Source organism: Oncorhynchus mykiss, chromosome 17, assembly GCF_057628025.1.
Source record: "Oncorhynchus mykiss isolate SJ-2025 chromosome 17, ASM5762802v1, whole genome shotgun sequence".
Lineage (NCBI taxonomy): Eukaryota > Metazoa > Chordata > Actinopteri > Salmoniformes > Salmonidae > Oncorhynchus > Oncorhynchus mykiss.
Genome location: NC_143038.1, coordinates 45598088 through 45666868, shown reverse-complemented (window position 1 = coordinate 45666868; position 68781 = coordinate 45598088). Strand labels below are relative to the sequence as shown.

The window sequence follows — 68781 nt, the reverse complement described above, 5'->3', positions numbered from 1 at the left end:
GGTGTGCCTTGTTAAAAGTTAATTTGTGGAATTTCTTTTCTTCTTAATGCGCTTGAGCCAATCAGTTGTGTTGTGACATAGTAAGGGTGGTAAAAGGAAGATAGCCCTATTTGGTAAAATACCAAATCCATAGTACGGCAAGAACAGCTCAAATAAGCAAAGAGAAACAACAGCCCATTACTTTAAGACATGAAGGTCAGTCAAGCCGGACATTTTCAAGAACTTTGAACGTTTCTTCAAGTGCAGTCACAAAAACCATCAAGCGCTATGATGAAACTGGTTCTCATTCGTGGATCAGGCCTTCATGGTCCAATTGCTGCAAAGATACCACTACTAAAGGACACCACTAAGAAGAGACTTGCTTGGGCAAAGAAACACGAGCAATGGACATTAGACCGGTGTAAATCTGTCCTTTCGGTCTGATGAGTCCAAATTTTAGATTTTAGATTCCAACTCCTGTGTCTTTGTGAGACGCAGAGTAGGTGAACGGATGATCTTCGCATGTGTGGGGCCCACCGTGAAGCATGGTGGAGGAGGTGTGGTTGTGCTTTGCTGGTGACACTGTGATTTATTTAGAATTCAAGGTACACCTAACCAGTATGGCTACCACAGCATTTTTGCAGTGATATGCCATCCCATCTGTTTTGCGTTTAGTGGGACTATCATTTGTATTTCAACAGGACAATGACCAAACACACCTCCAGGCTGTGTAAGGGCTATTTGACCAATTAGGAGAGTGGTGGAGGGCTGCATCAGATGACCTGGCCTCTATTGGGGAATAATCTGAATTAGTTGTGTAACATAGATAAGATGTTTTATTTTCATTATATGCTTGTGAGTTACTTCTCATCAGAATGTATTTTGTTGTACTATAGTGCTGGCCGGTTGCAGTTATCTGTTCTCTGTCATGGGGTCAGTTACTTGGGCCGCAGAGAGGGGAGGGGTCAAGCTTGTCTTCATATGTAAACATATCTTTTAAACCAATTATTTCTTGGCTCCACAATGTCTGTGTGCCAGTCACTGTGTCTCTGTGATCTTGTCCAGGAGGGGTGTATTTGATATATGCCTGTAAATATAGGTTTTGTTTTATGGTCCTGAGAGCGAGATAAGAACATAGTTTAGGAGACAAAGCTGAACGATAATTTAAACCCAATGCTGTCTGGCTATGTGTGTCTTTGCTATAAAGGATCTCAGTTGCAATGTGTAAGGACTCTCAGAGAATTCATTTATAGACACTGAATTGATCTGAGAGTCACAGGGTTGTGATGGAGCTCATATAATTAAAGATGGACTTTATGATAACTCTGACTTGTGTGTGGTTTGCTCTCATGATTTGGTAAATACAGGAAATGTCCACGACACCTCCACAATCACCTGACCTCAACCCAATTGAGATGGTTTGGGATGAGTTGGACAGCAGAGTGAAGGAAAAGTAGCCAACAAGTGCTGAGCATATGTGGGAACTCCTTCATACTAGTTGGAAAAGCATTCCTCGTGAAGCTAGTTGACAGAATTTTTGTGTGTGCCAAGAGTGTGCAGAACTGTCATCAAGGCAAAGGGTGGCTACTTTGAAGAATCTCAAATATAAAATATATTTTGATTTGTTTAACACTTTTTTTGGTTACTACATGATTCCATATGTGTCATTTCATAGTTTTGATGTCTTCTCTATTATTCTACAATGTAGAAAATAGTAAAAATAAAGAAAAACCCTTGAATCAGTAGGTGTGTCCAAACCTTTGACTGGTACTGTATTTTTAATTTTTTTAATACTTTGTTTATTGACTTTTCAGCACCAGCATTTAGAAAATAATTGCCCTTGTAAGTTATTTGGTAGTAGTATAAAACAACACATCAAAGACAACAATACAGCAGAACATAGAGAGAGAAAAATAATACAACATTTAAAACTGGTTCTCAGAGTAAAATAAAAATAATAAGGAAAAATACACTGCTCAAAAAAATAAAGGGAACACTTAAACAACACAATGTAACTCCAAGTCAATCACACTTCTGTGAAATCAAACTGTCCACTTAGGAAGCAACACTGATTGACAATACATTTCACATGCTGTTGTGCAAATGGAATAGACAACAGGTGGAAATTAATGGCAATTAGCAAGACACCCCCAATAAAGGAGTGGTTCTGCAAGTGATAACCACAGACCACTTGTCAGTTCCTATGCTTCCTGGCTGATGTTTTGGTCACTTTTGAATGCTGGTGGTGCTTTCACTCTAGTGGTAGCATGAGACGGAGTCTACAACCCACACAAGTGGCTCAGGTAGTGCAGCTCATCCAGGATGGCACATCAATGCGAGCTGTGGCAAGAAGGTTTGCTGTGTCTGTCAGCGTAGTGTCCAGAGCATGGAGGCGCTACCAGGAGACAGGCCAATACATCAGGAGACGTGGAGGAGGCCGTAGGAGGGCAACAACCCAGCAGCAGGACCGCTACCTCCGCCTTTGTGCAAGGAGGAGCACTGCCAGAGTCCTGCAAAATGACCTCCAGCAGGCCACAAATGTGCATGTGTCTGCTCAAACGGTCAGAAACAGACTCCATGAGGGTGGTATGAGGGCCCGACGTCCACAGGTGGGGGTTGTGCTTACAGCCCAACACCGTGAAGGACGTTTGGCATTTGCCAGAGAACACCAAGATTGGCAAATTCGCCACTGGCGCCCTGTGCTTTCACAGATGAAAGCAGGTTCACACTGAGCCACCTCATCGGGAGCATGCCCAGGCGTTGTAGGGAGGTCATACAGGCATGTGGAGGCCACACGCACTACTGAGCCTCATTTTGACTTGTTTTAAGGACATTACATCAAAGTTGGATCAGCCTGTAGTGTGGTTTTCCACTTTAATTTTGAGTGTGACTCCAAATACAGACCTCCATGGGTTGATAAATTTGATTTCCATTGATAATTTTTGTGTGATTTTGTTGTCAGCACATTCAACTATGTAAAGAAAAAAGTATTTAATAAGAATATTTCATTCATTCAGATCTAGGATGTGTTATTTTAGTGTTCCCTTTATTTTTTTGAGCAGTGTATATATTTTGATACAGTTATAGGTCAACTAGTACAGATAATACCGTCCTTAACATCCAAGATGTCGTGTATGCACATACCAGGCCTCTTACCTCACCAATATATAAATATACATCACCCTGGAACGGCAGGGAAATGTATTTGTTTAAAAAAAGAAGGGAGCCCATATTGCATAGAATTTGTCTACAGACCCATTGAGTGTGCGTTTAATTTTTTCCAACTTTATGCAATTCAAAACAGATTATATTTTTGGTGAAGGAGGAGTAAGGGCCTGTAACGGAGGAGTGAGCGAGGGAAGACAAGTGATGCCAGTATAGACGAGGCAGCCTCCATCTCTACCCAAATTGGGGGTGGGAATATCTCTCTGCTTTGCAACCAGTAGTGAATGATCCTAAGGTTATCGGCCCAGTAATAGATTCTGAAATCCGGTAGAGCTAGACCACCGTCTGGTTTGGGCCTCTGCAAAAGCTGTTTTCACATCCTGGGAGGCTTTTTGTCCCATATAAAGGGTAGTATTAGGCCGTCAATCTTTTTGAAAAATGTATTGGGAATAAAAATCGGAAGGCACTGTTAGAGATATAAGAATTTTGGGAGAGTATTCATTTTAATATAATTAATTATTGCGACTAAGGAGAGTTGTAGCAAAGACCAGTGTTCCAAATCGTCCTTAGTATGGGTTAAAAGAGAAGCAAAGTTGGCTTGAAAAAGGTTTTCAAATCTGATTGTGACATGTACCCCGAGATAAATAAAACTACTGTGAGCAATTTTAAATGGCAAGTTATGTAAAGGGGATTTTTTTTGCGGCCATATTCAGCAGCATCAATTCGCTTTAACTGAGATTCAGTTTATACCCTGATAAGTGACCGAAGGATGTGAAAGTGGCAAGGGCAGCAGGAACAGAGACAGAAAGGTTGGATGTGTATAATAATAAATCATCTGCATATAAAGACAGTTTTTTGTTTGTGTCCGTATCTGACTATACCTTTGATGAGGGGGTTGGAGCGAAGTGTTATTGCAAGTGGTTCTATGGTGAGGGCAAACAGTAATGGACTTGAAGGGCAACCCTGGTGTGTCGATCGTTGCAAAGGGAAGCAGTCTGATTAGTGTTATTAGTCCTGACAGAGGCTTGAGGGGATGAGTACAGAAGTCTTACCCAAGCCATGAATTTGGAACCAAAGCCAAATTTATTTTAGTGTAAAAATGGTATTTCCATTCCACCCAATCAAACGCTTTCTCCGCATCCAGGGATATAATGGCTTCAGAGGTATTGACGACAGAATATTAAATAATCGAAGATTGAAGAATGAGTGTCTATTTTTAATAAATCCTGTTTGATCCGGTAATTAATGGGAGGACTGTTTCCAGAAATGTTGCCAGAAGTTTGACTAGAATTTTATAGTCAACATTTAGCAGGCTAATTGGATGGTATGATGCACAGTCAAGAGGGTCTTTTGTTTTTTTTAAGAATAAGACAAATGGTTGCCTGAGTAGCCGTCAGGCCCTGAGCTCCTCCAAGATTGAAGGGATTTGACAGCATTAGACAATTCTTCAACAGTGATTGGCTGCTCAAATTTTGAACTGCTGAGAAAAAGAGAGTGTGCTTTTCCAGCTGGATTAAACATTCTCCAAGGACCTGAAACTGTGAATTCAGACAAAGGTTCGGACAACTCTACCTGAGGTTGATAAGGTGGTAGGTTTAGTGGAGGATCGATCCAAATGTGGGTCTAACAGTTAAAGTCACCACCTAAGAACAACATATGGGAAGACATATCTGGGTGTGTAGAGAAAACCGATTTGGAAAACAAATCACCATTGTCCCAATTAGGAGCATAAATATTAAGAAGTACCTTTGTATTGAGCAGCCTACCACTGACAATTAGGTATCTACTATGGGGATCTGCGATCACATTGGAACATGTAAAAGGTATCGATCTGTGAAGTAAAATAGCCACCCCTCTTGCCTTTGAAATGAGTAATGGAACACCTGACTCACCCATCTGCAACTAAGACTTGAGTGATGTGATACCTTCAGATGAGTTTCTTGGAGAAAGATGTGAGCTTTCAATTGATGAAGGTGCTGTAGCACCTTACTACGTTTAACTGGGTTATTTATGCCCCTGCAGTTTCAAGTGAGAAAATTAAAGCCATTCCCTCCAGCTGGATGGGCTACACTAGGCTGCGTCATGTCTTAAGAGAGAAATTACATGTAAAGGACAAGGTACAATGTAAACTGAAGATCTTAGTTGAACCTAAAAGCACAAATTTAAAAAACAAAGACAAGCAACGAGGCACAAAAGACATAAACTAGATACGGTCACGATCGTCGTAATGAGTGGACCAAGGCGCAGCGTGATTGAAGTTCCACATCTTTATTTCGGTGAAATTTTAAACAAAAACAATAAATCAATAACGAAACGTGAAGAAGTGGTGCACATGCACAAACACAAAACAATATCCCACAAACACAGGATGGAAAAATGGCTACCTAAATATGATCCCCAATTAGAGGCAATGATTACCAGCTGCCTCTAATTGAGAACCATACAAAACACCAACATAGAAATTTTGAACTAGAACACCCCCTAGTCACGCCCTGACCTACTACACCATAGAGAAACAAGGGCTCTCTGGTCAGGGCGTGACAGTACACCCCCCGCCCCCAAAGGTGCAGACTCCGGCCGCAAAACCTGAAACCAAATGGGGGGGTTAGGGTGGGTGACTAGTGTCGGTGGCTGCTCCTGTGCGGGTCCTGCCCCGGATCCGACCATGGCGCCGGGCTGAACGCCGCCCTCTGCACTGTGGACTGGGCACCGGGGCAGAGGGCTCCGGCCCTGGAGCTGGGTTGGACACCGTGCCTGGATTGGGAATCGGCGCAGAGGAAGGCTCTGACCTTGGAGCTGGACTGGACACTGTGCCTGGACTGGGCTCCGGCGCAGAGGAAGACTTCGGCCTTGGAGCTGGACTGGACACTGTGCCTGGACTGGGCACCGGCGCAGAGGAAGATTTCTGCCTTGGAGCTGGTACCGGAAGTACCTGGCTGGGGAGATGCACTGGCGGCCTGGTGCGTGGAGCTGGCACAGGTGGCACCGGACTGGTGGCACGCACTTCAGGGAGATTGCGGGGAGCTGGCACAGGACATAATGGACTGGGGAGACGCACTGGAGCCCTGGTGTGTGGATGTGTGGGGAGAACTTTTTGGAAGGGTGGGGAGAACTGGCACAGGACTCACCAGACTGCTGACAGGCTCTTCAGGTCGGATGCCATGCAGAACACACCTACATGACATTTCTCTCATCTCTCTCCCAACTTCTCCATTGCCTCCCTGACGGTCTCTGGCTCTTCATGGTGAGTACGGGGAGCTGGCACAGATGGCACCGGACTGATGACACGCTCTTCCACTCTCCGCCACCCCTCGTGCCCCCCTCCAAAAAAAGCTTGGTGTTTCTGTGGCCGCGGTCCCCGGCGTCGTCACTGTCCTCCCACCTTCCTTGGTGTCTCCTTCCAAGGAAGGGTCTCACAACCTCCCATAATTTCTTCCCAGGTCCAAAACTCCTTTACCTCCATCACACGCTGCTTGGTCCTTGCTTGGTGGGATATTCTGTCATAATCGTTATGAGAGACGGACCAAGGCGCAGCATGTGTAGAGTTCCACGTCTTTATTTCGGTGAAAATTTAAACAATAAACCAATAACAAAATGTGAAGAAGTGATGCACAAACACAAAACAATATCCCACAAAGACAGGTGGGAAAAATGGCTACCTAAATATGATCCCCAATTAGAGGCAACGATTACCAACTGCCTCTATTTGGGAACCATACAAAACACCAACATAGAAATGTTGAATTAGAACACCCCCTAGTCACGCCCTGACCTACTACACTATAGAGAAACAAGGGCTCTCTATGGTCAGGGCGTGACAGATACATGTCTGATTATCTGTAATAATGGTATGGGGGGTCTCCTGGGTGGCGCAGTGGTTAAGGGTGCTGTACTGCAGCGCCAGCTGTGCCATCAGAGACCCTGGGCCCTCTCAGGCGCCGCTCCAGAATCTCCCATAAGTGTTCAATCGGGTTGAGATCTCATATACACACCCCCTTTTGAGACCCCTCTTTCAAAGTCACTGAGATCTGCTCTTTCAGCCATGGTAGCCAAAATATTCAGTAACTGGGCATTTTTATGCATGACCCTAAGCATGATGGGATTGCTTATTTAACTCAGGAACCACACCTGTGTAGAAGCACCTGCTTTCAATATAATTTGTATCCCTCATTTACTCAAGTGTTTCCTTTATTTTGGCAGTTACCTGTATGTGAGCAAGTCTACAGTCATTGGAGCAAGCACTAAAAACACTGTTTCACCTGCACGTTTTGTAATGCTTCAGAGGTATTTTTGTATTTAATTTACTTTTATTTAATTAGGCAAGTCAGTTAAGAACAAATTATTATTTACAATGACGGCCTACAGGTGGATTTTGGCTGATTGTTTTGTTGTAGCCTAGGCCCGATAAGATACTAGTGCATTAGGGCATCTTGTCGTCCCATATTGTTGTTAAAAACATAGCAAAATAGTACATTTTTAGTTTTGTAGAACGCGCATGTAATATAATGGATCTACCAATTTACTCTGCATGATGGCAGGGAATATTGTCTAGTATAAATAATGGAAATTCAATGGAAGTATTTGCATCGAGTTTCCCACCACCCCACATCTGTCCTTTAGTGCGTCTCTTGGTGCTGTTGCCATGGAAATGGAGCAGACCTAATTACTGCTTGAGTCTCCACCCTGCGAGAGAAAAAAAGTCTATAGTCATATGGGAAAAAAGTCTATAATCCTACTTGCCGAGTCTAAACCAACGTTGTCTTTTGGCTTCAGAAATATACCATACATATGAAAAGTTGCCTTTAGTCTATAGAGAATTCGATGCAGACAAGTCAAAAGATAGGGTATTGAATTGCATTGTTGATATATCTACTGGTCTGAATAAATATAGATAGCAAGACAGATGCACAGCACTGTAAATACAGAAAGCTAAAACATACATGGCTAAATATACGCACAATGCACAAGACAGCACTTTGCAATCCATATTGCGTTTCATACAGTTAGTGTGCTGTATAATTTATTGCCCGGCACAGCCAGGAGAGGACTGGCCACCCCTCAGAGCCTGGTTCCTCTCTTGGTTTCTTCCTAGGTTCTGGCCTTTCTAGGGAGTTTTTCCTAGCCACCGTGCTTCTACACCTGCATTGCTTGCTGTTTGGGGTCTTAGGCTGGGTTTATGTACAGCACATTGTGACATCGGCTGATGTAGAAAGGGCTTTAAAAATACATTTGATTGCATGGCTCACGACGACAGCCTGTGTAGGCCTATTTTCTTTTGCTTATCCTTGACCGCGTGTCTTTGTTTTTGAATTGATTTAGATATGCTGTTGTAATTTAAACAAAGACATCACAAAGTTTGGGGCAGAGTATGTTCATATTTTTCCTCTAATCGCTGAATTATATGACCAAGTCCATCGGTGCGGGACGCCTTTTCCTCTTGACAGCCCCAGTTTGAGAAAGTGAATGATCGAGCATGCGCAGTTGAGGTTTGTGACAAGGAAGCAGAGAACAAGAGAGGCTTGCGAGGAAGATGTTTTAAATTTACTTGGAAAAACTAGGAAACGGTGAGATTCACGTAAGTTTATAAAATACTTAGCTAATATTTACAATGTACTAACGGGCAAACGTATTTTCAGCTGCCTTAGTGGCTCACGTGTGTTTTTTCCTGGTGTAAAAGAAGCTGTGTTGTGCTCTATTGAGTACGCAGCGCCATACTAATACTTGACATTTCAGCTGCAAACTTGCTCGTGGACAGTGGGAACGGTGTGCAAGCTTCGCGCACCCGATCATTTTCATTGCACAGATTGATATCCACGATCAACATCGCAAAACCGCCAGAGTCACGCCTGGTTGTGTTATTCTCTTTTCAATGTTGTGAATTCAATTTTGATCACGACCACAATATAGAATTTAAAGTTGAGCTGGGCGCATGACGCCTTTGCCTGCAATATTGTGTCAACAGATTGTCATATTGCTGATGCTGACACAACCTTTCCCTGAAAAGTCTGACAATTTTTTTTGTAGTCAATATGTTTTATTTCATGGTTGTTTAGCTTGCGATGTATCATTGCAAGCGTCTAATGTAACATTGTAAAATAATATACAGTGTAGCCGATTACACCGTTCCACGCTATTCTGTGGCAAAATGTGACCTATACTGTTTATTGCAACCTAACATAAAGAAAGTATCAACATATGTGTAGGCAGGCATTAGCATTTTTGTGCTGGTTTTGCCACGCCATGGTCAACCTACCCCTTTTCTGAGATGGGACGTCGTTAACCTACTGGCGGGAACACCTGTCACTGCAGGCGGGAGGCAGAGTATGCTATATATATATATATATAGCATACTCATATATATATATATAGTGCAGTTTATAACCTAAAAAGTGCGCACTAATCGTTTGATATCACTGCTTTGTCACATTGACGTTATCGGAGGATATCAGGCAGGGATTTCTCAGGATGAGTTCAGTTAATGACTTCTTAAATGAATAAAGATGTCAACAACTCATAGGCTGATCGAAGGCTGTGTGTGTGGTAGGAATGGGTCTAGGCCAGATAGCCTGCTTTAAGCAGGGCTCTAATCCTTCCTGAGACTGATCACCCTTGACAGAGAAGGGAGAGAGATGGACAGTCTATTGAATTGAAAGAAAGCTTAAAGGCAGGGCCGGTCCTTGACGTTGGAAAGACGTCTAAAATATTTTCCAGTTTAGGTTCTGAATTATGGGGGGAAAGTAAGTATTTTCCAGGACGTTGAAAAAGCATAAAAAAACATAGAAAAATACATATATTCCGGATGTTGAAGTCCGGTTCATTTTTGGTTATGAATGAAAGTTTAAAATACATGTTTCCCGTATGTTGAAAATACCTATTTTCCAGACTTTTAAAATATATATTTTCCGCACGTTGAAATCCGGACCCGACCAAAAATCAATGTCCGTTGATGTTGAAATCAAGGCTGGTCTGGACCACACCAAATCTGAAGCAAACATAGACGTCTATGATTGGCTTTTGGTCCGGACCAAATATGAACCAATGTCCGTGGAAATCAAGGCCGGTACAGACTGCAACAAAAAAAACGACCTCCAAAAGGCGACGGCTAAGTGGTAAGCCTACAGTTTGTAAAACACCAAAAAAATACGTCGGTTCCTGTTTACTTGGGTGTGGCCACCATTTGTAAAACAGGCCGTTGCATTGGCTTTATTAGTCCTTATTCCTGTGTTAAATCAATTTGACTATTTTAAGCTCTGAATATCAGCTACCCAACTTTTTAGGAGTTATGGTGAGCCTATTTGCAATGTGTTTACACAGCAGGACATGCAGAAGTATATTATTTTTTCACATGATCAGCTTGTCAAAAATGTACAAATACAAACTTGAAACCACTGATCATGACAATGGGGTGAAACTCCTGGACAACAGTTGTGAATGGCCATTCCATATTGTCCGTTTTACTTTGATCTGGCCTGTTTTTAGGATATATGTTTGTTAGCATATCTTTTATTTGATTGGGTAGCATTTAGGTTAGGCTATTTGATTGGAGAAACCTGCATGATGTAAAAAGTGTCAGTCTCAATACATTCATACAGTCTATCTCCAGCCTGTAGGCTACAGAAAAGGCCATAAACTTTCCCGTAGCACTCGCTAGCACACGCTCCAGCAGGTATATTTCACTGGTCACCCCCAAAGCCAATTCTTTTTTTGGCTGCCTTTCCTTCCAGTTCTCTGCTGCCAATGACTGGAACGAATTGCAAAAATCACTGAAGCTGGAGACTCGTATCTCCCTCTCTAACTTTAAGCACCAGCTGTCAGAGCAGCTCACAGATCACTGCACCTGTACATAGCCCATCTGTAAATAGCCCATCCAACTACCTCATCCCCATACTGTTATTTTTTTTCTCTCCTTTGCCCCCCAGTATCTCTACTTGCACATTCATCTTCTGCACATCGATCACTCCAGTGTTTTAATTGCTAAATTGTAATTATTTTGCCACTATGGCCTATTTATTGCCTTACCTCCCTTATCTTACCTCATTTGCACACACTGTATATAGACTTTTCTATTGTGTTATTGACTGTACGTTTGTTTATTCCATGTGTAACTCTGTTGTTTGTGTCGCACTGCTTTGCTTTATCTTGGCCAGGTCACAGTTGGAAATGAGAACTTGTTCTCAACTAGCCTACCTGGTTAAATAAAAGTGAAATACAATGTTGGGGTAGAGCACCGCAGCGATGTGTCTCCAACAGCACCCTGGAGGGGCACGCTGGAAATGGACAAGCAACATATTTTGCACCCCAGCCTTTGACAAAGTGGGCACTGCTTATCACAGGGCGGCATCAATGCTCACCTAAAAAGGCCATATGCCACAAGTTGAGAGAAATTGTCATTGTTTTGGGGCAGAATGATGTTTTGTTGTTGGATGTGCGTCTTGGTCAGTTTAGCTCAGAAAATGCCACCCGTGTCAATCTGCCGCCATAGGCAGATGCCTAATGTTTATTTAATGTCGTCTTTGTATCTTTTTCAGTTGGATCTAAAGTGGTTTTAGCTACTGCTAATACAGTCTTCTGGGTGGTGTTGGGAACACAGTGGGGGCATCATGAACTCCGAGGCACAGGAATCTGGTGAGTCTCACAATGGTTCAATGGCAGTGGTGTATTTTTCTGTCTTTATAAATTAGTTTGTGTGTCTTTCAGCAGGGGGCTCTGACCTTGAGTCTGACTTCAACTGGGATGAATATCTGGAGGAGAATGGAGTATTGGCTGTTCCACATCATGCCTTCAAACATGTATGTCTTATTTCACTGCATCAGGGCCCATTTGCAGATATGGTACTCATAGTTAGGGGCCAGAGTTTTTCCTGGTCAGGGCCCTATTTATTCTATATCCACTCACACGTTAATTATAGTTGTCTTTCCCCTTCCCTCCTTGTCAGGTGGACCGTAGCCTGCAGACAGGGCTGGCCCCAGGGATGATGCTGGAGGTGTCTGTGCGTTCAGAGCCTGACCAACCCTACTGGGTAGCTACCATCATCACTGCCTGTGGCCAACTGCTGCTGCTGCGCTATGAGGGTTACCACGACGACCGACGAGCAGACTTCTGGTCTGACATCATGACCTCTGACCTACACCCTCTGGGGTGGGGTAGGCAGCAGGGGCGACCAATGAGACCACCCAATGGTGAGGGGGTGACATATACGTTTGTGTTGCTGAAGACCGGTTGGGCCCTGTGCTCAAATAAATGTATTGGAATACAGTTTTTCATATATAGTTGAAGTCGGAAGTTTACTTACACCTTAGCCAAATGCATTTAAACTCAGTTTTTCACAATTCCTGACATTTAATCCAAGTAGAAATGACCTGTTTTAGGCCAGTTGGCATCACCACTTTATTTTAAGAATGTGAAATGTCAGAACAATAGTAGAGAGAATGATTTATTTATTTCATCACATTCCCAGTGGGTCAGAAGTTTACATACACTCAATTAATATTTGGTAGCATTGCCTTTAAATTGTTTAACTTGGGTCAAACGTTTCAGGTAGCCTTCCATAAGCTTCCCACAATACGTTGGGTGAATTTTGCCCCATTCCTCCTGACAGAGCTGGTGTAACAGTCAGGTTTGTAGGCCTCCTTGCTCGCACACGCTTTTTCAGTTCTGCCCATAAATGTTTCATAGGATGAGGTCAGGGCTTTGTGATGGCCACTCCAATACCTTGCCTTTGTTGTCCTTAATCCTTTTTTCCACAACTTTGGAAGTATGCTTGGGGTCTTTGTCCATTTGGAAGAACCATTTGTGACCAAGCTTTAACCTCTTGAAGCTAGGGGGCACTTTTTATTTTTGGAAAAATAACGTTCCCAAAGTAAACGGCCTATTTGTCAGGACCAGATGCTAGAATATGCATATAATTGACAGCTTGGGATATAAAACACTCTAAAGATTCCAAAACTGTAAAAATATTGTCTGGGAGTATAACAGAACTGATATTGCAGGCGAAAGCCTGATAAAAATCTAATCAGGAAGTTACTCTTATTTTGAAAGCTCTGTGTTCCTATGCATCCCTATTGACCATTGAAAGGGATATCAACCAGATTCCCTTTTCTATGGTTTCCCTAAGGTGTCTACAGCCTTTAGACATAGTTTCAGGCCTTTATTTTGAAGAATGAGCGTGAACGACCACATTACATAAGTGGTCAGGTGGGTCAGGAGTGATTATTGCGCAAAAAGAGAGATGCAGCCATTGTTCCTCCCGGTCCTAGTGAAAAGCCAACTGTCCCGGTTGATATATTATCGAATAGATATTTGAAAAATACCTTGAGGATTGATTATAAAAAACGTTTCACATGTTTCTGTCGACATTATGGATATCATTTTGAATTTTTGTCTGCGTTGTCGTAACCGCTAATTCTGGTGGATTCCTGAGCATAACGCACCAAACTAACGGAGGTATTTGGATATAAAAAATATCTTTATGGAACAAAAGGAACATTTACTGTCTAACTGGGAGTCTCGTGAGTGAAAACATCCGAAGATCATCAAAGGTAAACGGTTAATTTGATTGCTTTTCTGATTATCGTGACCATTTTCCTGATGCTAGGTGTACGTAATGCTATGCTAGGCTATCGATAAACTTACACAAATGCTTGTATTGCTTTCGCTGTAAAGCATGATTTCAAAATCTGAGACGACAGGTTAATTAACAAAAGGCTAAGCTGTGTTTTGCTATATTTCACTTGTGATTTCATGAATATGAATATTTTCTAGTAATATTTTTTGACTGTTGCGCTATGCTATTCAGCGTTCCTGATGACAAATATACCGGATCCGGGATGGGTAGTTCTAAGAGGTTTTTAACTTCCTGACTGATGTCTTGAGATGTTGCTTCAATATAATATCCCCATAATTTTCCTCCCTCATGATGCCATCTATTTTGTGAAGTGCACCAGTCCCTCTTTTAGCAAAGCACCCCCACAACATGATGCTGCCACCCCCGTGCTTCACGGTTGGGATGGTGTTCTTCGGCTTGCAAGCATCTCCCTTTTTACTCCAAACATAACGATGGTCATTATGGCCAAACAGTTCTATTTTTGTTTCATCAGACCAGAGGACATTTCTCCAAAAAGTACGATCTTTGTCCCCATGTGCAGTTGCAAACCGTAGTCTGGCTTTTTTATCGCGGTTTTGGAGCAGTTGCTTCTTCCTTGCTGAGCGGCCTTTCAGGTTATGTCAATATTTGACTTGTTTTACTGTGGAAGTGGATACTTTTGTACTTGTTTCCTCCAGCATCTCCACAAGGTCCCTTGCTGTTATTCTGGGATTGATTTGCAGTTTTCGCACCAAAGTACGTTCATCTCTAGGAGACAGAACGCGTCTCCTTCCAGAGCGGTATGACGGCTGCGTGGTCCTGTGATGTTTAGAATTGTGTGCTACAGATGAGCGTGGTACCTTCAGGCATTTGGAAATTGCTCCCAAGGATGAACCAGATTGTGGAGGTCTACAATTTTTCTTCTGAGGTCTTGGCTGATTTCTTTTGATTTTCCCATGATGTCAAGCAAATCGGCACTGAGTTGAAATACATCCACAGGTACACCTCCAATTGACTCAAATGATGTCAATTAGCCTATCAGAAGTTTCTAAAGCCATGACATAATTTTCTGGAATTTTCCAAGATGTTTAAAGGCACAGTCAACTTAGTGTATGTAAACTTCTGACCCACTGGAATTGTGATACAGTGAATTATAAATTAAATAATCTCTCTGTAAACAATTGTTGGAAAAATGACCTGTGTTTCATGCACAAAGTAGATGTCCTAACCGACTTGCCAAAACTATAGTTTGTTAACAAGAAATTTGTGGAGTGGTTGAAAAACTAGTTTTAATGACTCCAACCTAAGTGTACAGTATGGGAACTTCTGACTTCAACTGTATACAATAATTAACAGCTTAAAGATGCACACAATTTCTGAATGTGATGTGGGTCCAGGTGTCCGTGAGAAACATGGTGACTGGGAGGCTGTCCTAGAGGAGGCTCTGGCTCAGGGAGGGAGTGCACCAGCACACCTGCTGCAGGGGGTGAGTCTGGGAGAGGGAGGAGTGGGGACACCAGGACCATAACTATAGCTAGGACCTATTCATCATCACCTCTCATGTCAGAAAAGCTTGATTATTTTTTTACATTTTCAGTATTTTTTTTAAATAAAAAAATGTCAACATGTCCAGACTCAGGCAGGGGGAGACCCAGCAGACTTGTTTCCCATTGGGTGGTGTGTGGAGCTGCAGGACAGTATGGACCCAGGGGTGGCCTGGGGGGCGCAGGTGGAGGACAACATAGGGGGCCGTCTGTGTCTGCGCTACGCTGGGACAGAGGGGCTCACCCAGTCACTGGCCAGGCGATGGGTATTCTACCTGGACCCCCTCCTGCACCCACCTGGCTGGGCTGAGGAGAACAGCTGCTCTCTCACCCCACCTGCTGGTAAGGAACAGAACTGCCTCTGCACCTTGTGGTGCACCTTGTGATGCTGTTGACCAACCCTGGTCCTTGAATAAGGTGTATTAATGCTGGTCTGGTTGCCTGCTGACCACTGTTGCCTGCTGACCACTGCTTGTGTTTGTTTAGATGCTTTGTGTGTGTTTAAGTATTAATGAGAGTTACTTAGTGATAATGTCACTGCTGTGTTTCAGTACTTTGTGGTTTGCGCAGTGAAGCAGAGTGGGAGGAGGTGAGAAAGACCATCAGACAGCCTAAAGAAGAAGCCTTCAATCGAGACTTCTTTAAGGTATGCTTTACATCTCCCTCTCTCTGCCCTCTCTGTCTCCCTCTGACATATCTTCTGTGTGTTTGTAGGACAGGCCAGTCCTCTCTCCTCACTGCTTCTCTGAGGGGATGAAGTTGGAGGCGGTGAACCCCGCTGCCCCCTTCAACATCAGCCCAGCTACTGTCACCAAGGTAAGGCCCCCATGTCACCAACAGACGTTAAACACTTTTTTGCATTGAAGTGTGTAGACTACCACTGTAAGCAGTAGGCCTACTGTAGACAATGTTTCAGAATTTGTGGGCAGTGCAGCATATTTAGGTTTGGGGAAAAGTATATACAAAATATTATTGATTTATCAAACAATCTTTTTACAGGTCTTCTTCAATTTCCAATTGGTTTTGTCTTTCTGACATGTTCAGACACAGCAAAAGAAAACATTCTGCCAACCTCTCCAAAGACAATTGATTAAGTTCGCCTTGCATTGCTATTTCCTTAGAAACTGTCTTGGCCTAATTCCAATACTTCCAAAGTATACAGCAAATAAGGGCATTATTGTCACCATAGAAGGGGAATGATGGGCAGTTTTCATGTGGAGTTATAATGCTCGTTCATGCGTACACAGTTTCCCCACAGGTCTGATTTATAACGGGAAACGTGTGGTGTGCTCCCAAGTTTATAAATCTCAATATTTTTGTGCGTGCACAGTCTTTTCAGAAGTGGCACACAGCTATTTAGTGTTACATTTACACAATGGTTATAAATGATGTCACCACAGTAACACCCCCACCGCACCCACACAGCTTCTTCCGTGTTTATCAATTACGGATAGTGTGTGATAGGTTGCACCTAGTTGTATGGGGCTGCAACAGTGATGTCATCATTGTGTTCCCCAGGTGTTGAATGAACAGTACTTCCTGGTGCAGATGGACAGTCTACAGGGAGACAGTGAGGGGGCGGGGCCTGGCTCATCATTCCTCTGTCACCATGGAAGCACTGAAATCTTCCCTGTCCAGTGGAGCCTTAAAAATGGGGTACCCCTCAGTCCCCCTCCAGGTGAGGCAAAATAAACCAGAGGTGTGGACTCGAGTCACATGACTTGATAGAAAATAAAATAACTTCAGACTTGGAGCATCAAGACTCGTGACTCGATTTTGACTTGAGACTGAACTTATCTGGCCAGGGTTTTGTTACTAATTTTGTGGCAGAGAGTCTCCGGATATTCAATGCCTGCTTTTTATTTTATTTTTACCCATCTAGCAATAGGTGCTCTTTGTTGCGAGGCATTGGAAAACCTTCCTGGTCTTTGTGGTTGAATATGTGTTTGAAAATCACTGATCGACTGAAGGACCTTACAATTATCTGTATGTGTGGGGTACAGAGATGAGATAGTCATTCAAAAATCATGTTAAACAGTATTATTGCATACATACAGAGTGAGTCCATGCAGCTTTTTAAATTTATTTATTAGCCAAGTCATTTAAGAACAAATTCTTATTTACAATTGAAGGCCTACCCCGGGCTAAACCAGGACTACGCTGGGCCAATTGTGCGCTGCCCTATGGGACTCCCAATCACGGCCCGGGTGTGATACTGCCTGGATTCGAACCGGGTACCTTAGACTGCTGCGCCACTTGGGAGCCCGTTATGTGACTTGTTAAGCAAATTTTTATTCGTGAACGTATTAAGGCTTGCCATAACAAAGGTGTTGAATACTTATTGCCTCAAGACATTTCAGCGTTTAATTTTTAATTCATTTGCCAAAATGTCTAAACGTAATTACACTTTGACAGTACGGGGTATTGTGTGTGTAGGCCAGAGACACAATCTCAATTTAATCCATTTTAAATTCAGGTTGTAACACAGCAAAGTGGGAAAATGTCGAGGGGTGTGAATACTTTCTGAAGGCACTGTACAGCCTACCATTTGGATTTTATATTTATTCCTTTGTTTATTCAATCTGGCCACTAACATAGACCTACGGCATTGCACAAAATTCTTCTTTCAAAAACATCTCATCTGTGCTTCAGAACCAAAAAGTGGCGCATCTTGACTGTTGACCAGTCATCAGCATTGGCGCGCAAAGACGGGCTCACATCCAGATTAATGACCAGACAAGATGGCACTTTAATTTTCTCAGGTTTTGCCTGGCACTTTTTTTTTCTTCATAAAAAATACCATTTAGCAATCTGCTACTCACGCATCTTTACCAGAACAAAAGACTAGCTGGATATTTCAGATGGGACTAGTTTGGATGGGTTAGTTATATAGCTCAGTGGTGGGTAGGACTTCTGGCTACAGATAGTTCTAACCTCAATACTCATGGGATGAAGATGCAACATATTCTGGCTAACTAATTATGATATTTGTGAGGAAGAAAAAGTCTACAGACAAACCATGCTTTCCAACCGATCCTGCAACCTCCGTTGGATACAGGCACGATATCCCAGGTGGATATTGAATGCTAACGTGAAGGACTTCCAGCTCCAAGTGCAGGTGTCTTGTGTTTTTGAAAATGCAGCACCGTTTATATCTGAAATGACAGGCGACATCTGAACAGAAATTGTGTACACGTGCGTGCGTGGGGCTTTGAAACACTCCGTTTGAGAACCACTAAGCTAGCGAACAGATGGCTGATTTCCTGGCCAGCTGAAGGTTCGGGTGCAGCACAAACTGCACTTTGTAGGGAGAGCGGTTTGCCATAAATAAATATGCAGCTCCAAAAATAGTTTGGTGATCAAGAATATTAACGGTTTACTTTGCAAGCTCACCAGTAATGGGGCATCAATCAACAATGACTAACAAAGGTCTGCTGGTCTTTTGGTATGTCAAAATTGCTTGAAATTGATCAATGAAAAAGGCTGCCTGGTAGCTTAAACATTTTTTTAAAATAAAGGTTTGTTTTTTACTTGTGACTTGACTTGCCCTTAGAATGCACAACTTGGACTTGACTCGGCCGGTTCTCGACTTGAGACTCGGACCTTGTGACTTAATAATAGTGACTTGGTCCCACCTGTGGAATACACTCATCTCATGCACTGTACTGCAGTTACCAGTGAAATTTTACTGTGTTCCTGGGTATGTGGGTGTGTAGGTTACCAGGGTCAGGACTTTGACTGGGCGTATTACCTGAAACAGTGTGGCGCAGAGGGAGCACCAGAGAGCTGTTTTCCTGTGGTGAGACATGTACACATACACACACACACATATATATTATACCACTGACTGATGAAAGGTGTTTTATCCTCCAGGAGCAGAGTGATCATGACTTTGTTGAGTTCATGAGGCTGGAGGCGGTGAATCCCATCTCTCCTAAATACATCCACATGGCAACTGTAACCAGGGTCAGAGGTCAGCACATCTGGCTAGGTCTAGAAGGTGAGAACAGAACAGCTGTAGAAGGGAGTGAAAGTGCTGGGTTGGAGAGATGTAAGGGTTTTGGGGGAAGGATGTTGATCTTGTGAATATTATCACTACGACCAAGTCAGTTTTGTGTGGTAATTTCAGCTACCTGAATTCTCAGTGTTCTATTTACATAGTGTTCAGCCACTCATAACCTCCTCCCTCTGCTCTGTGTGTTCTCTCCAGGGTTGAAGCAGACTCTGCCTGACGTCATCACGCATGTGGACTCCCTGGACATCTTTCCAGTCAGCTGGTGTGAGAGTAACGGCTACCCCCTCCAACACCCCTCCAAAGCTACAGGTCAGGCTCCAAACAAGACCCTCCTGTCCATTTTGGGGATTGGTCTCTGTCAGTGTTTTATCTGTCGGTCACTGTCAAATGTAGTTTGACTTTTGACCTCTTCTGTTGCAGCTCCGAGGAAGAGCTGTGTGGCCGTGGTGCAACCAGAGAAGCAGTGAGTTTTTGCAGACTGCACATTACTGAGAGAGAGTGGGAATCGAAATGAAAAAGCTGAACCTATTCCTCTACTCTTACCCAACTTTGACTTGTCAGTTTTCATTTCTAACTGTATGTGTATTTGGGTTTGACCCGATGGCAGATCTCAACTTAAAGCCACGCCCCATGCAGCGAGGCAGCAGGATCTGAGCCAATCAGAGAGCGGTGCGTGTAATACCTTGTGAAAAATAATTTGTGCAAAAATAATGCGTATGAGAATCTCACGTCTGTGTCTGTCAGCAGCTCAGGGGAACGGAAAGTACAGCTGCCCAAAGATCTTCTTCAACCACCTCTGTTTCTCTGGCCCCTACCTGAACAAGGGCCGCATCGCAGAGCTGCCCCAGAGCATCGGCCCCGGCAACTGTGTCCTGGTGCTGAAAGAGGTGAGCGAGACAGCAGCACACATCTACAAGCTCCTCTCAATCTAAAAATATCAGGCCAATATCCAATCTCCCCTTCCTCTCCAAGGTTTAAGAAAAAGTGGCTGCTGTACAGCTCCAGGACCATCTCAGTCTGAACAACCTACAGTATTTGAGAAGTTCCAGTCAGGTTTCTGGCCGGCCCACAGCACTGAAACGGCCCTACTCAGGGTCACCAACGACCTGCTGGTGCAGGCTCCCCCTGATCCCCCTGGACTTGAGTGCAGGATTTGACACTGTTGCCCACCCCATCCTACTTGAATGCTTCCTGGACGCCACCGGACTGTCTGGACCAGCTCTGAGCTGGTTCCACTCCTACTTCTCACAGGACTGAGTATGTGTTGCTAGGTGGGCCCAGGTCCCGGACCCACCACGTCACCTGCGGTGTACCACAAGGATCTGTTCTTGGACGCATCCTGTTCGTCCTGTACATGTTCCCCCTCGTGTCATTACCCGGCATGGAATCCCATTCCCTGTTATGCTGATGAACACATGCCTAGAGTAGATGGATGAAGGAAAACGTCCTTCAACTGAACAGCAGCAAAACCGAGGCCCGACATGTTGGCACCCCCCTCCAGGTCCAGCACTCACCAATAACACCTCAACATTGCAGGACAGCACATCCCTCTCTCTCCCTCAGTTTCCAATCTGGGTGTAAAGCTTGATTTCTCCCTGACCTTTGACAGCCACGTAAAGCGTCATTCTATCACCTCAAGAACATTGCCCAACTCCGTCCCACCCTCACTCAGTCTGATGCAGAGAAGCTCATCCATGCCTTTATCTCCTCAGGGCTGGACTACTGCAACACACTCTTCATCAGGAGCCCTGGCAGGAGTCTTCAGAAGCCCCAATACATCCTGTACAGTGCTGCCAGGATCCTGGTCAGTGTGTGGAAAAACCATCACATCACCCCCATCATGGCATCTCTGCACTCGCTCCCCGTCTCATTCCGGATTGACTTTCCGGTGTATTCGTGGCAATACCCCTCCTGATCTCAAAGAACTGCTCTCCCTCCAAAACCTCACCCGCACCCTCAGGTCAAGCCATAGCCTGCTCCTACACGCCCCCAGGATTAATCTCCGCTCCTTGGGGGATTAGGCTTTCATCTCGACCTCCCCCAGCCTCTATAATGCCCTCCCGGACCACCTGTAGGCACACTTTAAAAGGGGCCTAAAGAACTTTCTCTTTAGGAAGAATTTCAGTTGATAGCTGTGCTTCTTGGTGTCTGTGTCTCTTGTAGCGTCAGCTGTGTTCTTTGTCAGTTTCCCTGTCTAGTTATGTCTGTTTTTTTATTCATTTGGTTCATTTAAAAAAAAAAAAAAGCACTTTTAGATTATTCTGTATAATGAAAAGCGCTTTACAAATGTAATGAATTATTAACACGCGCGCTCCTGTAGATGACTTCTCACTGATATCACCATACAGATACATAATCCACTCATGTCCTGTTTAATTCTGTGCTGTGTCCTACAGTGTGTACTTCTAACCCCCCGTATCCTCCTGCCCTGTGGTCCAGGTGTTGACGCTGCTGATCAGCTCGGCCTACAAGCCCAGCCGGGTGCTGAGGGAGCTGCAGCAGGACCCAGAGCTGAGGCGGCACGGCCAGGGAGAGACTCTCAAGGCCAAGTCAGTCTACCCAACCAATAGACAGACCACAGTATACACCATAACAACACTAACATGATGGTGATACCATCACTGTTTAGATTGTACAGTATTAGGATAAAATGAGAAACGGTACACGCACTAATCCGAACAGAGTTTTCTGTACGAGGTAGATTTGCTCTGTTCTGGGTCACTATGTAATCACCATAACACCACTGTATATCAATTCAAATTGTATTGGTCACATTTAGCAGATGTTATTGTGGGTGTAGCGAAATGCTTGTATATGGTAGTAGTCACGTGACACTGAGGATATACGTTCTCTCTGCTCCATGAACATCATACTGGATGCAGGAGAGATGCTCTCTGCCACATTGGTCTCTGACAGACCGTATTAATGTACCTATCCTGCTCTGGATGGTGGTGTGTAGGTACAAAGGGAAGAGTTACCGGGCCACTGTGGGGATTTCCCGTACGGCTGACCAGGTGGCTGAGTTCTGCAGGAAGACATGTGTGAGGCTGGAGTGCTGCCCCAACCTGATCACACCTCACATGGTGCTGGAACACTGCTCAGAGAACTGTTCCCTGCTCACCAAGACTAAAAACAGTACGTGCTACCTTACACACACACACACACGTATGCATGTATAGACAGACACACACCGATTTGTATTCACAATGTACAATATTTAGCTATACAGTCATGAATACCACTCCTGTTATTATTTTTCTAAGATAGCTTCCTTGGTGTCTGTCTATATACTCTATAGCTCATTACTACGGTAAGAAGAAGACCAAGCGCATTGGCCGTCCCCCTGGCGGTCACACTAACCTGGATATCAGTACCAAAGAGGGGAGCAGGAGGAAGAAGAGGAAGCCCCTGTCTGTCTGCAAAAAACGCCTGTTTACCTCTGTGGACAGCACTCCTGCTTGCTCCCCACTGGTACTGCATATACTGACATTCAAGACATTAAAGTAACTGTTCAGTGAAAATCTCACTTTGAAAAGATTATATTCTGTTGACCAGTGGCGTTGATGCTGTTTAATGTTTTTTTCATGCCCCTTTTTTTCTATTACAGCATATTGGCTGACAGTCATTCATATTCCATTCACCCAGTTCAGCGATCGGTTTAGGCTACTACATGATACTCTAATTTTCCCTATACCCATCATGAGGTTGCTACAACCTTGCCTATGAATGAAAGTTTACAACGTAGGGGCACACAGGTCGAGAGACAAATTTAAGGTGACATTAAATACTGCCTTGCACACTCTTGCCAGCATCTAGCTGATATAGGGTGTAATTGTTAGTCCAACAGTTGCAAACAAGTTTCTGTTGGACAAATCCAGGTTTGTTTATACCTGTTTCGTTCTGTGTGCTTCTGTTTGAGAAACGTTTTTACAACAGAATTGGCAGAATTAACACATCCCTGATCACACGTGAACACAGTTCACTTTCATAGCAGCCACGTTGTATTCCTTCTCACTTCTAGGCCCTTTCCTCCTCTCACCTTGTCCTTTTGCTTGTGGACTTCATTGTGCAACACATCAGCTGTATGTGACCAGGCGAGAACCTTTCCAAGCCAAACCATATTAGAACCGCTGCACACAGCCTACATTGTTGTCACCATACTAGCTAAAGTAACGTCATAATCAACATAGCTAATGACGCATTAGTAAACCCACTACAATCATGCAGTAATGTTAGTGTACAGTCATTAAGCAGTTTAGCAGTTACACCAGCGAGCCCCGGTGGCAATAAATCAGTAAAACCAAAAGCTTACCTTGACTTGGAAGAGTTCCAGTGTTGTATTGGGTAGTCATAGCATCCCTCTCTTTGAGCCTGGTGTTTGAGTAGGCTAAACTAGCTAGCAGCATTTGCTAGCTAAGTAAGTGAAACTTAAATAGATTTTTTTCTTGAAATATCTCTCTCGCCATCTCTTGCTTCTCCTTCATTTTTGAAGAAATTAATTTGTTCAAAACTCTTTCTCTTTGAGTCAACTACTCACCACATTTTATGAAGTGCTAGCTAGCTGTAGCTTGTGCTTTCAGTACAAGATTCATTCTCTGATCTTTTGATTGGGTGAATAACATGTCAGTTCATGCTGTAAGAGTTCTGATAGGTTGGAGGACGTCCTCTGGAAGTTGTCATAATTACTGTGTAAGTCTATGGAAGGGGGTGAGAACCATGGGCTTCCTAGGTTTTGTAGCTGTCCTAGCTGTACATTTTTGGAAGAGAAGCTAGAAGTTTAGTTTCCCTCAACCACTGGTCCAAGGTCAGAGATTTTTGAATAGTTAAGGTTAGGATTTGGGGTAGGACGCAATCTGATTCTACATCTGATTTTATGGGCAACTTTTATATGGAAAGTAATCAAACTCATAACTGTACTCTTTCTTTGCACCCCAGGGTAGTGGAGAGGAGGAGGAGGACCTGGATGAGGACTACTCTCTGAGTGAGGAGGATTCGGGCTCAGAGCAGCAGGGTGACTCTGAGGTGTTAGAGAGGAAGTCCCAGCCCGCCTCTCCCCGTCCCACCCCTCCAGAACCTCGCCCTCGAGAAGGACCCCAATTAACCTCCTACTCAGATGATGATAACCAGCCCCCCTCACCTACGGTAGTGGCTGTTGCATAATTACACACACACACACACACACACACTGATCCTAGAACTATATATGTGGAACTCCTTGTTTTTGTGTTTTGTCTCAGAGTGGGCGGATGGAGGTGCAGGAGAAGCTGCATCTGGACAGCAGTCCTCTGGGCTGGAGCATCACTGACGTGACTCACTTCATCAGAACCACTGACTGTTCCCCACTGGCGCGCATATTCAGGGACCAAGTAGGAGTGACACACACACACACACACACACACACTTCGGTGTGGAGAAGGCCATACACATGTGTACACACATACACACACACAGTGCACTGAGCCATGTTGTTGTGTGTGTTGACAGGAGATAGATGGTCAGGCCCTGCTGTTGCTGAGCCTGCCCACAGTACAGGAGTGTATGGGGCTGAAGCTGGGCCCTGCCATCAAACTGTGTCACCTTATAGAGAGGATCAAACTGGCCTTTTACCAGCACTTTGCCAGCTGATGAGTGTGTGTGTGTCTGTGCGCATGCATTATGTACACTGTTGTTTTCAATTATGTGTATAAACCCTGGATGACTGATAGGGGGTGTTGTATTGAAGCCACCCCACAGCTATCTCTGTACATCTCCACTGTAAAAAAAGATGTTGGAAGCTATAGAATCCTTTTTGACATGTGGCCAATACATAGCATCAGCAATCCAGGGTTTATATACATCATGGGTTGTTATGTACATTATAATGTACATTATAATGTACATTATATGCTGCTCCAGGATGGACACAGCTTATAGCCTCAGCTGTTCACCCCTGGAATATGTGACTGAATTCTGTATCTTTCAGGGATTTCATGTTTGTTTATCATTTGTTTGTACACAGTGGATGGGAATTGAACAAAGTCATGATGGAATTATTTTCCATCCATTCATCACTTAAGCCTTTGGTTGAAATGAAAACCCAAGGTAAAGCATATAAACAAAATAGATCCGGATACCTGTTTAGGTACTAGTTTACCTTTTATTAATGCAAAGCCCCCTCATTGTGAAACCCTAGACATGTTGAATCTGTATAATGTGAATAACAGCACCTTATGTGGGGAGACATATTTGCACTATCATCACCAGGTTTTTACATCGGTCTACAAGGTTAGGGTAATCAATTTCACTGACTTTTGGGGCCGGTTTTCCACACAGATTAAGCCTGGTCCTGGACTAAAAAACATTTTCAGTGGAGATTCTCCATTGAAAATGCTTCTTAGTCCAGGAATAGTCTTAATCTCTGTCTGTGAAATGAATCTTAAATGCATCCTATTAGATTCTCAATGGGTTAGGCTGTTTCTCAATGGGTTAGGCGGTCTCTCAATGGGTTAGGCTGTTTCTCAATGGGTTAGGCTGTTCTTTACCTTTTTGTCTATGATGACTATGATCACTTTAGTTGTTTACTGTAGTAAGTCAGTCACTAGTTATGGGTGTTCATGGAGTGGTCGACAGGGTTATAAAATGGTCCTGACAATTATGGACGTCTCCGATCAAAAAGTATTTTATTATTGAGGACCTGTTTGGCCTCATTTTACCTCTTGTATATTCCAGTTTGATCTAAGTATAAACTGAACCATTTTTAAAGTATTTGTAAAGATTGAATGTCAACTATGTTTAAAAGTGTTTTGCAGATTGCTTTGAGTAAAACATTTATTGATTTATATAAAATGTAGGATAATATAAAATAATGTATGATAATACTCATGCTATCTCTAAAAAATGAACTGTACTCAAGGCAGAACTGTTCCATGTTTGAGACATTCCCTGTTATTTATACTCATTATCACCTTCCACATCAGCTTGTCATTTCATTCAGGGCTGTCATTGTAAGTCTTCATGTTTCTATTCCCGTTCACTTTATCGATTACTTGATTTTACATTCCTGTTGCTCATGTTGAAAATAAGTTCTGGTAGTTAAGTCAACTAAAGGGGTTTCTCATGAAACAATCTAAAATGTAAATGGTTTGTGGATGTTTCCAATGTGAATATGTTTCCAGAATGATTATTGCTCTTAAAAGTAATAAGATGTGGTCTATGACACTGCATCGCAGTGCTAGCTGTGCCACCAGAGACTCTGGGTTCGATAGTAACTACTAACAATTGGATACCACGAAATTGGGGAGAAAGGGGGGTAAAATTCAACAACAAAAAAAGTTATAATAGGATGATAAAATTGCAGTTTCTTCTTACCAGTGTTGTTTTTTTTTTTATCCCAGGAAGCTATCTTCACTGAATGATCTCATTCATATTTAGTGAAATTGGGGTCCACCGTCAAACCATTTCCTAGCAGCACTGAATGATAACATGAAGATTGTATTGGCTCTCAGATGTAAGGTGGAAAATGTCTACTGTCGCTCCAGCTGTTCTCTCCATGATTTAGTGTTAAAGGTCTTACCTACCAGGTTTTATATTGGACTTCTCTCAGCCACACTCATCCAAAATCCAGAGGAACAGAATAATAACAGAACGGGGGGGGGGGGGGGGGGGGACACATCTCCATTGCCATGTAAGTGACTTGTTTGCCCATTGAATGACTGTCGAGTGTTGAACGTAACCATTAGATTGGTCCCTTCAGTTGTTACTGTTGAGGACAGAAAGATGCGTCTTGAACTCATTTAATTTTTGGTCTAGTGACAAGTAGAGGACGAGAAAGAATGTGATCATAGTGGAGGAGTTGAGTTTTAGACTTTGATTTGTGATATTTTATTAGTCTGTGAAGAGTTACTTTAAAAGAATGCAAGACCATTCCAACTGTAGACAAGATCACGTTATTCACTCCCCAATGATCATCCCCACATGCTTCACTGTGGGGATAGGGTTCTTGGGGTGATGAGGTGTTGGGTTTGCGCCAGACATTGTTTTCCTTGATGGTCAAAAAGCTCAGTTTTAGTTTCATTTGACCGGAGTACCATTCTTCCATATGTTTGCAGAGTCTCCCACGTGCCTTTTGGCGAACACCAAATGTTTGCTTATTTACTTCAATCTCCGCTGTGGAGGTTTGCAGCTCCTTCAGTGTTATCTTTGGTCTCTTTGTTGCCTCTCTGATTAATGCTCTTCTTGGCTGGGCGGTGTTGGTGGGCGGCCCTCTCTTGGCAGGTTTGTTGTGGTGCCATATTCTTTCCATTTTTTTAAATAATGGATTTAATAGTGCTCTGTGGGATGTTCAAAGTTGTGGATATTTTTTTATAACTCAACCCTGATCTGTACTTCTCCAACTTTGTCCCTGACCTGTTTGGAGAGCTCCTTGGTCTTCATGGTGCTGTTTGCTTAGTGGATTTGCAGACTCTGGGGCCTTTCAGAACAGCTGTGTGTGTATGTGTATATATATATATATATATATATATATATATATATATATATATATACACAGTGCCTTGTGAAAGTATTCGGCCCCCTTGAACTTTGCGACCTTTTGCCACAAACATAAACATTTTAAACATAAAGATATAAAACTGTATTTTTTTTGTGAAGAATCAACAACAAGTGGGACACAATCATGAAGTGGAACGACATTTATTGGATATTTCAAACTTTTTTAACAAATCAAAAACTAAAAAATTGGGCGTGCAAAATTATTCAGCCCCCTTAAGTTAATACTTTGTAGCGCCACCTTTTGCTGCGATTACAGCTGTAAGTCGCTTGGGGTATGTCTCTATCAGTTTTGCACATCGAGAGACTGAAATTTTTTCCCATTCCTCCTTGCAAAACAGCTCGAGCTCAGTGAGGTTGGATGGAGAGCATTTGTGAACAGCAGTTTTCAGTTCTTTCCACAGATTCTCGATTGGATTCAGGTCTGGACTTTGACTTGGCCATTCTAACACCTGGATATGTTTATTATTGAACCATTCCATTGTAGATTTTGCTTTATGTTTTGGATCATTGTCTTGTTGGAAGACAAATCTCCGTCCCAGTCTCAGGTCTTTTGCAGACTCCATCAGGTTTTCTTCCAGAATGGTCCTGTATTTGGCTCCATCCATCTTCCCATCAATTTGAACCATCTTCCCTGTCCCTGCTGAAGAAAAGCAGGCCCAAACCATGATGCTGCCACCACCATGTTTGACAGTGGGGATGGTGTGTTCAGCTGTGTTGCTTTTACGCCAAACATAACGTTTTGCATTGTTGCCAAAAAGTTCAATTTTGGTTTCATCTGACCAGAGCACCTTCTTCCACATGTTTGGTGTGTCTCGTGGCAAACTTTAAACAACACTTTTTATGGATATCTTTAAGAAATGGCTTTCTTCTTGCCACTCTTCCATAAAGGCCAGATTTGTGCAATATACGACTGATTGTTGTCCTATGGACAGAGTCTCCCACCTCAGCTGTAGATCTCTGCAGTTCATCCAGAGTGATCATGGGCCTCTTGGCTGCATCTCTGATCAGTCTTCTCCTTGTATGAGCTGAAAGTTTAGAGGGACGGCCAGGTCTTGGTAGATTTGCAGTGGTCTGATACTCCTTCCATTTCAATATTATCGCTTGCACAGTGCTCCTTGGGATGTTTAAAGCTTGGGAAATCTTTTTGTATCCAAATACGGCTTTAAACTTCTTCACAACAGTATCTCGGACCTGCCTGGTGTGTTCCTTGTTCTTCATGATGCTCTCTGCGCTTTTAACGGACCTCTGAGACTATCACAGTGCAGATGCATTTATACGGAGACTTGATTACACACAGGTGGATTGTATTTATCATCATTAGTCATTTAGGTCAACATTGGATCATTCAGAGATCCTCACTGAACTTCTGGAGAGAGTTTGCTGCACTGAAAGTAAAGGGGCTGAATAATTTTGCACGCCCAATTTTTTAGTTTTTGATTTGTTAAAAAAGTTTGAAATATCCAATAAATGTCGTTCCACTTCATGATTGTGTCCCACTTGTTGTTGATTCCTCTCAAAAAAATACAGTTTTATATCTTTATGTTTGAAGCCTGAAATGTGGCAAAAGGTCTCAAAGTTCAAGGGGGCCGAATACTTCCGCAAGGCACTATATACAGACATACATACATACATACATACTGAGATTGCGCACAGGTGTACTTTAACTATGTGACTTCTGAAGGTAATTGGTTGCATCATATCTTATTTAGGGGCTTCATAGCAAAGGGGGTGAATACATATGCATGCACCACTTTTCAATTTTTTTTTAATTAACATTTTTGACACAAGTAATTTTTTTCACTTCACCAATTTGGAAATATGTCCATTACATGAAATCCAAACAAATCTATTTAAATTACAGGTTGTAATGCAACAAAAAAGGAATAACACCAAAGGGGATGAATACTTTTCAAATCAAATGTATTTATAAAGCCCTTCTTACAGCTGATATCTCAAAGTGCTGTACAGAAACCCAGCCTAAAACCCCAAACAGCAAGCAATGCAGGTGTAGAAGCACAGCGGCTAGAAACTCCCTAGAAAGGACAGAACCTAGGAAGAAACCTAGAGAGGAACCAGGCTACGAGGGTTCACCAGTCCTCTTCTGGCTGTGCGGGATGGAGATTATAACAGAACATGGCCGAGATGTTCAAATGTTCATAGATGACCAGCAGGGTCAAATAATAATCGCAGTGGTTGTCGAGGGTGTAACAGGTCAGCACCTCAGGAGTAAATGTCAGTTGGCTTTTCATAGGTGATCATTCAGAGTATCTCTACCGCTCCTGCTGTCTCTAGAGAGTTGAAAACAGCAGGTCTGGGACAGGTAGCACGTCCAGTGAACAGGTTAGGATTCCATAGCCACAGGCAGAACAGTTGAAACTGGAGCAGCGGCACAACCAGGTGGACTGGGTACAGCAAGGATTCATCATGCCAGGTAGTTCTGAGGCATGGTCCTAGGGCTCAGGTCCTCCGAGAGAGAAAAAAGAAAGAGAATTAGAGAGAGCATACTTAAATTCACACAGGACACCGGATAAGACAGGAGAAGTACTCCAGATATAACAGACTGACCCTAGCCCCCCGACACAAACTACTGCAGCATAAATACTGGAGGCTGAGACGGGAGGGGTCTGTAGACACTGTGGCCCGATGATACCCCAGGACAGGGCCAAACGGGCAGGATATAGCCCCACCCACTTTTCCAAAGCACAGCCCCCACACCACCAGAGGGATATCTTCAACCACCAATTTACCACCCTGAGTCGAGGCCAAGTATAGCCCATGAAGATCTCCCACACGGCACAACCCAAGGGGGGGGCGCCAACCCGGACAGGAAGACCACGTCAGTGACTCAACCCACTCAAGTGACACACCCCTCCTAGGGACGGCATGAAACAGCACTAGTAAGTGCTGAGTATTCAGACCCTTTACTCAGTACTTCGTTGAAGCAGCGATTACAGCCTCGAGTCTTCGGTATGATGCTATTTGGGGCGTTTCTCCCATTCTTCTCTGCAGATCCTCTCAAGCTCTGTCAGGCTGGATGGGGAGCAGCGGGGCACAGCTATTTTCATGTCTCTCCAGAGATGTTTGATTGGGTTAAAGTCCGGGCTTTGGCTGGACCACTCAAGGACATCAGAGACTTGTCCCGAAGACACTCCTGCGTTGTCATGGCTGTGTGCTTAGGGTCGTTGTCCCGTTGGAAGGTGAACCTTCGCCCCAGTCTGAGGCCCTGAGCTCTGATTGTACTTTCCCTCGATCCTGACTGCTCTCCCAGTCCCTGCCGCTGAAAAACGTCCCCACAGCATGATGCTGCCACCATCGCGCTTCACCGTAGGAATGGTGCCAGGTTTCCTCCATACCAAAGAGTTCAATTTTGGTGTCATCAGACCAGAAAATCTTGTTTCTCATGAGTTATGATGAGTTAGGTGCCCAAACTCCAAGCAGGCTGTCATGTGCTTTTACTGAGGAGTGGCTTCCATCTGGACACTACCATAAAGGCCTGATTGGTGGAGTGCTGCAGAGATGGTTGTCCTTCTGGAAGATTCTTTCATCTCCAGAGTGGAGAGGAACTCTTGTGCTCACCACCAAGGCCCTTTTGCCCCGATTGCTCAGTTTGGCCTGGCGGCCAGCTCTATGGAGAGTCTTGGTGGTTCCAAACTTCTTCCATTAAAGAATGATGGAGGCCACTGTGTTCTTCTTCAATGCTGCAGACATTTTTTGGTACCCTTCCTCAGATCTGTGCCTCCACACAATCCTGTCTCGGAGTTCTACGGGCAATTCCTTCGACCTCATGGCTTGATTTTTGCTCTGACATGCACTGTTAACTGTGGGACTTTATATAGACAGGTGTGTGTGTGCCTTTACATTCAATTGAATTTACCACAGGAGGACTCCAAGTTGTAGAAACATCTCAACGATGATCAATGGAAACAGGTGCATCCATTGATCATCCTTGATGTTTCTCAATTTCAAGTCCTATAGTAAAGGATCTGAATACTTATGTAAATAAGGTATGTTTTTTTATTTGTAATAAATTTGCTAAAATTTCTAAATCTGTTTTTTCTTTGTCATTATGGTGTGTTGGGTGTAGATGGATTCAATTCAATTTTAGAATAAGACTAACTTAACAAAATGTAGAAAGTCAAGGGGTCTGAATACTTTCCGAATGCACAGTATGGAGAAGTGTTATAAAACAAGAAGAAGTTAGTGTGAGTAGAGTTCCTTACCATGATTACGTTTCCACTCCATATACAGGACAGTTGAGGGTCAAAGACAAGAGGGAGACATACTTTACTGTCAAACACTGTGCCCCCCTCCCCTCTCCCTGCTGCATGAACTATAGATGATGGAGGCAGTACATACAGTACATATCCACAGTCTGACATACTGTAGATCCATCACCCACTCGCATTGAAGTCAAGTAGCTCCAGTCAAATAATGATGTTGTATTGACAGAGCGTGCTTGTAAAGTTGCCCCGTCTGTGTTCAATGAAGCACATTCAGGGCGAGAGAACGCCTCCCAGGGTCGAACTAATCAGGAAGTAGCAGAGGCAGCAAAGCCACTTCTTATACTCCAGCCTGGCCTACATTGAAAACCACACTGGTGTGACAATGTTCCTTGTTTTGGTCAAGTATTTCTTAACTTTTTTTATTAAAAGCTTGAACCCTCATTCTATAAGAAGTCAGAATGTCAAGAAAGGAGTTTAAGTGGGCATTAACTGGGTGTCAAGTTGAGTAGGTGTAACATAACTTTAGTCCGTCCCCTCACCCCTCACCAGGGACACTCTGCCCACATCAACAGTCACCCTCGAAGCATCGTTACCCATCGCTCCACAAAAGCGGTGGCCCTTGCAGAGCAAGGGGAACCACTACTTCAGGCTCTGAGCAAGTGACGTCACCGATTGAAATGCCACTAGCGCGCACCACCGCTAGCTAGCCATTTCACATCGGCTACATAGGCACTATTGATTCTTTATGAATATACACTGAACAAAAATATAAATGCAACAATTTCAAAGAATATATTGAGTTACAGTTCATATCAGGAAATCAGTCAATTTAAATCATGTCATTAGGCCCTAATCTATAGATTGTATGACTGGGAATACAGATATGCATCTGTTGGTCATAGATACCCCCATTTGCTTCATACAGTGTGACACATCGCCTTCGCATAGAGTTGATCAGGCTGTTGATTGTGGCCTATGGAATATTGTTCTACTCCTCCTCAATGGCTGTGCGAAGCTGCTGGATATTGACAGGAACTGGAACACGCTGTTTATCCAGAGCATCCCAAACATGATCAGTGGGTGATATGTCCGGTAAGTATTCAGGCCATAGAAGAATTGGGACATTCTCAGCTTCCATGAATTGTGTACAAATCCTTGCGACATGGGGCCGTGCATTATCATGCTGAAACCTGAGGTGACGGCGGCAGATGAATGACTTGATAATGGGCCTCAGGATCTCCTCACGGTATCTCTGCATTCAAATTGCTATTGATAAAATGCAATTGTGTTTGTTGTCCGTTCCTTATGCCTGCCCATACCATAACCCCACCGCCACCATGGGGCACTCACAATGTTGACATGCCATACACGCTACGCTGTCTGCCATCGAAACCAGAATTTATCTGAAGACCACACTTCTCCAGCGTGGCAGTGGCTATCTAAGGTGAGCATTTGCCCAATGAAGTCGGTTACGATGCCGAACTGCAGTCAGGTCAAGACCCTGGTCAGGACGACGAGCACGCAGATGAGCTTCCCTGAGACGGTTTCTGACTGTTTTGCAAACCCACAGTTTCATCAGCTGTATGGGTGGCTGGTCTCAGACGATCCCGCAGGTGAAGAAGCCGGATGTGGAGAAACTGGGCTGGTGTTACACATGGTCTGCGATTTTGAAACCGGTTGGATGTATTGACAAATTCTCTAAAACATCATTGGTAGAGGAATGAACATTCAAATGTCTGACTAAAGCTCTGGTAGACATGGTTGCAGTCAGCATGCCAATTGCACACTCCCTCAAAATTTGAGGCATCTATGGCATTACGTTGTGTGACACAACTGCTCATTTTAGTGGCCTTTTATTGTCCTGGCACAAGGTGCACCTGTGTAATGATCAGAGTTGTGGATTCAAGTCACATGAATTGAATCTGACTCAAGTCACAAATTTGATGACTTGGAGCCTCAACTCGACTTTGACTTGAGACTGATGACTTATTTATATGTAAATATTCGTATTCATTCCGTTACACTTGTGTGTATAAAGTAGTTGTGAAATTATTAGATTACTTGTTAGATATTACTGCACGGTCGGAACTAGAAGCACAAGCATTTCACTACACTGCCATTAACATCTGCTAACCATGTGTATGTGACCAATAAAATTTGATTTGATTATCTGTCCAGGTTTTGTAACGGTTTGTCACAATTTTTTTGGCACAGAGGCTAGGTGGATTACGCTACACGCAGCCAGAGACAGTAGTCGCAGCGTCACTCTTGCCAAAAACCTTTAACTAATTTGGCTATTGAAAAACACATTCGGCACTCTGATTGGACCAACAAACTCAATCAACACATAATATACTTATAAAACTTCCATTTGGAATTTGTTGTTCAAATTAATTATTACTGTGGAGAAAACATGCGCTCTCCAAACTCCCGCCAGGGGGGGTTTCTACATTTTTAAACGTTTGCTGTTGCTTTCACACGTTTAAATGCATAGACCCTATGTGGTAAATCAATATTCCATATAATATGACCATTTCTAGGGTTTCATCATAACATCAACGTACCGTTTATTCCAACAGGTAGACATTTCTGTTCCATGTCGGAACTCTGTCATAACCCGGGACAAAGGAAACCATGCATGCATGAATTAAATAAACATAACTTCTACCTCATGAGTCTTACGAACGTCCATGTGCGCTTTGAACATCACGCCGATTTAGAGCAGGGTAACACATGGTTTGCTAAATGGAAATGTATCTGTAGGCTTATCAAACATGAAACAGAAATGTAGGACTATCCAACGTTCCGTGTGTATGTGTCCTATTTCTGTCGTTTTTGTTGCTCTTAATTGGAGAGCGCAACAGGGCCGGCGCCACACGCTTTAGAGTCAGAACGTAATTTAAGAGAAAATGATTGTTCCATGTATGCATGTTTAAATATCATTAAGTCTGATTAAGACGAAGGTACCAATGTAACAGTGGATGTGAAAAGTGCCTTTTATATTGTAGAACCCGTTTATTGGTTATAGTTGCCAATTGGGTAATTGTATGGTTCTGGGGACCCTGTGCTTATATTATGCAGGCCTACCTGTTTGACAGATTCGATTTGGTTTCTCAAGGGGAGGCTGTGCATTCTTGCCCTTTACCTGTGTCGGTTCAAATAGGTCAGGTTAACCCTTATACAGAGGCGATTTCTTTTGGGCTATTTCCCGTGTTATATTTGGATCACCAAGACCTGTAAATAAATGTACACTGAGCATGTCAACCTGCCTTGCCTTCTGCTGATTTCAAGCCCTTAAAACCTGCTACAAGTTTTCCATTACATATGCTAATCAACACGTGTTGACAAAATAATGAAAGGGCTGCCTGTAGCCTCAAAAAATAGACAAATATTTGTAGTTAAACAAGTCGTTATTTTTTTACTTGACTTGCTCTTAGAATGCTTGACTGGAGTCGACCTGTTCTACTTGGTAATCGACTTGAGACTTGGACCTTGTGACTTGCTGGGGACTCATGATAGTGAGTTGGTCCCACCACTGTTAATGATCATTATTTTTAATCAGCTTCTTGATATGACACACCTGTCAGGTGGATGGATCATATTGGCAAAGCAGAAATGCTCACTAACACGGAAGTAAACAAACTTGTGCAGTTTGAGAGAAATAGGCTTTTTGTGTGTTCTGAACATTTCTGGGATCTTTTATTTCAGCTCATGAAACCAACACTTTACATGTTGTTTATATTTTTGTTCAGTGTATTTACCTAGTATTCATCATTGTACTATATAAGACGCATCTCTGTCATTCCCAGTCCTTACGCTATCAGTATCACTAGCTAGTGCAGTATAGTTAATCTAGCAGTGTCTATTCTATGTATCTGAGAATAAGTCTGCGAGCAACAATGACAAATCTATAAAAAAAAAAACATTTTATTAACAAGCAAAATAACCTTAATGTTTTTATCAGAACGGTACAAACCACTACAGTCTGAGGCACAAGGGTATGTAATACAGGACAAAAGAAAGATTAACTTTACATGGAAAACTGGGAGATTTTTAAAAGAACTGCCAGGGCAAACATGATGCTTAGCCCTGTGGTAGAAACTGCAGCTGAGGGATGTATGAACTAGAGAAGGGGTGTTAGTTCTTTATTTCATGTACTTGTGCTGCTGGTCCTGGAGGATCTTAGCGGAGGACTTGGCATCGTAGAAGAGTTCGTTGATCTCCTCCACCTGCTCCCTCTCTACTCCCTCCTTCCCCTGGACTCTGCCTAACAGACTGGCTGGGGTCAGCAGCTGCGCCGCATACCTGACAGAGGGATAGGTGAGTCAATATACACACACGAGACAAGTGGAGTGTGTGCACGCATGTGCAGAGTAACAGATTGGTGAGTGTTACCTGAGGGTGGTCTTAGTTCCAATCTCTCCCAGGTGACTGAGGGCCTCCTCGCTGATGTTGATCCCCTCAGTCTGAGCTCGGATTTTAATGATCTACAGACCACACACACTGTCAGCATCACACCAGTGACCACACATAAACATAGCATATCTTAAACACACACTTCATATATAGGAATGCCATCACACACACCTGCTTCATCTCCTGTGGTGTGTAGAGCATGGTGCGGATAATCATGACCCTGTCCAGCAGGTCCAGAGGAATGCCATGAGGAGAGCTGATGTCCTCTGTCCCCCTGAGAAACCAACCACACAGAAGGGTCAGTGAACAGAGCAAAGTTGGCTTCCAAAACAAACAGATTATCACTGACTCATATTCAAACTGACTGAGTTGCAATCTCGTGCATGCACATTAGCACACCCACCTGATGAGGCAGTTGCCCCTGTTGGAGGCGAACACTACGATGGGTGCGATGGTGCTCTCCAGGGCTCGGTGCAGGTAGGTGAAACACTCAATGTCCAGCATATGCACCTCGTCCACAAACAGTACCCCGGGGACCAGCTCAGCCACACCCTGGTCAATGTAACGGTTTACCACCTTGTTGATCTCAGCTCGCAGCTTGTCTAATGGACAGCAGGAAGAGCCAGGGGTCAGGCAAGGGAGCCAAGCAAAAGGTAAGGAGAGGGCAGAAAGAATGTGTTTCTTTTGAGTGATGTTTATTGTGGGGGAGGTTGGGGTTTTGAAAGTACAAGCTGCTATTTCAACAAGGATATGGGAAGTGGGTTTTAAAGAAGTTAGACTCAGTTGTTCAGGTCTTACCTGTGATCTCGGTCTTCTTGGGCTTCATCAGTTGTCCCATCATAGACAGGATATCTTGACCTCCCTGAGAGGAGAGCAATCACACTTTATTCCTTAAGAGTAAGTTGTGGGGGGGGGGGGGTCATACCAACGATCATTTAGATTTCCATTAGGTGCAGAAATAGACTCGGTGGTTAACAACCAAAGATCAAGTGTGTTTTTTTGTTGTTGCACATAATTGTTTTCAGAGCAATAGTTATTTTCCTGAAGTGTATATCTGCAGTGCAGTCTTATTCACTTTAACCAGGCTCTAGGGGAGACTGTGTCTGTGTGTGTACCTGTGGTCTAGGAGAGACTGTGTATGTGTGTGTACCTGTGGTCTAGGAGAGACTGTGTGTCTGTGTGTACCTGTGGTCTAGGAGAGACTGTGTATATGTGTGTACCTGTGGTCTAGGAGAGACTGTGTATGTGTGTGTACCTGTGGTCTAGGAGAGACTGTGTATATGTGTGTACCTGTGGTCTAGGAGAGACTGTGTATGTGTGTGTACCTGTGGTCTAGGAGAGACTGTGTATGTGTGTGTACCTGTGGTCTAGGAGAGACTGTGTATGTGTGTGTACCTGTGGTCTAGGAGAGACTGTGTATGTGTGTGTACCTGTGGTCTAGGAGAGACTGTGTGTCTGTGTGTACCTGTGGTCTAGGAGAGACTGTATGTGTGTGTACCTGTGGTCTAGGAGAGACTGTGTATGTGTGTGTACCTGTGGTCTAGGAGAGACTGTGTATGTGTGTGTACCTGTGGTCTAGGAGAGACTGTATGTGTGTGTACCTGTGGTCTAGGAGAGACTGTATGTGTGTGTACCTGTGGTCTAGGAGAGACTGTGTATGTGTGTGTACCTGTGGTCTAGGAGAGACTGTGTATGTGTGTGTACCTGTGGTCTAGGAGAGACTGTGTATGTGTGTGTACCTGTGGTCTAGGAGAGACTGTGTATGTGTGTGTACCTGTGGTCTAGGAGAGACTGTGTATGTGTGTGTACCTGTGGTCTAGGAGAGACTGTGTGTCTGTGTGTACCTGTGGTCTAGGAGAGACTGTGTGTCTGTGTGTACCTGTGGTCTAGGAGAGACTGTGTGTCTGTGTGTACCTGTGGTCTAGGAGAGACTGTGTCTGTGTGTACCTGTGGTCTAGGAGAGACTGTCTGTCTGTGTGTACCTGTGGTCTAGGAGAGACTGTCTGTCTGTGTGTACCTGTGGTCTAGGAGAGACTGTGTCTGTGTGTACCTGTGGTCTAGGAGAGACTGTGTCTGTGTGTACCTGTGGTCTAGGAGAGACTGTGTCTGTGTGTACCTGTGGTCTAGGAGAGACTGTGTCTGTGTGTACCTGTGGTCTAGGAGAGACTGTGTCTGTGTATACCTGTGGTCTAGGAGAGACTGTGTCTGTGTGTACCTGTGGTCTAGGAGAGACTGTGTCTGTGTGTACCTGTGGTCTAGGAGAGACTGTGTCTGTGTGTACCTGTGGTCTAGGAGAGACTGTGTCTGTGTGTACCTGTGGTCTAGGAGAGACTGTGTCTGTGTGTACCTGTGGTCTAGGAGAGACTGTGTGTGTACCTGTGGTCTAGCGTTGGCAATATCCAGGTCGTGTAGCGTGACGTCTTGGATTATCTCTTTCTTCTTGTGGACGTCCCCCTTGGGCAGCGGCACGTACTCCTCAGCCTCCAGGTCAAACTCTGTGGCAAATGTGTCACACCGACCTTGTCTCTGCGCACACGCCACACACAGATGGAATGGTTAAACACAGAACACAAGCATACTGTTCAAAAATATAAACGCAACATGTAAAGTCGTGGTCCCATGCTTCATGAGCTGAAATAAAAGATCCCAGAAATGTTTAATATGCACAAAAAGATTATTGCTCTCAAATTTTGTGCACAAATGTTTACATCCCTATTAGTGAGTATTTCTCCTTTGCAAAAATAATCTGTTTAATGCTGATTAAAAAAGCATTATCATTACACAGGTGCACCTTGTGCTGGAGACAATAAATGGGAACTCATATTTTGTCACAACACGATGCCATAGATGTCAAGTTTTAAGGAAGCGTGCAATTGGCATGCTGACTGCAGGAATGTCCACCAGAGCGTTTGCCAGATAATTGAATGTTAATTTCTCTACTATAGACCGCCTATGTCTTTTTAGAGAATTTGGCAGTACGCCCAACCGGTCTCAACCACAGACCACATGTAACCACGCCAGCCCAGGAACTCCACATCTGGCTTCTTCACCTGCAGGATCATCGGAGACCAGCCACCCGGCCAGCTGATGAAACTGTGGGTTTTCACAACCAAAGAATTTCTGCAGAAACCATCTCAGGGAAGCTCATCTGTGTGCTTGTCGTCCTCACCATGGTCTTGACCTGACTGCAGTTTGGCATCGTGACCGACTTCAGTGGGCAAATACTCACCTTCCATGGCCACTAGCACGCTGGAGAAGTGTGCTCTTCACGGATGAATCCCAGTTTCAACTGTACCGGGCAGATGGCAGACAGCGTGTATGGCGTCGTGTGGGCGAGTGGTTTGCTTATGTCAACGTTGTGAACAGAGTGCCACATGATGGGGGTGAGGTTATGGGAAAGTATAAGTTAGACACAATTGCATTTTAACGATAGCAATTTGAATGCAGAGATAACGTGAGGAGATCCTGAGGCCCATTGTCATGCTATTAAGCTGCTGCTATCACCTCATGTTTCAGCATGATAATGCATGGCCATGTGGCAAGGATCTGTATGCAATTCCTGGAAACTGAAAATGTCCCAGTTCTTCAATGGCCTGCATACTCACCAGACATGTCACACATTGATCATGTTTGAAATGCTCTGGATCGACGTGTACAACAGAGTGTTCCAGTTCCCATCGATATCTAGCAACTTTGTACAGCCATTGAAGAGGTGTGGGACAACATACCACAAACCACAATCAACAGTCTGATCAAGTCTATGCAAAGGAGATGGGTCTCCTGAGGCGCTGCCTGAGGCAAATGGTGGTCACACCTAGGGTTGTGGTGGTCAGGACATTTGTCAGCAGGTGATTGTCAAGAAAATAACTGCTCGTCTCAACAGTAGTTGACCATTAAACACATTTAAATCTCCTGGCTTCCACACACAGCCTACAAGCCACTGATGCAGACCTTTGGAGCATTCACATTTTTAAAAAGTCTAATAAATCCATGTAATACATCCTACACCATCACAATAAATCCATTATTGATATTAGACAGGTCTAAAGAAACAGGATATGAAGAAAATGTAGTCTTTCAGAACAGAATACTGAGTTGTCCTTATGTTAGGTCCTGATCTGGCTATGCCATATGACTGTGGGCTACACAAGTTCATTCAGCAGACAAGATTTGCTTCGAATTCCATGCCATTATTTTGTATTTTATTGCATGAAGAATACAATCGAACATAGCTTAATAAAATAGAAAGGACATTTTCTCCAAACAATTTCAAAAGGAAGTGTGCACATGTGGCTATTCTGTGTTGAGCAGTCAACAAAGAACTGGTCCTCCTACATGCTTTATTTAGAAATTATTTATTTAACTTTAGTTGTAATAGAAACGTTGGGCTATATGTTTTGATGTTTAATACATTCTAAGGCTGCATGATGGGACTCTGATGATTTGAGAAAAGTCAAAAGCTGCACATACTTCAGTCTCTCATTCACAATTTGACAAGCACTTGATAATATTCTCACCAAGCCTTGAATTTCCCAGCGGCCCACCTTGTGTGGCCATAATGCCTCCTAAAAAAGCCATGTCATTTGCTGACAAAGTGGCCGTTGTGCCCTTGGGCTGAATATAATAGGCTAATTATACTTCCCTTCTCCCGGCTGCCGTGCTCCAAAGCACCCTTCACTCACATGGCTCTCTCAGATGTAGCCAATGCCAGTCACATGATCTGATCCTTCTCACAGGCATTTCAGCTAAGTAGGCTACAAGTGAACGAAGACCGACACATCGGTGATGCCAGTGCGCGCGTCCCTCTTATCGAATTCCCAGGCACATATTGTCCACATTTAGCCTACTTTTCGTCAGCCATCAAGCTGAGTAGGCCTAACGAACAGCAAAAGCATTAGCCTATGTCAATCTAATATCCCCCATAGTACAAACGTTGACCTATTCTATTGGTCAACTCGTCCTTCTCTGCAAGGAATTAATATTAGAAACATACTCTGGGACAGCAGGGGTGAGATGCGATAGAGACCAAATTAATACCACCACTTGCATAAAAAAAATGTTTAGAAGCAATGAGGCTGATCGTTTAGGTTAAAATGTTGATAAACTATTAGGCCATTTTTTTCACATTATAAGAACAGCAATGCGCACACGGCAGTGGGCTATTAGCGCGAATGTTCCAGAATGCAAGAAATTAGCGGGAAAACACCGTTCTCGAAAGTGACGGCAAAATGCGATTTATGCATGCAATGCTTTATTTTAAAGGTACATTTTGTAATGGTGAAAATTATCTTCCCCAAACGTGAATATACATTTTTCATTGATGGGAGAGTGATTAGAGGGACAATAACAGCAACCGAGCTTGAAAAAGCCTAATTACTGTGACTAAACGGTCACGTGGAATTTGACTGCGTTCATGACTCGTGAACGCCAGTGTGACAGTAATACGGGACCAGCCATAGTCACACCAGATACTCACTGGTTTTATGATCCACGCCCCCCTATTTTAAAACATTTTCCAGAAGTTTTTCCATTTAGGACTCAAAAACTCAGAAGAAGTGTTGTAGCCTAGCAATCAAGCCTAGCAATCATTTGTTGAAATTGGACTTTTTTTTATAAGGTTTCTGTATTCCCAGTCATGTGAAATCCATAGATTAGGGCCTAATGAATGTATTTAAATTGACTGATTTCCTTATATGACCTGAACTAAATCTTAGACATTTTTGCTTTTATATTTTTGTTCAGTGTACAAACTCAATCCCATCAGAGGAGGTCTGGTGGCTGAAACTATGCCCATCACGTCATAGGGGAATAAGATGAAGGGAGGAGGCGGAAAGCAGGGGTATGACTGGACTCAATGCCAACTCGAGGAGGGCATGAAAGAGGCAAGGGGATGAAAGAGTAAGATTCAGGGAGGGTCCTGCAAGGGCTGTCAACAGCAACAAATGTAAGGACCACCCCTCCCCACCTGCAACCTCAGCCCACCTGCACCAATTAAAGAGGCCGTCAACACACGTGTCAACACAGGCCACGAGGCCCGTCCACCAGAACAGAGGGAGAGATGGAGAGATAGGGGGAATAAAACCCGGTGCCGATGAAGAGCTGGAAGAATTCCAGTGTACAGTAGAGAGATGAAACAGAGCCGGAGGACTGACGGAGATGAAACAAAGCCGGCATGGAGGACTGGGGCATAAGGGCACAGCGTTTAGTGTAGTTTGTAAGAATATTCTTAGTTTGTACTTGCTTGTTAGTTTTTGTAGTATGTCAATTACTTTGACTTTGAATTGTTTGAGCCACTGTAAATGTGTCATTTGTGTATGGGAGCCTTTTCAAGGTGAGTGTTTGTATAGAAGTGTATTAAATAGGTGGAAGTGTATTGATACCTTGACGGCTCCACTGTTTGATTCAATATAGATGACGTCTCCCGCCTCCACACGCTCCTTCTGCAGGCTCTCATAAATACTGGGATCCAGCTACACACAAACACAGACAGTAAGATAAAAATGAGTGTTTTTACAGAGCGCTTCGTGCCCATTCATGAGTAGAATGAAGTTGTCGCTAGACACTGAGCTAGGGCCAGTTGTGTCCCCCACCCTCCCTAACTGTTATAGCTGATCCTAGATCTGTGTCTAATGCCAACTTCTACATGGACTGGTCTAGCCTCCGACAGGTGCCTGACCTTGAGCTGCTTGGTGCCCTTGCCTGTCTTCAGTCCGATGATGACATGGCTGATGGTCTTCCCGTAACCACCCATGGGGTTCTCCGTCTCACAGGGGGTCAGCTCTGTGACCTCCCCCTCATACACCTCCTTGGTTTCCTTGATACGCAGCCCTGGAGGATGAAGAACAGGGTCACACATACTGAAGACTCTGTAAAGCCTTTATTCTCTTGAACCAATAATACCATCCTTTATTCTACCTGGCAGATCATTTATTGGAGAATGTGAGAGGAGAGTGTGTGTGATGGTGCATGGTCCTCTTTCTGTGTAATGTGATCACACTGTAGCCCTTGTTCCTTCTGCATAAAGCCTCTCGGTGTGTGAGTGGTGCACAGGTGACTGGGCTATTGTTGTGGGGGGGGGGGGGGGTGAGAGCCACGCTTCTGAGGGGGAGACTGTTTTCAGAGTGCACTTTTCAGGGGGTGTCGACATGCTCAGAATGTACCCTGCCCTTTCCCTCCATCGTAACACTCATGTTAGGGGAGGGGTGAGGGTGTTGACCACCACCTCTAAACCCAAGCTCCATTCCCTTCTCTGTGACAGTGAATAATAATAATTTGGCGTGGTGCTTCTATTTGTCCTGCGACACACAAGTATGTAATGGAAATTAGTTTTTTTTGCATATTCCAACTCTCCCCGAGACACCTGCAGGGAGTGGGCCATGGCCACCAAGTTAAGTGCTTTGCTCAAGGGCACAGCAATAAATTATTCACCTTGTCGGCTCCGGTATTCAAACCAGCCACCTCTTGGTTACTGGCCCAACGCTCTAACCTCGAGGCTACCTGCCATAATGTTAACACTCGAACAAACCCCTTCCCCCAATGCCCCTTTCAAGCATTTTCCCCAGTGTCAACAGCCACACTGATCCCCTACCCTAGTCAGCCTAGTAGGAGGGGCGTGGAAGAGAACCCCTGACTATTCTGATGGTGGTGTAGCTGGTGAATGAAGGGACCAGTTATCTGGTCTCCAATTGACCCAGGTATGTGTGTGTATGTAACTCATTCCCAGTGGCCCATGTTTGTGTGTGGCCCCTCACCTATTGCCCTCCTGAAGTTCTCCATCAGCACCTCTGTTTTCTTGATCTCTGAAGAGTAGACCTCACTACCCACCATGGGGCAGAATGGCACCTTGTTGCCTAGTTCCTGTGCCATAGCCAAAGCCAGGGCAGTCTGCAAGGGGGAGAAGTAGGGTTGGTTAAAGTCTCAAGTCTCGTAGTATTTCTATTAATGTGGAGGTCAAAGGTATAATCATCAGTCCAAAAGTATGTTTTGCAACAAAAAACAAGTTTCTATTGGACACATTCAGGTAGGTCCCTCCCCATTTTGTTCACTTCCATTTGGTTCTAGTTGGTTCCTAGTGAATACACCCCTGGAGACACAGTAAGCATATTAGACATTTCACAATTACTTTCGGGTGTCATTGAAGTACTGCAGTAACATTTGGTCTACCTTTCCTGTACCGGGAGGTCCAGCCAGTAAAACTGCCCTTCCTGACATCTTCTTTGAGCGAATCAGTTCCACAATAATACCACAAGCCTGTTGACAGAAAAAAACGTAATTAACATAAAATATTGAAAGACATAAAATAAAGAACATTCCAAAGGACAATGACCTGCAAAGCCACGTGATATCACAAATACCGTGGCTAAATAACTAAAAGTAGCCAACTTCAAGACTTACGTTCACGTAACTAGCTAGCTAGGCTAACTTACCTCTCTTGCAGCCTCCTGCCCCACAAGACCTGACGCATTTTGCTTTGCATTCCCGGCCTCGTCTAGCCCGAGTCCTTTCACATGGCTGTGAGAGGCGACGCGCTGCGTTTTCGTGGTGCTTTTCACTTCTTCGATCTTCATGGCTGTGTTATGTTTATTAAAGTCTTATAAGTAACCAATAACATCTAACAATAATGCCCCCTTGCTCGTTATTTCTTCAATGTTTGAAACTGTTATAATCGGCGCATTAACTCCAAACACACATAGAACCGGTCTGTTTCCATGTGGGTTACCAAGGAAGTACAACCGTACAGTTATCTGTTCTGGGGGTACACTATTGGACAATTATGCTCTTCTATTATAAAGCGATTGGATATAAACACTGTCACTCTCACTCATAAGAAAACACCACGCCTCTCTTTGGCTTTTATTTCCGCTTGTGTTACGTCACTTTGACGTTACGGAAAATGGTACAGGGTTCCATCCGATGTGCATTCCACCGCCTATAATCTCTTATCGAAGTTCTAGACGGATATTTCTTCACATCTCACATATTCGGCATATTTTCCAGATGACTTTTTATTGATACACAGTTGACAGGAATGTTTTGTGTAATTCGACAGCTAACGTTAGTGTTCAGCTAAAGTAAACTATATTTAATAAAACAAATATGAATGAATTGTAAGATTAAGAGTTTAATGAATGACTGTTAGTTTAACGTAAAAGTAGTCAATTGTGTTACGTGTAATTACGGAAAGTAAACTAGAGTTCAAGGTCCAGCCACGCTACTTGCTGAGACTTGTTGCGACAGGAACATGTAGCTAGTTAGCCAAAACTACCAGTCATGGCAGACTCGAGCAACAACCACCCGAAGACACTCAATTTTAACGTGGGGAAACTTGGGCATGTCGACAGCTGGAAGACGCTGCAACACGGCGTCCACGGCTGCCCCCTGCTGCTTTAACAGCCTCCACGTATCTGGGAAGGCTTTCCACTAGTTGTTGGAACATTGCTGCGGGGACTTGCTTCCATTCAGCCACAAAGAGCATTCGTGAGGTCGGGCACTGATGTTGGGCGATTAGGCCTGGCTCGTTGGCGTTCCAATTCATCCCAAAGGTGTCAGATGTTGTTGAGGTCAGGGCTTTGTTTTGGCCAGTCAAGTTCTTCCACACCGATTTTGACAAACAATTTCTGCACAGGGGTATTGTCAGGCTGAAACAGGAAAGGGCCTTCCCCAAACATTTGCCACAAAGTTGGAAGCACAGACTTGTCTAGAATGTCATTGTATGCTGAAGTGTTAAGATTTCCCTTCACTGGAACTAAGGGGCCTAGCCCCGAACCTTTAAAAACAGTGACACAATGACTTCTTACGTTGAAAGTCACTGAGCTTTTCAGTAAGGCCATACTGGTAAAAAGGTTTGTCTGTGGAGATTGCATGGTGGTGTGCTCGATTTTATACACCTGTCAGCAATGGGTGTGGCTGAAATAGCCGAATCCACTATTTTGAAGGGGAGTCCACATACTTTTATTTATATATAAACATGAAGAATAAATACACAATTAGTAACGATAACTTGGCTATATACACAGGGTACGAGGTAATTGAGGTGGATACAGTGCATTCGGAAAGTATTCAGACCCCTTGACTTATTCCACATTTTTGTTACGTTACAACTTTGTTCTAAAATTGATTAAATTGTTTTTTTCTTCATCAATCTACAAACAATACCCCATAATGACAAAGTGAAAATGTTTTTATCTTTTGCAAATTTTAAAAATAGAAATACCTTATTTACTTAATTATTCAGACCCTTTGCTATGAGACTCAAAATTGAGCTCAGGTGAATCCTGTTTCCATTGATCATCCTTGATCATTCTGTGGTAAATTCAATTGATTAGACATGATTTGGAAAGGCACACATCTGTCTATATAAGGTCCCACAGTTGACAGTGCATGTCAGAGCAAAAACCAAGCCATGGGGTCGAAGGAATTGTCCGTAGAGCTCCGGAACAGGATTGTGTCGAGGCACAGATCTAGGGAAGGGTACAAAAAATGTTCTGCAGCATTGAAGGTCCCCAAGAACACAGTGGCCTCCATCATTCTAAAATGGAAGAAGTTTGGAACCACCAAGACTCTTCCTAGAGCTTGCCGCCCGGCCAAACTGAGCAATCGGGGGGAAAAGGGCCTTGGTCAGGGAGGTGACCAAGAACCCGATCATCACTCTGACAGAGCTCCAGAGTCCCTCTGTGGGGATGGGAGAAAATTCCAGAAGGTCAACCGTCTCTGCAGCACTTCACCAATCAGGCCTTTATGGTACGTCTGGAGGAAACATTGTACCATCCCTATGGTGAAGCTTGGTGGTGGCAGCATCATGCTGTGGGGATGTTTTTCAGCTGCAGGGACTGGGAGACTCGTCAGGATCGAGGGAAGATGAACGGAGCAAAGGACAGAGAGATCCTTGTTGAAAACCTATCCCAGAGCGCTCAGGACCACAGACTGGGGTGAAGGTTCACCTTCCAACAGGACAACGACCCTAAGCACACAGCCAAGACAATGTAGGAGTGGCTTTGGGACAAGTCTCTGAATGTCCTTGAGTGGCCCAGCCAGAGCCTGGACTTGAACCCAATCATCTCTGGAGATGAAAATAGCTGTGCAGCGACGCTCCCTGTCCAACCTGGCAGAGCTTGAGAGAATCTACAGAGAAGATTGGGAAAAACTTGCCAAATACAGGTGTGTGAAGATTGTAGCGTCATACCCAAGAAGACTCGAGGCGGTAATCGCTGTCAAAGGTGCTTCAACAAAGTACTGAGTAAAGGGTCTGAACATTTCTAAAAAACGTTTTTTGCTTTGCCATTATGGGGTATTGTGTATAGTTTGATGAGGGGGACAAAAACAATTTAAGTCATTTTAGAATAATGCTTTAACGTAACAAAATGTGAAAAAAGTCAAGAGGTCTGAATACTTTCTGAATGAACCATATGTACAGTGTAGGGGTAAAGTGACTAGGCAGTAGGATAAGTAATAAACAGTAGCAGATGCGTGTGTGATGAGTCAAAATAATTAGTGCAAAGAGGGTCAATGCAGGTAGCTATTTGGTTAATTATTTAGTTGTCTTATGGCTTGGGGGTAGAAGCTGTTCAGGGTCGTGTTGGTGCATCAGTACCGCTTGCCGTGCTGTAGCAAAGAGAACAGTCTGTGACTTGGGTGGCTGGAGTCTTTGAAAAGTTGTAGAACCTTCCTCTGACACCACCTTGTATAGAGATCCTGGATGGCAGGGAGATCAGCCCTAGTGATGTACTGGGCCGTACGAACTACCCTCTGTAGCGCCTTGCTGTCGGATGCCAAGCTGTTGCCCGTCAGGAAGTCCAGCATCCCGTTGCAGAGGAAGGTGTTCAGTCCCAGGGTCCTGAGCTTAGTGATGAACTTGGAGGGCACTATGTTGTTGAATAGCTGGGTTTCTTTTTGTAATCTGTCATAGTTTGCAAGCCGTGACACATCAGATGAGTGACAGAGCTGGCGTAGTAGGATTCGATCTTAGTATTGACACTTTGCCTTTTTTATGGCTCGTTGGAGGTCATAGCGGGATTTGTTATAGGCGTCCATAGTAGTTTCTTACTCGTTGAAAGCGGAAGCTTTCGCTCAGTGCGGATGTTCCCTGTAATCCATGTATTTTGGTTGGGAAATGAAACGGGCCAGTCAGCTGACTGACAGCTGGTACTCTAGCCCTGAAGTTTGATAGTCAGGTACAGGAATGGCAAGTGGCAACATACAATGACTTTATAAGATAAGGACAACGTGTTCATGGATAATTGATTGAGGGTGGTAACTTCCGATACTGTAGAGTTTACTGTATTGTCTGTGAACTCAGGAAATGCTGTCAGAGTTCAGCTCTAGATCCAGCCAGCAGAGGGCGAATGAGGACTGCAGAATAAAGACCACAAATACCCATACAAATACAGTACCAGTCAAAAGTTTGGACACCCCATCTCATTCAAGAGTTTTTCTTGATTTTTACTATTTTATACATTGTAGAATAATAGTGAAGACATCAAAACTATGACATAACACATGGAATCATGTAATAACCAAAAATGATTTAAACAAATAAAAATATATTTTAGAGAGACTTCAAAGTAGTCACCCTTTGCCTTGATGACAGTTTTGCACACTTGGCATTCTCTCAACCAGTTTCATAAGGTAGTCACCTGGAATGCATTTCAATTAACAGGTGTGCCTTGAAAAAAGTTCATTTGTGGCCTTTCTTTCCTTAATAAGTTTGAGCCAATCAGTTGTGTTGTTACAAGGTGGGGTTGGTATACAGAAGATGGCCCTATTTGATAAAAGTTAAGTCCTCATTCATTTAAGGCATGAAGGTCAGTCAACTCGGACAATTGCAATCGCAAAAACCATCAAGTGCTATGATGAAACTGTCTCTCACTCATTCATATATTTTTTATGTACATATTCTTATTCATTCCTTTACACTTGTGTGTATAAGTTAGTTGTTGTGAAATTGTTAGGTTAGATTACTCGTTGGATATTACTGCATTGTCGGAACTAGAAGCACAAGCATTTCGCTACACTCGCATTAACATGCTAACCATGTGTATGTGACAAATAAAATTTGATTTGATGAGGACCGCCACAGGAAAGGAAGACCCAGAGTTACCTCTGCTGCAGAGGATAAGTTCATTAGAGTTAACTGCACCTCAGATTGCAGCCCAAATAAATGCTTCACAGAGTTCAAGTAACAGACATCTCAACATCAACTGTTCAGAGGAGACAGGGAATCAGGCCTTCATGGTCGAACTGCTGCATAGAAACCACTTTTAAAGGACACCAATAAGAAGAAGAGACTTGCTTGGGCCAAGAAACACGAGCAATAGACATTAGACCGGTGGAAATCTGTTCTTTGCTCTGTAGAGTCCAAATTTGAGATTTTTGTTTCCAACCACCATGTCTTTGTGAGACGCAGAGTAGGTGAACGGATGATCTCTGCATGTGTGGGGCCCACCGTGAAGCATGGTGGAGGAGGTGTGGTTGTGCTTTGCTGGTGACACTGATTTATTTAGAATTCAAGGCTACCACAGCATTCTGCAGTGTTACACAATCCCATGTGGTTTGCGCTTAGTGGGACTATCATTTGTTTTTCAGGACGATGACCCAGGACAGGACAATGACCCAACACACCTCCAGGCTGTGTAAGGGCTAATTGACCAAGGAGAGTGATGAAGTGCTGCATCAGATGACCTGGCCTCCACAATCTCCCGACCTCAACCAAATTGAGATGGTTTGGGATGAGTTGGACCGCAGAGTGAAGGAAAAGCAGCCAACAAGTGCTGAGCATATGTGGGAACTCCTTCAAGACTGTTGGAAAAGCATTCCTCATGAAGCTGGTTGATAGAATGCCAAGAGTGTGCAAAGCTGTCATCAAGGCAAAGGGTGGCTACTTTAAAGAATCTAAAATCTATTTAGATTATTTCTTGAATCAACCATGCAAAGCAGCCATTACATGGTTAACGCAGACTGACTGACTGGCCCCTCCACTATCCTGTGGCTTTGCAAGGAGAGAGAGAGGAGGAATGGGTAGAACTCTCCAGGAGGACGAGAGAGATTTCCTTATCCTTACGGCTCAGTTGAACTCTGCTCACTCATTTCCCCTCTCTTCTTTCTTGCTACTATCCCCCTTCTCCACCCCCCCCCCCCCCCAATGAGTGTTTGTAGGGTTGATCCACTTTGTTTTATTATTTCTATTAATATCAGGAGTTGACAATATGTATCCTGTAAGAGGAGACTGCTTTGACAGGCCTGAGAGGTGAGGGTGAGCAAACTGGGCATTGGTGGGAGAAGAGAACAGAGGGAGTCACAGTAGAAGGAAAGCAGGATAAGGCGAATATACACACACACACACACACACACACAGGAGTGCAGCCTGAGTCAGTGTATATGGCTGGTAGTTTGCTATATAAAGCCAGTGTGTCCCTGTGGATGGCACATGCTGTGGATTAGGGCGGAAGGAAGGTGTGGGGAACGGGGTATGTAATAAGCTTCCCCTCCTATCCCCAATGGGGAGAGCACAGGAAAGAAAGGGAGCCAAAGAGAGGCAGAGCAAAGAGGGGAGCACAGGAAAGAAAGACTGCCAAAGTGAGGGGAAGAAAAGAGGGAGGAAAGACAACCAAGCGAGCTGGGGCTCTAATTTCAGCCCTCTAGCCCTTCTCCCTTCTTTACATCCCTTTGTACCCTCCCTCCCGCTTTCCCTCTCTTCTTGTTCTGTTGTTATTCTTGGTTGTCTGTTCCTGTTGCTCCATTGGTTGCTCAACTTATGAATTTGGTCATTTGGCCCTCCAGGAGTCCTGTGTAGAGGAGCTGTAACCATGCAGTGCTGAGTGTGCACAATCATTTCACTGCAGTAGTTTTGGACTGTGGTGTTTATTATTGACAAGTCATATAGCATAAATGAAGGTATAATTGTGCGTGTGTCTTCCAGGGACTCAGATCACAGACCTGATGATGCTGATGGTAGACGTGGTGAAGGGCGTCCAGACCCAGACAGCAGAGTGTCTGCTGATAGGAGAGCTGACCTGCAACCCGCATGGTGGTCATTCTCAACAAGACTGACCTGCTGCAGCCCAACAAGAGACAGACCTTCATCGACAAGATGACCAAGAGACTGCACAAGACCCTAGAGAACACCAGGTAACACACACACACACAGTCATTCTAAACCCTGTTTCATCCCCTGTTGACCAGATTTAAAGACTGTCCTGTGATTGCCGTGGCAGCGAAGCCTGGGGGTCCTGAGGCCCCTGAAACAGAGGAACACCAGGGAGTGCCTGACTTAATGGAGGTAAAGACCCTGAACACACTGGTGCCCCAGGATGTGCCTGCACTATTAGCGGTATGGGTTAATATTCTGACGAGACAGGACTAACCCGTTTTCCCGATCTCTGGTATATCATCAAGATAAATTAATCACAGCACGTTTTTGGAGTCATTCAGCAGCTTGTGCCTGGTTAATTAGAATGTTGTTGGAAATTAATGTTGAAAGCAAACATTTTGTATTCTTAAAACAGCTTTCGCTGATTCCTGTTGACAAGAACTGTTCATAAATAGGCCAATGTCAAAACACAGTTTAGGAAGTGTCCAAATCAATAGATACAAAAACTATTTGTGATATTGAAAACCTAAACATAAAATGTACTACCTACATATACAGTTGAAGTCAGAAGTTTACATACACTTATGTTGGAGTCATTAAAACAATTTTAAAAAATATCTTGTTAACAAACTATAGTTTTGGCAAGTCGGTTAGGACATCTACTTTGTGCATGACACACGTAATTGTTCCAACAATTGTTTACAGACAGATTATTTCACTTACAATTCAAGGTATCCCAATTCCAGTGGGTCAAGTTTACATACACTAAGTTGACTGTGTTTGGAAAATTCCATAAAATTATGTCATGGCTTTAGAAGCTTCTGAGGCAATTGGAGGTGCACCTGTGGATGAATTTCAAGGCCTACTGTCAAACTCAGTGCCTCTTTGCTTAACATTATGGGAAAATCAAAAGAATCAGCCAAGATCTCAGAGAAAAGTAGACCTCCACAAGTCTGGTTCATCCTTGGGAGCAATTTCCAAATGCCTGAAGGTACCACGTTCATCTGTAAAAACAATAGTACACAAGTATAAACACCATGGGACCACGCAGCCATCATACCGCTCAGGAAGGAGACGCGTTCTGTCTCCTAGAAATGAACGTACTTTGGTGCGAAATGTGCAAATCATTCCCAGAAAAACAGCAAATTACCTTGTGAAGATGCTGGAGGAAACAGGTACAAAAGTATCTATATCCACAGTAAAAACGAGTCCTATATCGACATAACCTGAAAGGCCGCTCAGCAAGGTAGAAGCCACTGCTCCAAAACCGCCATAAAAAAGCCAGAATACGGTTTGCAACTGCATATGGGGACAATGATTGTACTTTTTGAAGAAATGTCCTCCGGTCTGATGAAACAACAATAGAACTGGTTGGCCATAATGACCATCGTTATGTTTGGAGGAAAAAGGGGGAGACTTGCAAGCCGAAGAACACCATCCCAACCGTGAAGCATGGGGGTGGCAGCATCATGTTGTGGGGGTGCTTTGTGAAGGAGGGACTGGTGCACTTCACAAAATAGATGGCATCATGAGGTAGGAAAATTATGTGGATATATTGAAGCAACATCTCAAGACATCAGTCAGGAACTTAAATCTTGGTCGCAAATGGGTCTTCCAAATGGACAATGACCCCAAGCATGCTTCCAAAGTTGTGGCAAAATGGCTTAAGGACAACCAAGTCAAGCAATTAAAGTGACCATCACAAAGCCCTGACCTCAATCCTACAGAAGATTTGTGGGCAGAACTGAAAAAGCATGTGTGAGCAAAGAGGCCTACAGACCTGACTCAGTTACACCATACATGTCAGGAGTAATGGGACAAAATTAACCCATCTTATTGTGGAAAGCTTGTGGAAGGCTACCTGAAACGTTTGACCCAAGTTAAACAATTTAAAGGCAATGTTACCAAATACTAATTGAGTAAACTTCTGACTCACTGGGAATGTGATGAAAAAAATTAAAGCTAAAATAAATCACTCTCTCTACTATTATTCTGACATTTCACATTCTTAAAATAGTGGTGATCCTATCTGACCTAAGACAGGGAATTTTTAAGAGGATTAAATGTCAGGAATTGTGAAAAACTGAGTTTAAATGTATTTGGCTAAGGTGTACGTAAACTTCCGACTTCAACTCTACATGTGCCCAACAGTAATATTGTATTATAATTTTTTTACGAGCACCTTATAAACTGCATATGCACCAAAAACAAGTGGCAATAATGGTTTGACAAGTGGCAATAAATCACACGTATTTATTGTGGGGGAATCAGGTTGTGTGCACAACAAAAAACACACAGGAACTGTAAATATTGTTTACATCACTGGTTAGAGGAAGACAGCCTGCTACATTTTGGAGTGATGCATTTTAATTTGGGGCTCACCAAAACGGAAAGAGAAACGCAGCACTTATTTGCCAATCACTCATAATCGATATCACGTTGAAATCAATAGAACGAGAGGGGGGAGTCAGGTTGCACGTCCTGTTCGAACACTACTGAAAAACCACACTGAATCTGGGAATACTATGTAGACTGTATCACTGGTTAGAGGACAACTTGTAAAAAAACATCCAGCTACCTTTTCGATTGTTGCATTTTGTTTCAAGTGGATTGCCAATGCAGAAAGGTAAACACAGCACTATTTTGTTAAAGGGATACTTTGGGATTTTGTCAATGAGGTCCTTTATGTACTTCCCCAGAGTCAGATGAACTGCAGGATAGCATGCTAGTAGATACCTATAGATTTCCAGTAAATCTCTTGGGAAGTAGATGAATTGTCAATAGCCCGAAGTATCCCTTTAATCACTCATATCAATATCACATTGAAATCAATAAAGCGAGGCAAACGTCTGGGTGGTAGGCGCTGTTTGAAAGGCCACATTGAGGATATTTTTTGATATATCACTGGTTAGAAGTGAATTTGCTAAACACAGCGGTCTACATATTGATCTGTTATTTAACTGACATGAATCACGCCCCTGCACATGATATCAACACTGACAACGTTTGGCTGTTATGTCAGTCATAGTTTGAATCTGGTGTGAGGCTAGCAACTTTTATAGAGAGACCACCCCAAATTCTCCATGCTGTTTGAGTTCCAAAATGAGAGCACAGTTCTAACTCCTGTGACCCACAGTGTGTATGTCTTAATCACAGGACAAAACCAAAGAGATTGATCTGTTTTAAGCAAATGATCTCGTGCCATCATGCTGACCATACACTTTTATACTAACATCACCAATCTGAGGTAAAAAAAAAGGATGTTTCATTCCCCCCCAATTTGATGTAGGGAAATTCCACGGTAATGGAATTACTGAAAATTGTACCAAAACACAAGATCTGTGCTGATGTAAAGTTTGGACATCTGCACAGTTTTTCCAGTAGATGTGTTTTTGTACAATTTTCTGTTGAATTTGTTAAAGTAGTCCTTGTGCATAGAGCTGTATGGTTTGTTAAACTTTGAAATCAATAGTTTGGGTTTGATATACATTTTGAAGTGAAAAATCGGTCTCAGAGTAATTCGGTTAACTTGGAATTGCCCTGTGGTCAAAACGTGAGCTTGTGTAATGTAGTAACACATACTGTCCACATCATGGAACGTAGCGTCATGTAAATTCATTAAATGTGGCATAGAAATGCAATATTTTAATTTAGGGTTATAGTTAGTTAACGTACAATAATCACCATATATTTCTCACTAGTTTACCCATTTAGAGAGTTAAGTGCTCTCAAACACATTTGAACCGGGTGCTCTAGACTACAGCTTCCATAGTGTCTGTGCAGCAGCCTGAACGTTCCATGACGCGTTTCTTACTGATGTGAAGACCACTTCAATGACACCTACAGTATCCTTTAATTGAAATGACACAGTAAAGGGTAGATACCATAGAACAAAGAGGCATATGACAGACACTGTCCTAGGGCAGAACCCCCTGACCTATGATTAAAACACAAGAGCCACTGTCAGGAAGTCTTTATGAAACCACAGGATACACAGACTCAACACTAAGATATGCTTCTGATTAGGACGGGCCCTCTAGTCTGTGTGTGTGTGTGTGAATCACACTCATGCCTACGGTGACCGTACAATGTTATGACAGCAGTTTTGACTTTGCTCTGTATGCACGTCTCCCCGAGCTGTTGAAGAGCCAGACCTGCCTCCCTCACAGAGACCCGGGGGAGCCCTGCTGATGGCGGTGCACCACTGCTTCTCCAGCCGCGGTCAGGGCACGGTCATGACCGGAACCATCCTACAGGGGGCGCTAGCTGTCAACGACACCGTGGAGATCCCAGACCTCGAGCTACGGTCACTGACCACAGACCGTTGATTTGCATGACCACTGAAAGAAGTCCCGATCAGTGGTTCTCAACCCGCTAAGTCTATTGACCAGCAACAATTATTTGTGATATTGCTGATTTATTATAGTGCGTTAGTCAGATGAATTAGTTCCATGGCATGCTCTTAGTCCCTGCTTCCAGAAAGGTGGAGAATCGTTGTTGCAGTAGAATAACCCTGATTCAGATGACCTGGACAGCACAAGGCTGAAGTAGAATCTACAGAGTTCATAAGTTGACTGGAAGAGGAGGGAGGGGAAAGAGGGATGGTAGTGTGGGGGTGGAGGATGTGTGTGTGTTTTGGAAAGGGCAGGATGGGGAGACTGGAGAAGAGGGGTGGGGGTTGACAGTACAGGAGCTGACTAATTTACACCAGATGCAGTCACTCACATTTGTTTGTAGGCCAGCCTAGTCTAAACACCAGCTTATTGTATTCAACCTTACTATCAACTGGTGTCATTATAACATCCTCCATCAGGTGGCAGCAAAAGCCTGAAAAAAACAGGCTTTTGTCTCAGCATTCAGTGTCAGAGAAGAATGGTGGTTAGGCCACAACGACCATACTCTCCGTCACAACACTACAGTGGACACACAACAAAAACAACACTCAGTGATGGGTAGGATAATTGGCCCTGTAACCGAATGGTTGCTGGGTCAAATCCTTGAGCCGACAAGGTAAAAATCTGCCGCTCTGCTCTTGAGCAAGGCAGTTAACCCCAACGACAATTGCTCCCGGGGTACCGATGATGTGGACGTCGATTAAGGCAGCCCCCAGCACCTCTCTGATTCAGAGGGTTTGGGTTAAATGCGTAAGACGCATTTCAGTTGAATGCATTAACTGAATGCAACTGAATAGGTATTCCCCATTCCCTGTTCTGTTGTATATTGTACATGGTAATACCTCGTAATTTGTCAATTGCAAAACTAACCTTGCTCAAACAACAAACAAGAGTCGGTTAGTTTGATTGTCTGTCTGTGTTTGTCTTTTAACCCCTAGGAGACCAAGAACGTGAAGTTGATTCAGATGTTCCGGCAGCCGGTGTGTGGGGCCATGCAGGGTGACCGCATGGGTATGTGTGACCCAGTTTGGCCCCAAATTGCTAGAACGGGGGGTGGTGTGTACCCCTGGCTCCCTACACACCCTCCATGCTGCCCACATCTCCGTCAGAAAGATTGGCCACCCGTGCCAAGTTCCACATCACCGTGGGCCACGAGACCGTCATGGCCAGGGTCACCTTCTTCGGTCTGCCCCCTGGGGAGACCCCCCCAGACTCCCAACACGGACCCCCAACCACCACCCTCCGACCCCCACTCCCCACTCCCCTCAGCCAGAACCCAGCCCCCTGAGCTCACCCTTCTCCTTTGACCGGGAGTACTTCCACCAGGACGAGTATGTGATTGGTCAGCGGGAGGCCGGAGGAGCTAGGCCAGACCCGAAGCAGTGGGCGCTGCTGGAGTTTGAGCGTCCGGTCACGTGTCCCCCTCTATGCCTGGTGATAGGCTCCAAGCTGGACACAGACATCCACGCCAACGCGTGCCGGCTGGCGTTCCAGGGACGTCTGCTGGAGGGCTTTGAGGAGAAAAGCTATTCTGAGACTACGCTACCCAGACTACGCATCTACAAGACCAAACGCAAGGAGGGAGCGGTGGAGAGGGTGAGTGGACGCCCTGCTCGCCTCTCTCTGACACCCTGCCCTCCCATCACCCTTCATGGATCTTTGTCCTTGCTCCTTTGCCCTCTCTCTCACCCCTCTTCTCTCTCTTTCTCTCTAGTCTTTGTTTGGATTTTTCATTGCTGGTGGTGCTGGAGCGTGTTGCAGGGACTGAGCTCCCATTGTGCGCACACACACAGAGTCCCTGGGGCGGTGCGGGAGGGCAGCGTGGAGAAGTATGCGGGGCCTTGACCTGTGCTGGGCTGTGACACAGGCGTGTGGTCCCCTGATGCCAGAGGCAGCAGCCAGACAGACTGGTGCTGTTTGGACACACCTGAGTGGCACAGAAATATACCCACATGGCTCTCTGCATTCCTCCCGACCCGCACTCTAGCCTCTGCTCTCTCGCTCGCTCTCTCTGCTCTCTCTCTCTCTCTGTTCGCTCTCTCTCTCTCTGTTCTCAGCTCTCTCTCTGCTCTCAGCTCTCTCTCTGCGCTCTCTCTCTCTGCTCTCACTCTCTCTGCGCTCTCTCTGCTCGCTCTCTCTCTGCTCGCTTTCTCTCTCTCTGTTCTCTCTCTGCTCACTCTGCTCTCTCTGCTCGTTCTCTCTCTGCTCTTTTTTTTCTTTCTCTCTCTCTTTGTGTACTCGATCCGTCATGTTTTTTGTCTCTCACTTTCAGCCTCTTTCTCCCTGGCTCCATCTCACTCTTGTAATATATTTCTATGTTCCTCAGTTTGTTTTTGGCTCATAAGAGTCTTATCTGCCTCTCGTTGCTCCTGTCTGTCTCTGTCTGTTTGAGTGTTGTCTGCCACCCAGCAGCAGCCAGCAGTCTGTCTGTGTGTACACACCCTCAGTCAGGGTCGCTAACAGGTCAGAGGTCAAGTGTGTGGACAAGTTTTACTGCTGTTAGCACCTCAGGCTGTCGACAGCCAACCCCACAGTTACACAGCAGTCCTTGACCCTCTCCCTGTGAGGTCAGACTCTGTTCATGTGGGTGTGTGTGGGTTCCCCTCACATAATGAGGAAGTGCTGTTTGTTTTTTGTCTTCTAAGAGGACACATACCTGAGATGTTGGAATGTTTGAGATATGACTGTGTCTTTATGTCATGCCTTTGTCACAGTGTTGTCTGACATGTGTACCAACTGTAGCTTATCTGTGGTCACGCTTCAGTCAGAACCCAACGTCAGAGAGAGAGAAAGGGAGCGAAGTGGGGAGGGTTCAAGACAGAGTGAGGGGGAGAAGTAGAGAGAGAGACAGAGCGGTGCCCTCCCTTTATCGGATCAGTGACGGTTGAGAGAGTCTCAGTGATGGAGAGAAAATACAAACAACAAACAGAAGAAGAATGTGTAGAGGAACGAAAGAGGAGATACAGACAAGCTGGTGGCAGGCCTAGGGCAATGTGGCTCGTTGGGTTGGGACGGGGTACAGAACAGTGTCATGGTGGGGTCAGCCACCCCCCACTATGGCGACAGAGTGGCAGCATGGTAACACGAGGTCATGCACCAGTGTCTGTTAAATCAGAGAGAGGAACATAGAAAACAAACACACACTGACCTCTCTGTGCTGGAGGAAGTTTATACTGTCAGACTCAATAAATAATTAAAGGATATGCTGGATAGTTTTAGGAGATTTTCCACGTGTATTATTTGCTTTTATCATTAACTGGAAGCTGTTCGTTGAATAATAATTATTACATTAGAATAATTATATTTTATATTTTTTTTATATGATTTCTTTGTGTCTGTCATTGGTGCCCCTCATGTCTCTTTAGTCATCTCTAACATTTATATATTTCTAAATTCTTTTCTTTTACTTTTAGGTTTGTGTATTGTTGTGAATTGTTAGATATTACTTCACTGTTGGAGCTAGCAACACAATCATTTTGCTACACCCTCAATAACATCTGCCAAACACGTGAATGTGACCAATAACATCTGATTTGATTTGGTCAGGTAACAGATGACCACGCTGTGATTGGGCGAAACCTGTTTAAGAAGTAGACCAACCCTGCAGTTGTTTTTGGGGTTAAAGGTCACTCTCAATCGGCGGGGCAGGGATCATCATTCAGACAAAGCGTCAAGTTTACGATCTGGGTGCCAGGTAAGTAGTGGTGGGGCTGGAGAGGAAGGTGGAGGTGGTGGATGAATCTGTTTAGGAAGAAAAGGACCGCGCCGACGATTGGTTAAAATCAGCCGACCCATAGGCGTCCTATCACATCTGACCATCAGATATTGCAGTGGATGGGCGTCCTATCACATCTGACCATCAGATATTGCAGTGGATGGGCGTCCTATCACATCTGACCATCAGATATTGCAGTGGATGGGCGTCCTATCACATCTGACCATCAGATATTGCAGTGGATGGGCGTCCTATCACATCTGACCATCACATATTGCAGTGGATGGGCGTCCTATCACATCTGACCATCAGATATTGCAGTGGATGGGCGTCCTATCACATCTGACCATCAGATATTGCAGTGGATGGGCGTCCTATCACATCTGACCATCAGATATTGCAGTGGATGGGCGTCCTATCACATCTGACCATCAGATATTGCAGTGGATGGGCGTCCTATCACATCTGACCATCACATATTGCAGTGGATGGGCGTCCTATCACATCTGACCATCAGATATTGCAGTGGATGGGCGTCCTATCACATCTGACCATCAGATATTGCAGTGGATGGGCGTCCTATCACATCTGACCATCACATATTGCAGTGGATGGGCGTCCTATCACATCTGACCATCAGATATTGCAGTGGATGGGCGTCCTATCACATCTGACCATCAGATATTGCAGTGGATGGGCGTCCTATCACATCTGACCATCAGATATTGCAGTGGATGGGCGTCCTATCACATCTGACCATCAGATATTGCAGTGGATGGGCGTCCTATCACATCTGACCATCACATATTGCAGTGGATGGGCGTCCTATCACATCTGACCATCACATATTGCAGTGGATGGGCGTCCTATCACATCTGACCATCACATATTGCAGTGGATGGGCGTCCTATCACATCTGACCATCACATATTGCAGTGGATGGGCGTCCTATCACATCTGACCATCAGATATTGCAGTGGATGGGCGTCCTATCACATCTGACCATCAGATATTGCAGTGGATGGGCGTCCTATCACATCTGACCATCAGATATTGCAGTGGATGGGCGTCCTATCACATCTGACCATCCGATATTTCAGTGGATGGGCGTCCTATCACATCTGACCATCAGATATTGCAGTGGATGGGCGTCCTATCACATCTGACCATCAGATATTGCAGTGGATGGGCGTCCTATCACATCTGACCATCAGATATTGCATTGGATGGGCGTCCTATCACATCTGACCATCCGATACCACCCATAATTTTCTATTAATTTCCTGGCGATTCTACATGTTGATCTGCCACTGTTCGTTGACAGCAGGTGATCTACTGTGCATGGCCAACGTTCCCTATGGTGTCTCTCCTTCATAAGCTACATTAACAGTTAAGATAAGGACTGTATCATTTGAGTTTCTTACTGCGTTTGTTGCCAATTTCTTATTCCATCTGTTTATTAGTCAGAATTATGCAATTACATTTATAGTACAACAAAAGAATGAAAGGGGCCTTCTCCTTTTTTCCTGTATCTCTCTCTCTGGTTCCTGTACGTTCGTTATCAGGATCAGGATGTGGTTAGAGTGGTGGGCTGGGAATCCCACTCCAGCATTCCCAGGATTCCTCTGGGGGTAGCTCTGGGTCCGAGGGAAGTCTGCTCCCTGTTTATTTTACCTTGTGTCTCTCCGCTCCCCTCCGACCCACAGCTAGGCTCCACACCGGGCCGGGCAGGAAGAGAAACCAAAAACATTTAGAAAGAGAAGCCTACCTATATCCTCTCAACTCACTCACATTCACGTACACACTCACACACATGCTCTTACATACACACTGACATACTTGGCTAGTCACTTAAGACATTCAGTATGCTCATTGCTCGTACACACTCATAGTATGACGGTGCTGTGTGATCCTCTGACCTCTAGCTACCCCAGGTGTGTTTGTGTTGTGTGTGTGTGTGTGCTCCCTTTCTCTCGTTGTTGTTCTTTTCTTCTCCCTTCAAACCCCTTCATGGCACATTATTAAAGACAGAGAAAGCCACGGAGAGAGGGAGAAATGGAAAGAGGGCTAGTTAGATTTGAAGGGCTTCTTTGAAGGCCCTCCAGGCCTCTCCACAACCTCCCCCCTCTCACACAGGCACTACTGTCCAATCCCCCCGCCATCCGCCCTCCCCTGGACCTGACCCCAAACTCATCCCCTGCAAGCCCCTAAAGGCCACCAGCCTGGCACCAGACAGTTATTCTGTCTCTCCAGAGAGAGATGGAGGGATAGATGGAGGGAACGGAGCAGAGAAAGATAGGGGAGTAGTGTGGTTTGTGTACGTGATGTCCGCTTGGATAGAACAAATGTTTTCATTATGTGGTTTAAATCAATACCACAGCTTGTTATACATGTGTGAAGGTGGCTTCTGGAGGGTAATTCACTGTGTATTTTACTCAAACCTTGAACTAGATTTGACCGTTTTATTGGACACTATCACATGATTCATTCTAGTTTGTATTTACTGCTATTTATCTAAGTGCTTCCCTTTGTGTGATTGTTTGCGTGAGTGTTTGTGTGAGTGTTTGTGTGAGTAAGTGAATGAGAGAAAGCGAGAGAGAGAAGTGGGGTAAGGCCAAGCGAATAGATCGGAGATATCCATCCCCGTAATCCTAACAACCCTCATGCTGGCATAACCATAACAATCTCCTCGGTGGCGCTGTGTGACGCGGGTAGGCGAGGTCAGCCGATGCAGAGGTTTGCTCAGGGAACATTTCTCAGCTACACGTGAGCAGAAACACACACACACACACACACACACACACACAGATGCCCCAGAGGAATCCAGAGCACGCCCACAACCGCCTGACAACTGTCAGACACCAGCGTAAATGTCAGCCAGGACAGGACCGCCACAGAGAACCCTGACAGAGACACGTTTCTTCTACAACTATAGGAACTGTGAAACAAGACCAGCACAACAGATCTACACTATATAAACAAAGTATGTGGACATCCATTCAAATGAATGGATTTGGCTATTTCAGCCACACCCATTGCTGACAGGTGTATAAAATGGAGCATGCAGCCATGCAATCTACATAGACAAACGTTGACAGTAGAAGGGCCTCACTGAAGAGCTCAGTGACTTTCAGCATGGCACCGTCATAGGATGCCACCTTTCCAACAAGTCAGTTTGTCAAATTTCTGCCCTGCTGGAGCTGCCCCAGTCAACTGTAATAGTTGAAGTGCTGTTATTGTGAAGTGGAAACGTCTAGGAGCAACACCAGCTCAGCCGCGAAGTGGTAGGCCACACAAGCTCACAGAACGGCACTGCCGATTGCTGCAAGAGTGCAGTAAAAGAACGCTACCTGCCCGACTGCATCGTGCCAACTGTAAAGTTTGGTTGAGGAGGAATAATGTTCTGGGGCTGTTTTTCATGGTTTAGGCTAGGCCCCTTAGTTCCATTGAAGGGAAATCTTTACATTTCAGCATACAATGACATTCTTGGTGATTCTGTGCTTCCAACATTTTGTAGCAACAGTTTGGGGGAAGGCCCTTTCTCGTTACATCATGGCAATGCCGCCGTGCACAAAGTGAGGTCCATACAGGAATGGTTTGTCGAGATCGGTGTGGAAGAACTTGACTGGCCTGCACAGAGCCTCAACTGCTCGTGGCTGAATGGAAGCAAGTCCCCGCAGCAATGTTCCTACATCTAGTGGAAAGCCTTCCCAGAAGAGTGGAGGCTGTTGTAGCAGCAAAGGGGGAACTCCATGTTAATGCCCATGATTTTGGAATGAGATGTTCATAAAAACAGGTGTCCACATACTTATGGTCATGTAGTGTTTCTGTTCTCTCTCCCATCTCTGTCATCAACACTATAAAGAGCAGATATATACTGTTGACCCTGATTCACCAATGGAGAGCAGTCATAACAGGTCTAGTGGTGTGGCCTAGGCTGGTCTAGTGGTCTAAGCCATTGCCTCTAGATCACATGTAATGCAACAGCATGGGTACGAATCTGGCCCACTGCTATTTCAGCACACTCGCTCTTCTATATTTTCTCTCTACCTCTGTCCAATCCTTTGTTTAATTTTGATCATTTAAATTTTTTTTTTTTTGTATTTGTTAAATACCTATGCGACTTGTATAAACTACCATAAATTCTAATGCTCATATGATTTCTCTTTCTCTCCCTCTCTCTTCCCCATTCCCTCTTTCTTCTCTTCAGAGGGTCTCAGTCTAGAGACTTAGCAGCTCCTCTCCTCCACCTCCAAGAAGAAAGGAAAGGGTGGGGCTAAGGGGGAACTAGCCAAAGAGGAAGATGCCAAGATGGACACTCAGCCAATCAACATCAGCCTCCGATTCAAGAGATACGTTTTTGACCCCCACAAGAAGATGGTTCAGTCTTGAGGTGCATTCAGTTCACTTGAACGTTTGCTACGTTGTGTTGTTCAGTACAAACCGCTCCACGTTTCCCCAAAACGTTCTTGTATGTTCTTGAACAGACTTTGTGCTACGTTTGGTGGGTATGGCGAGGTGTGGCTTGAAGCAATGAGTGACGAATTTAAAGGGCAGCGGTCATGCTGACAGCGTTCCCAAACCCACAACCCCTCCCCATTTTTAAACTGGTTGTTCAGTACAGCACTGTTTCTGTTCAATTGAACGTTCCAGAATGTAAAAACCAACAGACCGCAGCCCTGACCTTTGCAGCAGTAGCTAGAAGATGAGAACAGAGTGGTTAAAAAAAGTGACTACACTGTTCTCCTCTTCGAGTTGAAAGTAACGAATACTATATTTTCAATACATTTTTCCATGATAGGTGAATAAATGCTTGCACAAAATAAGAAAAGGTGTGTCAGCCATGTTACGGTAATGATGGAAAGATGAGAGAGTGGTTCAGAGACGGTGTAAAGGCTGGCCTCTGTATCTGGAGCACATAGTGCCTTCAGAAAGTATTCATACCTTTTGACTTATTCCACATGTTGTCGTGTTACAGCCTGAATTCAAAATAATGACAAAGTGAAAATGTTTTTAGAAATGTTTGCAAATGTATTGAAAATGAAATACAGAAATATCTAATTTACATAAGTATTCACACCCCTAAGTCAATACTTTGTAGAAGCACCTTTGGCAGTGATTATAGCTGTGAGTCTTTCTGGGTTAGTCTCTATGAGCTTTCCACACCTGGATTGTGCAACATTTGCCCATTTATTTATTTCAAAATTCTTTGCTAGACAGTCATTTTCAGGTGTTGCCGTAACTGTTTTAAAGTCACCATTGGCCTCATGGTGAAACCCCTGAGCGGTTTCCTTCCTCTCCGACAACGGAGTTAGAGAGGACGCCTTTATCTTTGTAGTGACTGGGTGTATTGATACACTGTCCAAATGTAATTAATAAACCAGAAAGCCATAGCAATGCTAATTATAGCCTAATGTTAGCTAGCTAACTATGAATCTAGTTGGTTAGCTTTAGCTACCTGCAGATTCATACTCCAGCATTTCATGCTATGACAATCCATTTTGCACTGTAGCTATGGGTTGGGATTATGGTTAATTGTTTAGCTAGCTAGCTAACATAACTTTAGTTCTGCTAGCTAGCTACATGTCTAAACAAAATACTCCACTTCGCAAGAGAATGATTACGTGCCCCATCAATTTAGCCTGGTGTGTCTGGGGGTGATTACGGCCATCTATTGTATTTCATGTACATGTCTAGACAATAGTGACCCATCCACTTAGATAGATGTGGCTGGGGGGGTGGTTATAGCATTTCTTTAACATGACCCACCAATGTAGGGTCTGGGTAAGCATCATCTAATAATTCTGAAATAGTTATACAATATATTTAGCTGGACACTTTCAAAGTAAGATTAGGATATAGGCCACGGACGAGATAATGTGCATTGTTACCAGATCTTATTTAAGGGCTTCATAGCAAAGGGGGTGAATACATATGCACGCACCACTTTTCTGTTTTTAAGTTTTGTACATTTTTTGAAACAAGTAATTTTTTCCATTTCACTTCATCAATTTGGACTATTTTTCCATTACATGAAATCCAAATAAAAATCAATTTAAATTACAGATTTTAATGCAATAAAATAGAACCACCAAGGGGAATGAATACTTTTGCAAGGCACTGTTTTATTTATTTAACTAGGCAAGTCAGTTAAGAACAAATTCAAATGTTCAATGACGGCCTAGTGGGCCTAGTGGGTTAACTGCCTGTTCAGGGGAAGAACGACAGATTTGTACCTTGTCAGCTCAGGCATTTGAACTTACAACCTTCCGGTTACTAGTCCAACGCTCTAACCACTAGGCTACGCTGCCACCCCTGAATGATGTGTGAAATTTGTTTTGATTTTAAAATGGACCATTGTCATAAACCTGTATTGAAACAGGGGCAGCAGAAAAAAATACATGTCATCTATGCACTTAAATAGCAAATGGAGGACGCTTTTTCTGTGGTTCATTTTCTTTTTTTGAATTTTTTTCTTTTTTTGAATTTTACCCCTTTTTCTCCCTCTCCTTCGTAGTATCCAATTGTTAGTAGCTACTATCTTGTCTCATCGCTACAACTCCCGTACGGGCTCGGGAGAGACGAAGGTTGAAAGTCATGCGTCCTCCGATACATGCGTCCTACTATTGACCATCAGCAGCATCAGAGCTTGGAGAAGCCTAATTACCGTGACTACGTGGTCACGTGGAATTTGACTGTCAGCATGATTCGTGACCGCCAGTGTGGCGGTAATATGGTCACTGTGACAGCCATACTCCTGCCCAATGACATCATCATGATAGAAAGGTGACAGAGTTAGCGTGGGTTAATTCTGTTTTATTTCAGCTGTGTGTGTGTGTGTGTGTTTTTTACTTTCACCAGGCCTTAGAGGTATGCCAGTGGGGTATTGACGATGTAGTGTGTGATGTCAGCAAACTGTCTCTGTGGACCCGTTCTGTATCTGAGCTGGAATCAGTGGAAATAGGAGGGAGGGAGAATGAGAAGGGGATACTACCAGGATTGTTCCTCTGACTGACATTCCTTTTAGTCTTATCTCCTCCTGTTCCTCTTATAGAAAACCTTCTCCCTGTTCCTCTTATAGAAAACCAGACGAAGGGTAAAAAAAAAACTCTGCCTGTTCCTCTCCTTCTCTCTTTCTCCAATTTCTCCCTTGCTCATGTCTGTCCACCCAGCTTTTTATTTTTGCCTCTATGTCACTCTCTCAACCCCCTTTCACATTTTGTCTTCCTAACTTCCCACTCTCACATTGTGTCAATGTTTCCTCAGTAGCACCTCCCAGCTCTTTGTGTGAAACCTCTCTACTCACATAGATTTTAGAGTTAACTAGAACGATTTACCAGAACATGGATGCGTGTATGTTCATATACACATTATTTGCACAGCTGTGTATATGTAGTGAATATGTGTGTGTTTGTACACAGATGCATGTGCATGCTAATGTATGTTTGTATGTGTACCCAATAACATTTCCTCAGACGGAGACAGTGCGGCTCAAGGAGGATTGTGGGAATGGGGAAATCTTTACATATATTGCTTTATTGTGTTGGTGTTGATCTGTGCGGTAATGTGACAAATGTGACTAGGTGTTGATTTGTATACATGCCTCAGATATGAGCACACCAACCAGACAGAGAATAACAGTGTTACCGGAGTAATAAACCATTGTCATTGGCCGTCAGACTGTCATCATCATCATCCATCCATTTTAGCTCGTCTCTGTAGTTCTGCTTTTCACGCAGATTTATCAGTCAATTACATCAATAACGAACAGGGGTTTTCCCTGTATAATCTGTCATACTGTATAGATCTTAAATACTCATACGACCTAATTGGTTTTTAGTGTGTCTATTCTGTTTTTGCAAAGCAAGACAGAAACCCTACAGAACGTAGAGAATTGAGGCAGCATTTGTTGGGGAACAGAGGAACAGTTAGAGATGGAGAGAAAATGTTTTAGTGATCCTCTTGTTTCAATCCCTCTCTTCATTCTTTTCTCCCGCCGTGATAAAGATCTTTCCGCGCTTCATTAAGACAGACAAGCCAGTGTGGGCTGCTTTCTTCCCTGTGTGTGTGTGTTATAAGATGCATGCTAATCCTGTTGGCCAACTTGGCCTGTGTGTGTGTGTGTGCTTGGCTGATTGCATGTGTGTGGTGCTGGGAGCATCACTGGAGCCCTATCTAGGCTTAGGTGAGGAGGGTTAGAGGGGGTGGGGGTATAATCTGGTTTTAGAGCCATGGCTGATTGTGGCAAGAGGAGGAGAGGAGCCAGACAGGGAGGCGATGTGACTTGGGCTATGGGGTAACATTCTCACCCCAGACCCTCTTAATACACCTGACAGACAGACAGGTGAACAGACAGACAGGAGAACAGACAGACAGGAGAAGAGAGACACCAGATAGAGCGATCACACCTTTTAGGTACCTTTCCCTTTTCTTTCCTCTCAGACCAGCACACAGACGCCCACACTCAATACGTGATATTACTAGATTGCTTGTATGTATGTGTAAGTCTATGCTCACTTTCTGTATTTAACCACATTTAATCCAATGACTGAGATAATCAATCTGATGGAGAGGTTTTTGCCTGGTCCTCTCTCCACACAGAGATAACAATGACGTGTTTCAATTTAGGTCTCCATTCACCCAAGTATCGTCAAAGATGGTGGATAATGAAGATATTTCACTCAGGTCGTTCACCATTATAAAAAAGGTAAGTTCTGGTCTACTTAAATGGGTGTCCCCCCCCATAGACACCAATGCAATAGCAGCTTGTTCTGGTCTACTTAGTTTATTGACTTTCATTGAACCAGAAAAAAACTGTGAATTACGTGTCTCACTTCGTCCTCCATATCTGGTATCGTCTCTGTCCACCTCAGGGTCACGACGGGGCCAAGGGTCAACCGCTGAGCAAACATGTTTACAGACAGGAGAGAGGGATGGAGGAGACAGAGAGAGAGAGAGAGAGAGAGAGAGGGATGGAGAAGGAGACAGGGAGAGAGAGAGAGAGAGGGATGGAGAACGAGACAGGGAGAGAGAGAGAGGCTATAGAGGAGTGGTGAAAGAAAGGGAGTTGAAGGGAGGGGGATGGATGGAGGAGAGAGGGAGAGGGATGGAGGAGACAGAGAGAGAGAGAGGGA

The 68781-nt window shown here is 44.1% G+C and overlaps 2 protein-coding genes and 1 pseudogene across 8 annotated transcripts; 2 read left to right on the top strand and 1 right to left on the bottom strand.

The window, feature by feature from the left end:
- Positions 1 to 8607: 8607 nt before the first annotated feature.
- On the top strand, positions 8608 to 26631 carry LOC110494301 (scm-like with four MBT domains protein 1). 7 transcript variants are annotated; one of them, XR_016487976.1, is made up of 21 exons: positions 8608 to 8719; positions 11673 to 11769; positions 11842 to 11933; positions 12080 to 12323; positions 15124 to 15212; positions 15360 to 15612; positions 15822 to 15916; positions 15985 to 16086; positions 16789 to 16948; positions 18987 to 19069; positions 19144 to 19270; positions 19481 to 19594; positions 19706 to 19748; positions 19893 to 19954; positions 20033 to 20172; positions 20258 to 21834; positions 22245 to 22420; positions 22584 to 22756; positions 24221 to 24427; positions 24523 to 24651; positions 24770 to 26631. XR_016487976.1 is itself a non-coding variant. In XM_021569248.3 (21 exons), exons 2-21 carry the CDS (start codon positions 11745 to 11747, stop codon positions 24908 to 24910), a joined length of 2565 nt encoding a protein of 854 aa, XP_021424923.3. In that variant the 5' UTR covers positions 8608 to 8708; positions 11673 to 11744; the 3' UTR covers positions 24911 to 26631. The 7 variants fall into 7 exon arrangements, 4 of the variants coding, with proteins under 4 accessions (XP_021424923.3, XP_021424922.3, XP_090061837.1 ...); XM_021569248.3 differs by having other exon boundaries at positions 8608 to 8708; positions 21725 to 21834; XM_021569247.3 differs by having other exon boundaries at positions 21725 to 21834.
- A 9317-nt stretch (positions 26632 to 35948) lies between these two features.
- Positions 35949 to 45092, bottom strand: LOC110494300 (ruvB-like 1). Its single transcript, XM_021569246.3, has 11 exons — positions 44880 to 45092; positions 44617 to 44703; positions 44205 to 44337; positions 43130 to 43281; positions 42834 to 42923; positions 38830 to 38979; positions 37252 to 37315; positions 36857 to 37055; positions 36625 to 36727; positions 36433 to 36524; positions 35949 to 36342 (listed from the first exon to the last, which is right to left on the bottom strand). Exons 1-11 carry the CDS (start codon positions 45018 to 45020, stop codon positions 36183 to 36185), a joined length of 1371 nt encoding a protein of 456 aa, XP_021424921.2. The 5' UTR covers positions 45021 to 45092; the 3' UTR covers positions 35949 to 36182.
- A 6380-nt stretch (positions 45093 to 51472) lies between these two features.
- LOC110493233 (selenocysteine-specific elongation factor-like) lies at positions 51473 to 64039 on the top strand (annotated as a pseudogene).
- Positions 64040 to 68781: the final 4742 nt, after the last annotated feature.

What these genes read in the sequence shown, in the direction of transcription:
- LOC110494301 (XM_021569248.3), top strand. Translation starts at nt 11,745, where the DNA reads ATGAACTCCGAGGCACAGGAATCTG. An exon ending in CACATCATGCCTTCAAACAT is followed by an intron (nt 11,934 to 12,079) that starts GTATGTCTTATT and finishes CCTCCTTGTCAG; the next exon opens with GTGGACCGTAGCCTGCAGAC. An exon ending in CTCCTGCTTGCTCCCCACTG is followed by an intron (nt 22,757 to 24,220) that starts GTACTGCATATA and finishes TTTGCACCCCAG; the next exon opens with GGTAGTGGAGAGGAGGAGGA.
- LOC110494300 (XM_021569246.3), bottom strand. Translation starts at nt 45,020, where the DNA reads ATGAAGATCGAAGAAGTGAAAAGCACCACGAAAACGCAGCGCGTCGCC. An exon ending in GGCAGGAGGCTGCAAGAGAG is followed by an intron (nt 44,704 to 44,879) that starts GTAAGTTAGCCT and finishes TTCTGTCAACAG; the next exon opens with GCTTGTGGTATTATTGTGGA. An exon ending in AGGGGCAACTGCCTCATCAG is followed by an intron (nt 36,728 to 36,856) that starts GTGGGTGTGCTA and finishes TTGGTTTCTCAG; the next exon opens with GGGGACAGAGGACATCAGCT.